Here is a 72,089-nt window from a genome sequence, read left to right on the forward strand (position 1 = left end):
CTCATTTATGGAGTATTTTATGGTATTTAAATAGTTTTTATGTACATTATTATAGTCTTGAATTTAGTGGCAACTTTATTTGCTAAACCAGAGGAAATATGAACACTCATTTGTAGATAAGAAAAGTGAGACATCCAGAGACTAAATGGCCTAATTCACATAGCAACACAAATTAGGAGAGCTCAGGGTCATTGGTCTAGTGAAGCCAACAACCACCAATATGTCATGGAGCCGTTTTGTAGAAATTATTCTGTATCATATTTATAACATTTCCTAAATAAATAGGTTACAAAAAAGAGCTTCCAATCATAAGCTAATGCACTGCACTGCTACTTCAAAACTAGAGCAATGGTAGGAGACACTGCCCTTAAAAGATTTCCTAAATATACTTACAGTTAACTATTACATTTATTCGGTCTTTTATGTTCATTAAGGTTGTGCTAAGACACATGAAGTTTTGCATTTGCATGCTTGTTGTTGGTAACAGCCTATGCAACTTTTAGGAGACTGAGGTAGAACTAGCAGAAATTATTCAATTTGCTAAGCCAAAGAGGATAACAACATTCTAGTAATAAAGCTGTGCTTAGAGGAGATGTTCATCTTCAGTGCAAACTGCTCTTCTTGACATAATATCTTTATGAATTGGTTGTATTATTGTACAGCTATCATCTTTATGGCATGTGAGTCAGCAAACCCATTGTCGGTGTATCTCCTTCCCACCTCTCTATACCCTTCTCTCCTACCCTCTGGATTGTTTAGCAGACTGGCATGCATAGCAGGCAGTAATGGGGCAGGCTATTACTTTCATGTCCACACCCTGACCCAAGGTCAGAATTTCAGTTTCTTTTCTTCATGTGTATAATTAGTTTTACAGAAAATGTGAAACCGTGACTTGTCATCTTGTTTCACACCCTCTGGTCAAACTTATTAGTTTAGAAGCATTGATCTAAAACAGAGTATCTTTTTCCCTCCTAGCATCCGCCAATCCTTCCCTATTTCTGTGTGTTTATATAATCAGGGACAGAAGACATGCAGATCCTAAATATGAAGGAATCCAGTTGGGTGGGGACTATAGAAAACTGGAGAGAGTTCACTATTCCTCGGTATGACAGCAGCTACTTAACTCCAGATAGTTATTCTCATGCAGAAATAAGTGCATTATTCCTACACCTTTCTACTTTTTAAAAGAAACTCGAAATACAGATTTCAATATAAAATCTCAAAATTCTCAGATGTTGCAAACTAAATCAATTTTTTTCCCAACTTTTATTTTAGGTTCAAGGGGTATATGGGCAAGTTTGTTACATGAGTAAGTTGCATGTCTCAGGAGTTTGGTACAGATAATTTTGTCAACCAGGTGATCAGCGTAACACCCAATAGGTAGTTTTTCAATTCCCACCCTCTTCCTGCCTCCATTCTCAAGAAGACCTTGGTGTCTATTATTCCCTTCTTTGTGTCCATGTGTACTTAATGCTAAATCAGTTTATTTTAAACCTTATTCAGCACAAGCAAGTCCATCAGTGGGTCTTACTCAATCCAAAATCATTATCTACAACCTCTGCTCCAATAATTGCATAACTCTTACTGTGTCCAGAATTTGTGACTTCCAGTGGGTTTGTGGTCTCATTGACTTCAAGAATGGAGCTGCAGACCTTCGTGGTGAGTTTACAGTTCTTAAAGATGGCACAGACCCAAAGAGTGAGCAGCAGCAGCAAGAACAAAAGAACAAACCTTCTACAGCGTGCAAGGGGACCCCAGCGGGTTGCCGCTGCTGGCTGCAGGTGGCCAGCTTTTATTCCCTTATTTGTCCCCTCCCATGTCCTGCCGATTGGTCCATTTTACAGAGTGCTGATTGGTACATTTTACAGAGCACTGATTGGTCCATTTTACAGAGTGCTGACTGGTCCAATTTACAAACCTCTAGCTAGCTACAGAGTGTTGATTGGTGTGTTTTGCAATCCTAGCTACACAGTGCTGATTGGTGCATTATTACAATCCTCTTGTAAGACAGAAAACTTCTCAAAGTCCCCATTCCACCCAGGAAGTCCACCTGGCTTCACCTCTCATTACTAACCCTTAACTTGGAACCATCCTTTTTTCTACTAGTCCTCCACCTCTTACCATGTTTATCCCGTTAGAGGACATCACAGGGAATCTCCAAGCCTATCTTCACATTTTCACTCTAACGCTAATAACCCTGAAGTCCAAATACTCCTGCTCTTCAAGTGTCTTTAATTTTTTATGAACTTTGACTCTTAACCTTTCTGTTGGGACAAGATAGCTGAATCTATCTCTCTTAGCTCTTCTCAACCTAATTCATTGCATTTTGATCACTGTGTCTGAGGTGCACCTTGATTACTCTGGATCTCTACTGAAAGTGCATTAATTATTAGTTGCAGTTCTTTGCCTCTTATTTTATATAGGCCAATATCATGGTCCTACTTAACATGTGTTAATCCCGCTTAGCTGTCTGATCTCAGTAGGCATTTCCCCATAAACCAATAAATGAAATGAGAGTGGCTAACAAATATATGAAAACCAATGAGCCAAAATAAAATGTCAGAAACATCTTTGATTCCCTTAAACAATTCAGAGAATGTCACATAGTATACATTTCCCAAAGTTTGAAAAAACTTTTTCGCTAGTGCAACTATTTGCAGTTTGTAAAGTCAAGATGGGTGAAGTGATTCACGTAGTTTTCATGGTCATCTTGGTACTCCATTTTTTCCATTTCCTTCTCTCCAGCCTAACCCTTTTTCTCCCAAGTTGTTGGGCAACAACTCAGGTTTCAAAACATTGATACTCTTATTTCCATCAATGCTTTCCTTTAAAATGATGTGTTCTCTCAGATCCTTTCCTATGCTCACCTTTCCTTTCCTCTCAAATACGCAATATTTTGTTATTTCCCCTTACTCTATCTAGACTGATGGTTTCACTTCTTATGTCGTGTAAAATATAGAGCCAACTACAACCAAATAACCTCAGTTTCTCAGCAAATTTTCACCCCACACCTGTACTTGTGCCCACACACTTTCTTCCTTCCTGTTTAAATATATGAAGCATTTCTGATTTTATCTAACGTCTACCTCTCCCTTTATTCACTAGGTACCTTTTGTGTTCTCTATTGCTTACTTAAGTTCTTTGCTCCTCTAGCTATGCTCTATTCTTCTGGATGTTCAAAATTTCTTCCATATAAAAACTTTTTTCAAAATCAAATTTAAACATGCTGAAATATCTCTATCTATAAATAAACGTCCTTATATAAGGTCTCTTTTTATTTCTTTATTTAAAAAGATTCTCAAATGGACCACTCTCTCCTACTCTCTCGACTTAATTTCCATTCCATTTAGACTTTCTTTGTCCCTACCCCATTAAGACAATTCTTGTCAAAATCACAATGATTCTATCTTACCAAATGCAATGGTCAATTGTAAGTCTTCAATTTATTTATTCTGTCTGAGCCATTTGAAATATTTAGCCACTCCTTCCTTCTTGAAACAATTTCTTCATTTGGCTTCCAAAATTCAATATTCTGATTTTGCCCCTACTTCATCATCTCCTCTTTTTCAGTCCTTATTGCCTCAGAATGATGCACATCAATAGTAGCAGTAGGATAATCATTGTTCTCTTTCCTCTGTCTATAATCATAGACTAATATTGCATTGAATTCTATGGATTTAAATACAATCAATACCAATATATTGATACTTAAAATTTGTATCTTTAACTTTTACCATTTCTATAAGATTCAGAATGATATCCCAACTACACACTTCAATCACTTTCATAAATAGTTTAGAATATATAGTAAATCTGAAAATATACATACTTTAGGACCCTGTAACTTTGCCTCTACATCACAATAATAATTCACAAAACATAAATGTGTAGTTTTTTTTTTTACTGAAAGCCACAGATTAGAAAGTTCATAGCAGTATTTTTTGTAATAGCCCAAAATTTTAAACTATGCAAATGTCTACAAAACAAGATGAATATATCAGTTGTGGTATATGTATATGATAAAATATCATACGGTACTGAAAATAAATTATCTCTAGCCACATGCAGGAATATAAATCATTGGCACATACATAACAATAAGAAAAAGAAGCCAGACACATAAGTGTATCTAATAAATGACTGTATTAAATAAAATACTGAAATAGGCAAAAGTAAATATGCTGTTAGAAGTCAAGATGTTTTAATAATTGTGATCATATATTTAGAAAGACCTAAGGATTCCACACAAAAAAACTATTAGAACTGATAAGCAAGTTCAGTAAAGTTGCAGGATACAAAATCAATATACTAAAATCAGTAACATTTCTATATGTCACCAGTGAATAACCTGAAAATGAAATTTTAAAAGTAATCCCATTTACAATAGCTACCAATAAAATTAAATACCTAGAAATTAACTTAACCAAAGAAGTAAAAGATCTCTACAATAAATCTATGTAGACCTGATGAAAGAAATTGAAGAGAACAACAAAAAGTGGAAAGATACTCTATATTAATAAATTGGAAGAATCAATACTGTTAAAATGTTCATACTGCCCAAAGCAATCTACAGATGCAATGCAATACCTATTAAAATACCAATGACATTCTTCATAGAAATAGAAAAACTATCCTAAAATTTATATGAAACAACAGAAGACCCACAATAACCAAAGCTCTCCTGAGCAAAAAGAAAAAAAACTGAAGGAATCACATCGTCTGACTTCAAATTATACTACAAAGCTATAGTAACCAAAACAGCACGGTACTGACATAAAAACAGACACATAGACCAATGGAACTGAATAGAAAACCCAGAAACAAGTTCACACACCTCCAGTAAACTCATTTTCAAAAAAGGTGTCAAGAACATACATTGGATAAAAGAGAGCCTCTCTTCAATAAGTGGTGCTGGAAAACTGGATATCCATATGCAGAAGAATGAAACTAGACTTACCCTGTCTCTTACCAGATACAAAAATCAAATCAAAATGGACTAAAGACTTAAATCTAAGACCTCAGGCTATGAAACTACCACAAGGATACATTGGGGAAAATCTCCAGGACATTGATTTGGGCGAAAAGTTCTTGAGTAATATCCCACAAACACAGGCAGCCAAAGCAAAAAGGGACAAATGGAATTACATCAAGTTAAAAAGCTTCTGCACAACAAAGGAAACAATCAACAAAGTGAGAAGACAGTTCACAGGTTGGGAGAAAATATTTGCAAACCACCCATCTGACAAAGGATTAATAGCCGGAATACCTAAGAAGTTCAAACAACTCATTAGGAAGAAATCTAATAATCTGATTAAAAATGGGCAAATGATTTAAATAGACATTTCTCAAAAGAAGACATACAAATGGCAAACATATGGATACATGTGGATATCCAGCTATATGAAAATGTGCTCGTCATTTATTATCAGAGAAATGCAAATCAAAACTACAATGAGATATTATCTTACCCAGTTAAAATAGATTATATCCAAAAGATAGGCAATAACAAATGCTGGAGAGAACCTCATACACTGCTGGTGGTAATGTAAGTTAGTACAACCCCTATAGAGAAGAGTTTGGAGGTTCCTCAAAACACTACAAATCGAGCTACCATATGGTCGAGCAATCCCACTGCTGGGCACACAGTTGGAAGAAAGGAAGTTAGTATATGGAAACGATAGCTGCACTTTTATGTTTGTTACAGCACTGTTCACAATAGCTAAGATTTGGAAGCAACCTAAGTGTCCATCAACATATAAATTGATAAAGAAAATGTGGTACATATGCACAATGGTGTATCATTCAGCCATAAAAACGAACGAGATCCTGTCATTTGTAACAATATGAATGGAACCGGAGATCATTATGTTAAGTGAAATAAGCCAGGCACAGAAATACAAACATCACCTGTTCTCATTTATTTGTGGGTTCCAAAAATCAAAATGATCGACCTCATTGACACAGAGAGTAGAAGGATGGTTATCAGAGAATGGCAAGGATAGTGAAGAGGTTAAGTGAATGTGGAGATGGTTAAAGGGTTAAAAAAAATAGAATAAATAATACCTAGTATTTGATAACACAACAGGGTAGAAGGACAGTTACTAGAGGATGGGAAGGGTAGTGAAGGGGTTAGGAGAAGGTGGAGATGGTTAATGGGAAAAAATAGAATGAATAATACCTAGTATTTGATAGCACAACAGGGTGACTATAGTCAATATTAACTTAATTATACATGTTAAAATAATTACAAGAGTATAATTGGATTTTTTGTAACACAAAGAATAAATGCTTGAGGGGATGGATACCCCATTCTCCATAATGTGATTATTATGCCCTGCATGCCTGTATCAAAACATTTCATTTACTCCGTAAATATGTACAACTACTATGTACCTACAAAAATTAAAAATAAAAGAAGTAAGATATTTTTATTTTTGAAGGACGCTATTAATGGGTCTGTTGGAATGATGGTGATTGTTTTCTTTCTTCATCTTGGTCTTTGTATGCAGGTGTACTCTGTAAACATTTAAAGATTAAAACTAAATTTCAGAAAAGAGATAAGCACATACATGATGAAGAATCATAAAACTTTCTTGACAGGTATTAAAGCAGAGATAAATAAATGGAGTTATATTCTATATACAGTGATTGAACTCACTCATTATCACAAAATTTTCAGTTTTCCTAAATTGACCTATGGAGTATATGAAATTCCAACAGGCTTTTAAAAAATTATCCTTGTAACATAATTTAAAAATGTATATTAACAGGGGCTAATTAGGAGCAAAATACACCTAAAGATGAAAAGGTGTGGGTCATGGTCTAAGAGCAGGTTTTACATCAGTGCTATATTAATTCTTGACAGACAAATTGACCCAGAAGCATGATGGAGATCTCAGAAATCGATTTGCACATGTAGGGAAATTTGATATACAACAGGACATTACTGATGACTACATGGGAAATATGGGCTCTTCAATAATTTTTGCGAGGAAAATTGGTTTACGTTGCAGGAAAAAATGTAATGAAATTTCTATATCAAGCCAACAATATCATATGGTTGAAAGTAGAAATTACAAAACTTTTGTAAATCATTATAAAATATCTATAAGACTTGGGGTAGGAAAATATATCTTTAAAAAAATCACAAAATGAAATATATATTGCTATATTTTATCATATTGAAGTTAAAAATGTCTTTTCACTGAAATAAATGATAGTGAGTCTAAAGAGGTAAACTACAAACTAGGAGAAAATTTTTAGTAATCAAGTAATTGACAATGAATTAGTAACAGAATATATACAGAAATTGTACACAGAGTTTTAAAAAATCAAAAAGAAGAACATGTACAAAATGCACTTTAGATAAGTGGAAATGTGAATGACAATAATATATAAAAACAAGGCTCAACATCGTTAGACATCAGCTACATGTGGATTAAAATCATGATACCCAATATATTTGGAAAAATAAATAAATTAGGATGAGAACACAGGCTGTCCAAGTTGTAGGACAACAGGAACCCTCACATACTACTACATACTGAGGTAATATATATTAGTGCTATCTCTTGAGGAAATAATTTGAAATTGCCTAGTATAGTTGTCTCCTCTTATCTGCAATTTCGTTTTCCACGGTTATCTGTGGTCAACCACAGTTTGAAAACATCAGGTGGGAAATTCTAGTAATAAATAATTCATAAGTTTTAAATTGCACAGCATGACATGCATCATCCCATTGTCCAGCATATCCATGCCACATAATCATGCAGTAGCCATCTCAAGTATCAGATCAGATCTTCCCATATCACAGTGCTTGTGTTCAAGTAACTCTCACTTTACTTAATAATGGATCCAAAGCACAAGAATAGTGATGCTGTCAGATTGTTATAATTATTTTATTTTATTATTAGTTATTTTGAATTTTCTTACCGTGCCGAAGTTATAAACTAAACTTTATCATAGGTATGTATGTATGTATGCATGCATAGGAAGAAAACATAGTTTATAGGATTTGGTACTATTCAAATTTTCAGGCATCCATTGGAAGTCTTGGAATCTATCTTCCACATATAAGAGAGAACTACTGTAAATATGAAGATAAAACTAATCTTTATTTAATAATTTCATACCTATGTACAATCCTTGGAAAATATATTCATGTACAACAGGAAACATATAAAAGAATATTTATATCAGTGCTGTTTGTAATAGCTAAGATGGGAAATAGCCCAAATGCCCTTGAATAATAGAATAGGTAAATTGTTGTATATACATACAATAAAATACAGTGCAACGATGAAAAAGAATGATCTACAGATGCAATGTTACCACAGGTGATTCCCAGAGGTATAGTAAAGCACAAAAAATGCAAGTCACAAGATATGTCCTCCAACATTAATTTATATCAAGTGGAAATCTTAGAACATGACACCCATGGCAAGCCTGTGAAAAAACAATGGAGGGATGGAGAGGGAAGAGCTTCCTGTTCTTATGTTCTAGTCACTTTCCTTTTTGTCTTTCTTATACTGATGATTGATAAATAGGTTTTCATTTTGCCATCATATTTTTAAATTCTTCATTTACATTACACTGTATGCCCACATTTGTATATTTAATATATCATTAAATAAAAATAAATAGTGAAATGTGACAACCTCAAAAGTTTTTAGAGAGATTCCATGTGAAGATAATGATAGTAATTTGGCAATGTCTACTTCTCTTCTTTGAATTACTCAAAAGCAACAAGTGGAATTGTTTTAAATGAAACACTCCATTAACTATATAAAATGGACACAGATAACAACCTGAAAACATCGTCGAGCAGGAAGTGGCGCTTCAGACGGTAGAAAACAAGCAGGACTGTTCTCGGGAGGATGAGGAAAGCAAATACTGAAGCTGCTGATAACAGACAGACCAGAAACCTTCTCACAGGTGAAAGTCACATCTTAAGGTACACCCCCTAGCATGAACTCATACTGGGATCTAAAATATTCCTGGATGAGTTCAGTGTTTTCAAAGCACAGGAAACGGAGCTAATTAAAAGCCAGACAGACTAGCTATAATTTCATTAAGTAGGCCGTCTCAGTGACTTCAAGGAAGACGGAAACTGATGTATTGAGCAATATCTCACAACTACCTATTGTTGTCATTAGGCAGCAAAAAGAAAAGGCCACATAAACTCACACACCAAACTCTGAGAAATGCAAGACATTTCAGCAAGCCACACTTTCTTTAAACAAACACCTAGGAAATTGCTATTATGGGGAAAAACAATACTCACCTGTTACTTAAGTAATTAGTCAAAAAAGGAAAAAAAGCAGAAATATTTGCATGACTCTACCACATGGAGAAGGAAGAAAACATAGGAGAAGATGAAAACTGTGGCCAAATTTCACAATAATTTATTTTTTAAAAATCAACTGAGCCATTGCTTCTCTGAAACAAACCACAAGAGTACAAAGTACAGAAATTCAGGAAGCCAACAGCAAAAGAATTTAGCAGTGAGTATGCAGTGTCCAGAACAGAACTGTAAGATAAAAGTAATATTAACCATTATAGAAATTAAGCTAAATTTGAATGAATAACAAAAATACAATATTAAAAATGGAATAATGATGATTATAGAAATGAAAAATAAAGTGAGCAAAATAAAACATTATAATGAATAAATGATTAAAATAACTAAATAGAAAATGCTGGTTAGAGAATAGAGCAAAAGGACAGTGTATATTTGTAAAACTGAGTACCCAAAATTTTCTAAATATCTGATATAATAACTTCATTGCTGCCTAACAAAATACCCTAAAATTCAATGACTCCAAACACACACCATTTCATGCATTCAGTTTTTGTGGGTGAGGAATCAGAAAGGGTTCAGCTGGGTAATCATTTTGCTCTCTGTTCTGTCAACTACAGTCAGCTGGTGGCTGTGCTGAATTACATGTTCCAAATATATTTGGCTCTTATGCATGGTGTGTATTTCTACATGGCTAATTTGGGCTTCATCCCAGGGTAGTCTAACCATCTGACCAGCCCATAGTGGTTGGCTTCCAAGCGAGAGTGTTCCAAGTTAGGTAAAAGCAGAAGTTGCAGATCTCTTGAGGTCTGGCCTCAGAAACTGTACAACCTCACTTCCAACACATTCTATTGGTCAAAAACGGAGACCCTGCCCAGATTCTAGGTAAGAATATTTCCCACCACTCGATTTTAGTGGGGAGTTGCAAAGAATTTGCACCCGTCTTCTACTATGTAAGTACATAACTCAAGAAAATAATATAAAAAATAAAAGAAAATTTGAATAACATGCTGAAAATACATCCTGTGTTCCAGGAAAAACTGAACCTAAATAATCACCATCAAACCATAGGCTTGTCATTTTCACAGACTTCAAATTATACAAATTGCTAAGACTTACTGAGTACTTACCATATGCCAGACATAAGGTTGCCAGATTTAGCAAATAAAAATGCCCCATGCCATACTTGGGACATACTTACATCAAAAAATAAATAAATAAAATAAATAAATACAACAACTTGTTTTTCTGAAGTTCAAATTTTAACCAGGCATCTCTTCTTTTGTCTGGCAATGCTTCTAAGCACTATTTAAGAAATCTACTAGAGGTGGAATTCCAGCCAAACAAAAAATAATTATAAAATGAGGGTAAAATATCTAGCAGTAAGCATTGAATTTATTTAATAGCAAGCTAAAACAAATATGGGGATGAGTTTACTAAAATAAGGTGTAAACATATGCTCTGAGAATGTAGAAAGCCTGTAACTAACAAACACTTGAAGGTGAGGATGGGGATGAAGAGTGAGCAGCAGTCTACAGATGCAGAGTTCTTCATTTTTACCAGGAAATCAGAATTGATGTTATTCAGTTGGTGCAAAAGTAATCGTGGTTAACCGCAATTACTTTTGCACCAACCTGATAGAACCGACTACTTAAATAATAGGTCTAGACTCATAATGTCATGATGGTAGACATTATGAAAAAATCATAATTAAGTAGAAGATGACATGGTAGAGAAGTGAGAGACAGAAGAGAAAAGGAAATATGCTAATTTTATCAGTGTTTATAATAGGCATATCAGTCAAGGTCCCAATAGAAAAGAGATAGCACTCTCAAAAGAAGAAAACTTAAGACAGGATTATTTACAAAGGGATATTTTACAACATGAGGGTTTAGGGAAATCACAGGGAATGAAGCAGGAACCAGGGTTATTATACCTATCTCAGAAAGAATGAAGAAAGCAGCATTGCTAGAATTCAGGACTACAGAATTATATAGAATTGGTCCTAATAAAAAAAAACAGTGGTGGTAAGTCAAGAGCACAGATTTTTCCCTCCTCCCTCTAGCATATGGCTTGCCAGAATTCATCATTGGCTGAGCCTAATCAGAAGCCAGAGGTTATGGGAATTTATTCATACGGTTCCTAAGGGTCAGACTTCTCAATCCAAGAGAAGAGATAGAATGATGGAGAGTGAATCTGAAGGGGAAAACAAGATATTTGGTGTGATAGTCTGGTAGCATATACTGTCCGAAGAAATAGAACACTTGGGGGATTACAGAATGGTATGGTTATAAAAGTATCACTATGACAAAAATAAATATATCAAAGGAAATAGACATCAAAAAACAATGCAACACCATAGCCACATTAAAGATTTTTACAAGCTATTAGGTTGTAAAAAAGTAATTGCTTTTGTACCCATATTAAATAGAAAGCAGATTATAAGATAATTTGAGATAACAAGCATATATGCTATATCAAAAAATGCAAAAGACTTATACTCAGTAAAAGAAACCATTCATATCAGCTCACAAAGAAAAATGTTCCTTGCATTATTTTTAAGACATAATCTAAAGCAAAGAGTGTTGTAAATAACAGGATTTGCAAAGAAATGCCAGTAAAATACAGACAAACAAAAAAGAGTGAATGTGACCTTTATATCAGATAAAATAAATTCTTTTAAAAGGCATTAAATAAATCATAGACAGGCACTTTCAACTCCTTATGGATGAAATTTTCTATGAAGAAGTAACAGACAAAGATTTGAAAGTAGCATCAGCAATTATAAAGTTAAGATTATAGGAGTTGAAGAATAAGTGATAATAAAAAATAAATTAACAAAAGATTTTAATACATGAATCTCATTTTATGATAGATCAAATGAGTGATTTTTTAAAACTCTAAGTATACATGTAATCTAAATGACATAATCAATAAATATATCTCTCTATAAAATGATTTGGGAAGTTTTCATGCCATTCCTATTTTCTGAGTTTGCATATTAACATTACTGATAATTTTCAGCCTTAAATGTTTCATAAAATTTATCAGCAGAGCCATCTGGCCCCCCCCGGAGAAATATTTATATTTATCAAAACTTACTCTAAAAGAAACAGGAAATGAGAAAAGAGTCATAAAGATGAAGAAATCGTCAAAGAGCTACTTCCAGAAAAGCACCAAGTTAAGATAATTTTAAGAAGAGTAAAACATCTCTCACGACCAGATAAATTAATACTATTTAAATTTTTCTTTTTTTTTTTTTTTTCTTTTTCTTAATGAGACGGAGTCTTGCTGTGTCGCCCAGGCTGGAGTGCAGTGGCCAGATCTCAGCTCACTGCAAGCTCCGCCTCCCGGGTTCACGCCATTCTCCTGCCTCAGCCTCCCGAGTAGCTGGGACTACAGGCGCCCGCCACACGCCCGGCTAGATTTTTGTATTTTTAGTAGAGACGCGGTTTCACCGTGTTAGCCAGGATGGTCTCAATCTCCTGACCTCATGATCCGCCCGTCTCGGCCTCCCAAAGTGCTGGGATTACAGGCTTGAGCCACCGCGCCCGGCCTATTTAAATTTTTCTAAAGCACAGAAAGGGAAAACTTCTGAAATTTTATTTGAAGTTAAGAAAATTTTAAGCTAGCAACAGTAACAAATATTGCAATAAAAAATAACGTAGCAAATCTCCCTATAACAATTGATGATAAATCTTAGGCGAAATATCAACAGAAACCAGCAACACATTGGAAAATACAATAAGGCCAAGTGGAATTTTTTCTAGGAATGCAAAGATGTTAAAAAATAATAAAAAATAAAATGGAAATCTACTTATGTAATTAAACACATTAATAGTTTGAAGTGAAAAGTAGTTCCCACAGATTGGACAGAAGTTCATAATATTTATTTTTTAATCTCGATTTTTAAAAATTTTAACAGAATGAGATTATATTATGAGATAAAATAGGATGATATGATATAAGGTAAGATGTCCATTGTCATTACTATTATTTAACATTGTTCTGAAGGTGTTATTAGTATAGTTATAAAGCAGGGAAAGGAGGAGGATGTAAAATCAATACTAAGTTCAGACAATATTATTTTATATCATAAAATGAAATAACTACAACTGAAAATCAATAACAAGAGAATTTTACAAGGTAAGTGAATATGAACTTGATGATATTCAATGCTATAGATAGAAATTTATAGCCATTCATATATAACGCAATGACAGTTTAAAGGTAAATTTTCCATTTCTGATAGCAAAAAATGTTGAAATGTATAGGAATAAGTGTATTAAGAAATATGCAAGACATGTACAAATAAAAGTAAAAATTTTTCTGATTAAAAGTAAGATAATAGAAATTCACATATGGTTTTTTTAATAGGAAGGCTTCACATTGCAAAAATAAAAACATCGCAAAAATAAAAATCTTTAAATGTAACATGATAATAATTTTAATAACAACCACATAAGCAAAGCGTATGTCAAGGTTACATGGAAAACTTAAAAAGCAAGGATAGTCAGAGAACTTAAGAAATGGGAGGAATATTGAGAAATAATTACTTATGCAGATATTAAAACTTAATATAAGTGTAAAGTAAACTAGTGAGGAATTTTCTCATGTAGAATAAAGACACATCAATGAGATGGAATGGAAGAATGTAGTAATAGATCCAAATGTAGACAGGAATTTAGTATAAGATAAAGTGGGCTTGATGGCTCAGAGTGCTGGCAAAGACACGAGGAAAGAAGCACCCGCACATATTGCTGTTGAAAATCTATCATCTATCACGAATCTAGCAAATGCAAATGCACAAAGTTCTCTTTTAACCAGCTATTTCACTAGAAGACACTCTCACATCTATTCACACAAGTGTGAAATTGTATATGCTCTTGGTTATACCTAAGTTATTGCATATAAGATTTAGAAATAACCCAAACCTTCATCGATAGAGGGCAGGCAAATAGGAGAAAATATATCCTCATTTTGAAAAACTATTTGGCCTTAAAGGAAAATTAGAGAGCTCATAATGATATGAAATTATCTCCAAGACAAATTTTAAGTGAGAAACAAAGCTCCATACATTAAAGTAACACATGCAAATTCTCTCTCTCTCTCTCCCTCTCTCTCTCTCTCTCTGTATATATGAACAAATTATTTTTTGAAAACTATTTAAGAGACAGAAAGCATTGTTTTCTTTGTTTCTTTTTTGAAACTGGGTCTCATTACGCTGCCCAGGCTTGTCTCCAGCTTTTGAGCACAAGAAATAAACCCAAAGAATTCTCTCACTTCAGCCTCTGGAGCAGCTGGGATTACAGATGTGGACCACCATGGCCACTGCAAGAGACAGAAAATATTGGTTGCTTATAGTACGCAGAATGGCTGAGGTCAGAGGTGGATTGAAGAGTGTTTTCTAAATACTTTGTTTGAATTTTACACCATGTGTATGTATTGTTTTCTAAATACTTTATATGTTTGAATTTTACACCATGTGTATGTATCACCTATTCAAAAAATCAAATACACGCAATTTAAACATTTAAAAAAAGAAATTCACAAAGTGAGTAAGAGCAATTCTTAGTCACAGGAATAAACTAAAGCAATATCATAAATATATCAAGTTTATTACAGGCAGGAAGATTTCCAACCCCTAGAATTCTTGTCACATCCCTACCTGCTCACTCTACAGATTTAGTCTAAGAAATGGCCTGGCTTACAATGCTCTATCCAGCCCCCAAATCTTCAAGACATGTGGAAATTCAGCATCTTCTGATTTTATTGAAGATTTTCAAAAAGTTGACAAAGGTTTTCTTTTTTATTCTCTCTAAATACCGCAGCTAATAAATAAAGACACAAAGAAAATATATTTTATGGGCTGCATTAAAATATCCATGAGCATAGAGATTTGTGTTTCGAGAATTTTATTTCAGGAACCTGGGTCTGGATGAGAACCAAGTACCCACTAGCAGATGCATCTGGTGATTTCAGCAAAGGCCCTATTAGAATGATCAGAGACTCCTTTGTGGATGTTTGCCTCTGATACAAAGCAGTCTTAAGACAGGATAGATTTATGTGTATTGGCAGAGCCAAGTAGCAAATGGAATGTGTTCTCACAGTATGTCTGGCCTGAGCCTGTGTGATTAAATCCTGACTTTGATGAATCCCAGACCTTCAGGGAAGAGAAAATAAAGTCAGAAGACAGCTGGTTAATAAGAAATTACTGAATCAGCCAAGTTCTAAGATGTTGCAAAAAGGACAACATTTAGTAGATACACAGAGAAACTGAGGTCAAAAATTAGAGAATAAAAATTATACTTTTCCAAAAATAATAGTCCCTCTTCCCCTCCATTTTGCTTCCATACCATTGTGCAACCAAACTTACATTATCACCCAAAGTACCACACTTATTCCAAAGCATTACAAGATTTTGTTTATGTACCTTCTTTTTCAATAGTCTGTGGATTCCTTGCAGAGAAGGAAAGCTTGTCACTTTTTCTTACATAAGCAGGGTCTCATATAATGTGTGATACACAGTCAACATTCAATATTTTGTTAAGAGAGGGAAGCAACAAATAAATTAACTTGTAGATGGATGGATAAATACCAGGAACATCAATCTTACTAATGTGATTCCGTAGTATATTTTCAAATGGTGTGATATAAAATTGTAGAACAAGCTAATTTTATTTTATACACATTATAAAGGTATATATGTATCAAAAAGATGTTGTGATAATTCAAAAAGTTAGAACTAAGATTTGAAACAGTGAGATCTAGAAACTATATCCAACATGAAGTACTGCTCAGTACTTTTAAGTATTCTCAGTGGCTAGGTCACAGGTGCTGATGAGTTCTGTGTAGACTGGTACAGAATCTTTATAGAGCTCAGTAAAATCTTGACTAACTAAAAGGTTTGAGGAGTTGAGTGCTGTGATAAAATTAGCTGTGATAAAATTACCAACGATTTATGTCAGCATCTAATAAGATGTTTCTAAAATCTAGAAACCCATTCTTCATAGTTCCCTTAATAAAAGTACAGTCATACACGATATAATGACATTTTGATCAATGATGAACCACATATAAACAATGGGGGTGTCCTAAGATTACAAGATACAATTTTTATTGTATCTTTTACATGTTTAGATGTGTTCAGATAAAAAATATTTACCATTTCATTACAATTCCCTACAGTATTCCATGCGGTAACATGCTGTACAGGTTTGTAGCCTAGGAGCAATAGGCTATATAATACAATCTGTGTGTATACTGGGCTATACCATCCAGGTTTGTGTAAATATACTCTATCATCTTCACTCAATGGCAAAATCACTTCACAACACGTTTCTCAGAATGTATTCCAGTCATTAAGCAATTCATAACTGTATTTTTAAAGGTGTAGTTGTTATAGAACTAATGGCCATTGTTCAGAACATTCATTTTAATTGCCCACAATTCTAGATAATTAGACTGGATATATATTGACACCAGGACAATGTCTATTTTAAGCTATGATTTAGTGTCTACCTCCAATTAAAATGGGAAAACCATGAGAATGTGATCCAAAAACCTTAAATGAAATATTTAAGAACCTAAATGCAAAAGTGCATATATACCACACATTGAGCTGTGTCCAGGAACTCAACAATGCTGTAATATTAGAAATTTACTAGAAATTACATAAATAAAATTGGTGGAGTAAGGACCTCAGAAAATTTTCTCCTTCACAAAAGTAATGAGAATACTCTAAAAAAAAATATCATCAGAATAAACTTTTTTAGAACTCTGGAAATTAACCCAAGGCTTAGAGAAAACTAGGGAGCATCAGAAAAATAGCTGAATATCTGTAGGCAAGCTTGTGGCAATTTAACCTTTCCTATTCCCATATCCCCCACCTCCAAAGCTTTTGATATCATTGAATATGGACAACCTGTGATTGCAGTGAAAGTGAGCAATATAGTAGTCACTAGACAGGGCAGAAAAGGGTTTGATCTTCAAAGTCTCACTTTCAGAGCTTTTTATTATTTGACATATCTGGCGGTTCTTTGGAAGATTTCTTTTGCAAGGCTATATTTATTTAAACTGACCTATAAGGTGCAGAATATGAACAGCCTTTTCCTGGGGCTAGGAAAAGCATTTGCCTAAAAAACAATTATAGACAAATGTTGAACATCACAGCTGCCTCATATCATTGATAACAGTTGAAACACACAATAAGGTCATCAAAATACTAAAATCCTGGGAGATGAGATGTCAATAGAGGACTTGAAAATACTCTGAAAATTTTCTGGGAATCTAAAACGCCCTGGATATCAAGATTTTTGCATTCCCAAAGCTATGTACGTGTTTAAGAAAGATGTGAAAAGGCTTTACATTCCCATCTCTGGTCAATGCTCTTCACAAGCAGCAAGTGAAGGCTAAGGCAGTGTTGTAAACTCTGTGAGAGTTTAAGAGATGGACTTAGATGCACACATAGTCACTTGACAAAGATTTGAAGAATGATTCCAGGCATCTAAGAAATCTCTGTGCAATCATCAGCAGACTGCTATGCTAATCAAGCAGAGATTTCTCATGACAAAGACAGAAATTATTTAGGTAGATAGTGAGGGTAAGGAAGTCCTCAGTAAGGTTTTCCTTTTAATGAAAAGCAGCCCCCAAATCATTTATTTTCTAACAAAAAGCAGTTTGTAAAATCAAGCTGCAGACATAGACAAGCAAGTTGGAAGCTTGCACAGGTGAATGCTGGCAGCTGTGCCAATAGGAAAAGGCTACCTGGAGACTAGACATATTCAACATGGCAGTTCTATCTTCCCTTTTCCTCACCAACCACTTGTGCAGTAGGGAGCAGACAACATGGTGTCAGTCAAGTGGAAAGCCCATTTGCATAATAAGAAGATTAGGATGGGCTGGCCAACTTCTTCATGCTATATAAGCATCACACCTGGTCCAACCAATCTGTGGGCCCTGTGTAAATCAGACATTGCCTCCTCAAGCCCGTCTATAAAATCCTGGGCATTCCACTGCAAGGTGGAAGACCCACTCAAGAGCTCCTATCCCTCTCTGCAGGAGAGAGAGCTATTCTCTTTCACTTTTGCCTATTAAACCTCTACTCTTAACTTCACTCCACATGTGTCTGTGTCCTTGATTTCCTTGGAATGAGGCACTGAAACCTCAGGTATTTACCCCAGACAATGAGACTGCTTCAAAAGTATGGCCTGTAAACATCAACAACAAATTGTCACTGAGAAGGCCCAGATTTACTTATTTGACAAATATTTTAAATAAACTTATTTAGATGTGTTTGAAAAACTGAAAGGAAACTGATATGTTTGAATTTGTGTCTCCACCCAAATCTCATTTCTAATTGTAATCTCCAATGTTGCAGGAGGGGCCTGATGGGAGGTGACAGGATCAAGGGGGTTGATTGCCACCTTGCCATTCTCATGATAGTGAGTGAGTACTCACAAGATCTGGTTGTTTAAAAGTGTATAGCACTTCCCCCTTCACTCTCTGTCTCCCGCTCTGCAATGTTAAGATATGCCTGCTTCCCCTTCACCTTTACTCTCTGTCTCCTGCTCTGCAATGTTAAGATATGCCTGCCTCCCCTTCACCTTCCTCCATGATTGTAAGTTTCCTAAGGCCTCCCCAGCCATGCTTCCTATGCAGCCTATGTAACTTTGCATCAATTAAACCTCTTTTCTTCATAAATTACCCAGTCTCAGGTAGTTCTTTATAGCAATATGAGAATGGACTAATAAAGAGATATATATAAATAATGAAAGGACCATATAAAAATAATGTCTCACCAACTAGAAGAAGACTGTAATAAGGATATTAAAATTATAAAACAGAACCAAATGGAAATTCTAGGGCTGAAAACTGCAATCACAAAAATTAAAAATTTACCATAGAAGTGAAACAGTAGATTTTACCAGCTAGAATAAAGAATATATTTCCTAGAAGATAGTTTAATTCATTATACAATCAAAGGAAATAAAAGAAGAGTAGACAAATGAACAGACCTTCAGAGTATCATAAGGCATCATCAAAGATACTGAAATTAACACAATGGAAGGTCCAAAAGAAGAAAACAGAAGAACAAATGAATATGGAAAAATAATGACTGAAAATGTCCAAAATCTGATGAAAAATCTTAATCAATACATTGGAAAAGGTCAATAAATGCAAAGGAAAATAAATTCAAAGAAACTGAAACCTAAACACCTCATTACCAAAGTTTTTAAAGCCAGCAAGAGAGAAGGGATTCATCATGTACAAGTGATTCTAAACAAACTTAACAGCTGATGTTTCATCAGAATCCCTTGGGGTCGGGAAGCAACAGGATGATATATTCAAAGTGCTGAAAGGAAAGGACTGTCACCAAGAATTCTATTTCAGGTAAAATTTTCTTTAAAAATAAAGGAGAGGGGCCAGGCGCAGTGGCTCACTCCTGTAATCCCAGCACTTTGGGAGGCCAAGGCAGGAGGATTACTTGAGCCCAGGAGTTTAAGAACAGCCTGGCCAACATAGTCAGAGCCTGTCTCTAAAAAATAAAAAAATAAAAAAATAAATGAGGTGGGAGAATCGCTTGAGCCCAGGAGGTCGAGGCTGCAGTGAGCTGGGATCATGCCACTGCACTTCCACCTGGGTGTCAGAGCAAGACCTTGTCTTAAAAAAACAAGTAAAGGAAGAATTAAGATAAGACATTCCAAGAAAAAGAATCTGAGTTTATTGCTACCATACTTACCCTACAAGAAATGGTAAATGGAGCCTTCAGGCTGAAACAAAGGTAATTAGGCAATAATCATGTTAAAAAGAAGGTATTTAATAGCCAAAAGTACATTTAAAAATTCTCAGTATCACTAATTATCAGAGAAAAGCAATTCAAAACCACAATGATATATATATCACCCCAGTTAGAATAACTATTATCAAAAAGACAAAGTAAATGTTGGCTAAGATGCAAAGAAAAGAGAATTCTTATGCACTGTTGGAGGAAATGTAAATTAGTACATCCATTATAGAAAACACTATAGAGGTTTCTCAAGAAAACTAAATATAGAACTACCATATGATCCAGGAATCCCACTACTGTGTATTTATTCAAAGGGAAGGAAATCAGTACATCAAAGGGTGCAATTAACACCCTCATGTTAGTTGCAGTACTAATCACAAAAACTAAGTGATAAAATCAACCCAAGTATCCATCAGTGAATGAATAAAGAAAATTGTCTTTATTCACACACAATATATATAGCGTGTATATATATGTATACACACACACACACACACACAAAGATTTGAAGAATGATTGATTCCAGGCATCTAAGAGATCTCTGTGCAATCATCAGCAGTCTGCTATGCTAATCAAGCAGAGATTTCACATGACAAAGACAGAACAAAACCAAACACAGAAAGTCAAATATCACATGTTCTCATTTATATGTGGGAGCCAAAAAAGATGAATTCATGGAGGTAGAGGGTATAATGATAGTTGCTAGAGGTTGGGAAAGGTTGGGGGTGCTGCAAACAGAGGTTGGTTAATATGTAAAAACATATAGTTACATAGCAGGTGTAAGTTCTAGTGTTTGATGGAACAGTAGAGTGACTATAGTTAACAATAATTTATTATGTATTTCAATATAGTGATAAGAGAAAATCTGAAATGTTCCTAATACAAAGAAATAATAAATGTTGATGAATAATTATCCTTATTTGATCATTACACAATGCATGCATGTATCAAAAATCTCATGTACTCTATAAATATGTAAAATTATTATGTATCAATAAAAATAAATTTTTAAAGAAATACAGGAAGTAAAGAACTCTGATAAAAGTAACTATATAGGTAAATGGATAAGGGAGTATAAGTGTACTTTTTGTTTATAACTTTTTTGTCCTATCTGATTTTCAAAAAATAACTGAATAAAGCAATAATTAGAAATCTATATTGTTAAGCACACAATGGATAAAGATTTAAATTATGTAAAATAACAGCCAAAGGAAGTAGGTGGCAGAGAATGAAGTTCATAGGAGCAACAATTTTATATATTATTGAATTTAAGTTGCTACTATCTGAACCACATTGTTATATGTTAAAGTGTTATTTTTAAATTCCAAGAAAACCACTTTTAAAAAAGTCAAAGTAAAATAAATGACAAGGGGAAAAAATTGCTACTCTTAACACAAAAGAACTCAGTTAGGATAGTAAAAAAAAAGTATAATTCATATAAAAAACAAATAGCAAAATGCTAGGTGTAAATTCTACCTTATCAGCAATTACATAAAATATAAATGGATTAAATAATTCAAATTAAAGGTAGAAAATGACAGACTGGATTAAGAAAACACCAAGATTCAAATACATATTGTCTATCAGGACAGGCTTTTTAGATTGAAAATACAAATAAGGTGAAAGTAAAAGGATGGGAAAAGATATTCCGTGCAAAAAGTTACCAACAGAGAGCTAAAATGGCTAAACTATTATCAGACAAAATAGACTTCAGGGCAAAAATTGTTACTGGAAATAAAGACTAAAGATAAAGGAGTAAATTGATCAAGAATACATAACAACTCTAAACAAATATGCACCTAACAATAGAGCCCCAAAATACATGAAGCAGAAACTGACAGAATTGAAGGGAGATGCCACTATAAAAACACAATTAATTATACACACCATTGACATGAAAAAATAACTATGCAGTCAGGCCTACATAACAACCAGCCAACAGCACAATGGCAGGATCAAATTTTCACATATCAAAACTGACCCTGAGTGTAAATGAACTAAATGCCCCACTTAGGCATAGAGTGGCAAGCTGGATATCAAAGCAAGATGCAACTGTCTGCTATCTTCCAGAGACCCATCTCACAAGTAAGAACACCTATAGGTTCAAAGTAATGGGATGGAGAAAGGTCTATCATGCAAACAGAAAACAAAACAGAGTGTGCATAATGATTCTTATATAAGACAAAACAGACTTTAAACCAATAATAATCAAAACTGACAAAGAGGAGCATTAAATATTGATAAAGGTCTCAATTAAACAAAAAGACTTAATGATCTTAAACATATACTTATTCAGCATTGGAGCACCAAGATTCATCAAACAAGTTCTTAGAGACCTATGAAGACATCTGAGCAACCACCCAATAATACTGGGAAACTTCAACATCCCAGTAACAGCATTAGATAGATCACTGAGGCAGAAAACTAAGAAAGATATTCTGGACTTAAACTTGACACTTGACCAGTTGGACATAATTAACATCTACAGAATACTCCACCCAAGAGCAATAGAATATACAACATATGCACATGGCACGTACTATAGCCAGAAAGCCAGTCTCAATAAACTCAAAACAATAAAAAATAAAATTATAACAACTGGTGCAATCAAAGACCTCAGAGCAATAAAAATAGAAGTAAATACAGAGAAGACTGATGAAAACCATACAGTTACATGGATGCTAAACAACCTGCTCCTGAATGACTTTTGGGTAAAGAAAGAAATTAAGACAGAAATCAAATAATTACTTGAAACTAATGAAAATAAAGACACAACATGCCAAAATCTTTGGGACACAACTAAAGCAGTTTTAAAAGAAACTTTGTAGCATTAAACACCTATATTAAGAAGTTAGAAAGATCTCCAATTAACAACCTAACATCACACCTAGAGGAAGTAGAAAAACAAGAGCCAACAAACACCAAAGACAGAAGAGGAGAACAAATAACCAAAATCATATTAAACTGAATGAAACTGAGATGTGAAAATCCATACAAAAGATCAACAAAATAAAATATTGTCTATTTGAAAGATTAAACATGATTGACAAGCCACTAGCTACATTAATTTAAAAAAGAGAAGATCTAAATTAATACAACCAGAAATAACAAGACTGACATTACAACTAATCCCATAGAAATACAAAAAACTCTTAGAGACTACTACTAAGAACACTACTATGCATGCAAACTAGAAAACCTAGAAGAAATGGATAAGTTCCTAGAAAAACAGATCCTCCCATGATTGAACCAGGAAGAAATTAAAATTATGAATAAACCAATAATAAGTTCCAAAATTAAATTACTAATAAAAAGCTTACCAACCGCCCCTGCCCCCCACCCCGACACAATACACACACACACACACACAAACTTAAAAAAAAAAACAAACTCTGGACAAGATAAATTTACATCCAAATTCTACCAGATGCACAATGAATAGCAAGTCCCAATCCTTCTAAAATTACTTCGAAAAATCAAGGAGAAAGATCTCCTCCCTAACTCATTCTACAAAACCAGCATCATGTTGATACCAATACCTAGAAGAGACACAACAAAAAAAGAAAACTTCAGGCCAACATCTCTAATAAACATAGACACAAAAATTCTCAACAAAATACTAGCAAGCCCAATCCAGGAACACATCAAAAAGCTAATTCACTATGATTAAGTAGGCTTTACTGCTGAAATACAAAGTGGCTTAACATGTGCAAATCAATCAATGTGATTCACCATATAAACAAAAACCACATCATCATCTGAATAGATGCTGAAAAAGTCCTTAGATAAAATTCAAAATTGTTTCATATTTTGCTCAAAATAATAAGAGCCATCTATGAAAAACCCACAGCCAACACCATACTGAACAAATAAAAGCTGAATGCATTCTTCTTGAGAACTGGAACAATACAAGAATTATTATTCTCACCACACTTACTCAACGTAGCACTAGAAGTGATAGCCAGAGCAGTCAAGCAACAGAAAGAAATAAAAGGCATTGAAATCGGGAAAGAGGAAGTCAAACTATCTCTCTTCACAGACTACATAATTCCATACTTAGAAATTTCCATACAATCTGCAAGAAGACTTCTAGAACTAATAAGTGACTTCAGGACACAAAATCAATGTACAAAAATTAGTAGCATTTCTATACAACAAAATTTCTAAGCTCAGAACCAAATCAAGAATACAATTCCATTTATTGAAATACAATAGCCACTAAAAGAATATAATATCTAGGAATAGAGCTTACCAAGGAGGTGAAATATCTCATAAGATTACAAAACACTGCTGAAAGAAATCAGAGACGACACAAACAAATGGAAAAACAGTCCATGCTCATGGATAGGAAGAATAAATATAGTTTAAATGGCCATGGTGCCTAAAGCAATCTACAGATTGAATGCTATTCCTATCAAATTATCAATGTCAATTTTTATGGAATTAGTAGAAACTATTCTAAAAATTTATATGAAACCAAAAAAGTGCTTGAATCTCCAAAACAATCCATAGTAAAAAGAACAAATCTAGAGGCATCTCACTATCTGACTTCAAATGATACTACAAGGCTACAGTAACCAAAGCGGTATGATACTGGTTCAAAAACAGACACATCAACCAAAGGAACGGAATAGAGAACCCAGAAATAAAGCCACACACCTACAACTTCCTGATCTTCAACAAAGCTGACAATAATAAACAATGGGGAAAGACTTCCCTATTCAATAAATGGTACTGGGAAAAATGGCTAGCCATATGCAGACAACTGCAACTGGACTCCATCTTTTTTTTTTTTTTTTTTTTTTTGAGACGGAGTCTCGCTCTGTCGCCCAGGCTGGAGTGCCGTGGCCGGATCTCAGCTCACTGCAAGCTCCGCCTCCTGGGTTCACGCCATTCTCCTGCCTCAGCCTCCCGAGTAGCTGGGACTACAGGCGCCCGCCACCTCGCCCGGCTAGTTTTTTGTATTTTTAGTAGAGACGGGGTTTCACGTGTTAGCCAGGATGGTCTGGATCTCCTGACCTCGTGATCCGCCCGTCTCGGCCTCCCAAAGTGGTGGGATTACAGGCGTGAGCCACCGCGCCCGGCCGACTCCATCTTTTACAGTGTACAAAAAATTAACTCAAGATGGATTAAAGACTTAAATGTAGACATAAAACAATAAAAACTTTTTTTAAAAAAAAACCTAGAAAATACCATTCTGGATATCAACCTTGGCAAAGAATTGATGACTAAGTCCCTAAAAGCAGTTGCTATAAAAAAATACATTGACAAGTGAGATCTAATAAAATTAAAGAGTTTCTGCACAGCAAAAGAAACTATAAACAAAGTTAACAAACAACCCACAGACTGGGAGAAAATATTCACAAACTATGCATCGGACAAAGCCCTAATATCCAGAAACTATAATAAACTTAAACAAATCAGCAAGGAAAAAATAAATAACTCCATTTAAAAAATGAGCAAAGGACACTTGAGCAAGGGACATGAACAGATACTTCTAAAAAAAAGAAAGACATACATGCAGCTAACAAGTATATTTTTAAAATGCCATCTAAACTAATCATTAGAGAAATGCAAATTGAAACCACAATGAGATACCATCTCACATCTGTCATAATGGTGGTTATTAAAAAGTCAAATAACAACAGATGCTGGCAAGGTTGAAGAGATAAGGGAACACATACAGTGCTGGTGGGAATGTAAATTATTCACCCACTGTGGAAAGCAGTGTGGAGACTTTTAAAGAACTTAAAATAGAACTACTATTTGATCCAGTAATCCCATTATTGGGTATATATATATATAAAGTAAAATAAATTGTTCTACCAAAGAGACATATGCAGTATACACAATAGCAAAGACATGGAAGATGCCCATCAATGGTGGACTGGATATAGAAAATATACTACATATACAGCAAGGAATACTGCATAGCCATTTCAAAAAAAATGAAACTATATCCTTTTCAGCAACATGGATGCAGCTGAAGGCCATTACCTTAAGTGAACTAATGCAGAAACAGAAAACCAAATACCACATCTCACTTATAAGTGGGAGCAAAACATTGAATACACATGGACACAAAGATGGAACAACAGATACTGGGGACTGCTTGAGGGGAGAAGGTAGCAGTGAGAGTGGGTTGGATGACTACATAGTGAGTACTATGCTCACTAATTTGGTGGTGGGATCATTCATACACCAAGCCTCAGCAATAAGTAATTTACCCATATAACAAATTTACACATGTACCTGGAAAATAAAAGTTTAAAAAAAAGAATTGAAGGGATAAATAGGCCCCCCAAAAATTAATAATTCCAGAATTCAATGCATTGCTTTCAATAATGTATAGAACAACTAGACAGAACATCAAAAGAGAATAGATCACATAACCAATACTATACACTAAATAGACCAAACAGACACATATAGAATGTGGAAAACTAACAAGAGCATAATATGAAGCTGTGTTAAGTGCACATGAATCATTCTGTAGGATAAATGACATATTGTTCTACAAAAACAGCTCTAAATCAAATTAAAAGAATTGAAATTTTGAAAGCATGGCTTCAATCACTAAAAATAATATAAATCAATAATAAAAGTACATTTGCAATTCAATATGGACATTAAACAACACACTGCTAAACAATAGGCCAAAGAATAAATCACAATGGAAATTAGAAAATATAGTGAGATGAATTAAACAAAAATACAACACACCAATATGTATAGCATGCAGCTAAACCACGACTTAGAGGAAAATTTATGGCAGCAAACACCCAGATTTGAAAAAAAAAAAAAATCTTAAATAATCATTCATCTTAAGAAGTTAGAAGTAAGAAGGCGAACTAAGCCCTAAGTAAGCAAAAGAAATAAAATATTAAGAGTTTCAATGCAAATAAGTGATATCGAGACTATAAAAGCATTAGAGAAAGTATGCAAAACTAAAATTTGGTTTATTGAAAGGTGAACAAAAATAATGAAGCCGAAGCTAGATTGACCAACAGAAAAATAAGAAATTGTTATATTATTAAAATCAGAAATGAAAGAGTGGGCATTACTACTGACTTTTAGAAACAATATTATTAAAAATCACATGCTGAGAAATTAGGTAATTTAAATGAAATTAACACGTTCCTAAAAAGACAACACAAACTATTGAAATTAACATAAAAAGAAATCAAAAATCTATATAGACCTATAACAAGTATAAAGTATAAAGATTGAAATAGTGATTAAAAGAATTATCAGAAACAAAATCCCAAGACCAGTGGTCACTGGTGAATTCTATCAAGTATTGAAAGAGGAGCGAACACCAATCCCACACAAACGCTTATAAAAAGTAAAAGGGAAAGGAAGCTTTCCAACTCATTCTATCAAATTATTAATAGCCTAATAATAAATTCAGACAAAGGCATCTACAAACCAAAAGAAAATGATAGAACAATATCTCTTATGAATATAAATGCAAAACCTTCAAACAAATATCAGCATTTCAAATTCAGCAATATGTAGAAAGGATAACATACCATGACCAAATGGAATTTATCCCTGGAAAGCAAATTTATTTCAACATACAAAGATCAATCAATGTAACACACTATATTAATGGAATAAAAGACTAAAATCACATGTTCATCTCAATAGATAATAGACAAAAGAAAACATATTTCAAGAACTATTGAAAAAGTATTTGACAAAAATAAAACACTCATTATTAGAAAAAAGAAACTAGAGATACAGGGAACTTTCTTAATTAGAAAATGGACATAAATAAAAAACCCATAACTAACAGCATGCTTAGCAGTGAAATACAGAAGTATCTCTCCTCATGATTAGGAGGAGACAAGAATCTCCACTCTCACCACTTCTATTCAATCTTGTGCTAGCGGCCCTATGGAAGACAATTAGAAAAGAAAAGTCCGGGCGTGGTGGCTCATGCCTGTAATCCCAGCACGTTGGGAAGCCGAGACAGGCAGATCACAAGGCTCCATCCTGGCTAACACGGTGAAACCCCGTCTCTACTAAAAAATAAAAAATAAAAAATAAAATAAAATAAAAAAAAAGAGAGAGATCGAGACCATCCTGGTCAACATGGTGAAATCCTATCTCTACTAAAAACACAAAAATTAGCCAGGTGTGGTGGTGGGTGCCTATAATCCCTGCTACTCGGGAGGCTGAGGCAGTAGAATCGCTTGAACCCAGGAGGCAGAGGTTGCAGTGAGCCGAGATCCCACCACTGCACTCTAGCCTAGTGACAAAGTGAGACTCCATCTCAAAAAAAAAAAGAAGAAGAAGAAAAAAAAAAATAATTAAAAGGCATGCATTCCAATCGGAAATAATGAATTGAAACTGTTTCTATTTGCAGATGACATAATCTTGTAAATGGAAATTTCTTTAAAAATTACTGAAAAATTATTAGAGTTACTGTTATTAGGCTGTTTGGTGCTAGTCTAAAGATTCACATGAAGCTCAATGAAACAGAACTGGGAGTTCAGAAAATATCCCAGACATTATGGCAACTTGGTTGTTAGCTATGGTGCCAAGAATAGTCTTTTGAACAAATGTTGAGGACAACAAAATATACACATGCAAAAAAATTAACTTGGACCCCTACCTCACATCTTATACAAAATTAACTCAGTTTGGACAAAACTCCTAAATCTAATAGTTACAATTACAAAAATTTAAAAATAAAACATAATGTTAAATATTTGTGGCCTTGAATTAAGCAGTTGTTTCTTAGATATAGCAACAAATCAGAAGCAATGAAAGAGGAAAAAAAGATAAATTGGCTTTTCTCAAAATTAAAATGGTTGTACTTGAAAGATACCATCAGTAAATTGCAAAAGTAAACCACAGAATAAGAGAAAGCATTTGCAAATTATATATCTAATAAGAAAGTTATATTCAAGAATATATAGAGGACTTTTACAACTCAACAATAAACTACAAATAATTTAAAATTTTTTCAAAAGATTGAGACATTTCTCCAAAGAAGGTTTATTTTTAATGGCAAATAAACACATGAAGAGGCTTTTTAACATCACTGGTCATCACAAAAATCACACCACAATGTGATGCCACTTCACACCTACTATAACACCAAAATCAGGAAAGGACTTAACAAAAAAGAAACTATAGCCCACAATCCCTGATTAACAGAAATGCAAAAAGCCTCAACAAAATACTAGCTAATCAAATCTAGCAGCATATCAAAAAGATAATCCAACATGATCAAGTGGGTTTCATACCAGGGACAAAAGGATAGTTTAACATGCACAAGTCAATAAATGTGACCCACTTCATAAAAAGAATTAAAATAAAAAATCACATGATCATCTCGATAGAGGCAGAAAAAGCATTTAACAAAATCCAGAATCCTTTTATGATTAAAACCCTCAGCAAAATCAGCGTAGAAGAAATATACTTTAAGTAATAAAAGACATCTATGACAAACCCACAACCAACATTTTACCGAATGGGGAAATGTTGAAAGCATTTCTCTTGAGAACTGGAAGAAGAAAAGGATGCCCACTTTCACCACTTCTATTCAACATGGTATTGGAAGTCCTAACCAGAGCAATCAGACAAGAGAGAGAAATGAAGGGCATCCAGATTGGTAAACAGGAAGTCAAACTGTCACTGTTCACCAGCGATTTAATCATATACCTGGAAAACCCTAAAAATCTCACCAAGCCGGGCATGGTGGCTCACACCTGTAATCCCAGCACTTTGGGAGGCCAAGGCGGGTGGATCACCTGAGGTCTGAAGTTTGAGACCAGCCTGACCAACATGGTGAAATCCCATCTCTACTAAAAACACAAAAAATTAGCCGGGCATGGTGGCCAGCACCTGTAATCCCAGCTACTGGGAAGGCCGAGCTAGGATAAATGGCTTGAACCCAGGAGGCAGAGGTTGCAGTGAGCCAAGGTCACACCATTGTACTCCAGCCTGAGAAACAAGAGCAAAACTCTGTCTCAAAATAAAATAAAATAAAATAAAACTCATGCAAACAGTTCCTAGAACTGATAAATGAATTTAGTAACATTTCAGGATACAAAATCAACGTACCCAAATCAGTAGCACTGCTATACACCAACAGTGACCAAGCTGAGAATCAAATCAAGAACTCAATCCCTTTTACGATAGCTGCAAAAACAATAAGATACTTAGGAATATACCTAACCAAGGACGTGAAAGACCTCTACATGAAGGAAAACTACAAAATGCTGCTGAAAGAAATCACAGGTGACAAAAACAAATGGAAACACATCCCATGATCATGGATGGGTGGAATCAATATTGTGAAAATGACCATACTGCCAAAAGAGATCTACAAATTCAATGAAATTCCCATCAAAATACCATCATCATTCTTCGCGGAACTAGAAAAAGCAATCCTAAAATTCATATGAAACCAAAAAGAGACCACATAGCTAAAGCAAAACTAAGCAAAAAGAACAAATCTGCAGGCATCACACTACCCAACTTTATAATATAAGGTTGTAGTCACAAAACAGCATGGTACCGTCAGAAAAATAGGCACATAAATCAATGGAACAGAATGGAGAACCCAGAAATAAAGCCAAATGCAGTCAACCAATCTTCGGTAAAGCAATCAAAAACAAATAGGTAAAGAATACACTATTCAGCAAATGGTGTTGGGATAATTGACAAGCCACATGTAGAAAAATGAAACTGGATCCTCATCTCTCACATTACTCAAAAATTAACTCAAGATGGATCAAAGACTTAAATCTAAGACCTGAAACCATTAAAATTCTATAAGATAACATTATAAAAACCCCTTCTGGACACTGGCTTTGACAAAAACTGTATCACCAAGAACCCAAAAGCAAACACAACAAAAACAAAGATAAACAGATGATACTTGAACTAAAAAGCTTCTGCACACCAAAAGAAATAATCAGCAGAGCAAACAGACAACCAACAGAGTGGGGAAAATCTTCACAAACTATGCATCCAACAAAAGACTAATATACATAATCTACAAGGAACTCAAGTAAGAAAAAACAATCCCATCAAAAAGTGGGCTAAGGCCACTAATAGACAATTCTCAAAAGAAGATACACAAATGGCAACAAACATGAAAAAATACTCAACATCACTAATTATCAGGAAATTCAAATCCAAACCACAATGTGATACCACCTTACTGCTGCAAGAATGGTCATAATTTAAAAATTAAAAAAAAAGTAGATGTTGGCGTGGATGTGGTGAAAAGGGAACACTTTTTACACTGTTGGTGGGAAAGTAAACTAGTACAACCACTATGGAAAACAGTGCGGAGATTCCTTAAAGAACTGAAAGTAGATCTACCAATGGATCCAACAATCCCACTCCTGGGTATCTACCCAGAGGAAAGGAAGTTATTATACAAAAAATACACTTGCACATGCATATTTATAGAAGCACAATTCACTATTGCAAAAATATAAATTTTTTTCAGCCCAAATGCCCATCAATCAATGAGTGGATAAACAAAATATGGTGTGTGTGAGTGTGTATGTATATGTGTGTATGTGTGTGTGTATATATACCATATATACACACACCATATATATACACACCATATAAAGAAAATATGGTGTGATATATACACACCTTATATATAGTGCCATTGTTTCATTCCTTTTTACAGCCAAGTAGTATTTCATTATATATATAAAATATACATAACATATATGTATATTATATGTTATGTATATTTTATGTACATATGTATATGTACATATACGTTATGTATATGTGTATATATACACATTATGTATATGTATATATACACATCTATCTATAGATACATATATAGATATATATATAATGAAATACTACTTGGCCATAAAAAGGAATGAAAAAATGGCATTTACAGCAATCTAGATGGATTGAAAACTATTATTCTAAATGAAGTAACTCAAGAGTGGAAAACCAAACACTGTATATACACACTTATAAGTGGGAACTACTATATGAGGATGCAAAGGAATAAGAATGATACAATGGACTTTGGGGACTCAAGGGGAAAGGTGGAGGGGAGGAACAAAAGAGTGTACATTGTGCATTGTGTACAGTGACACTGTTGGAGTGATGCGTGCACCAAAATCTTAGAAATCAACACCAAACAACTACACCATGTAGGCAAACACCACCTGTTCCCTAAAAACCTGTTGAAATAATAAATAAATAAATAACCTGTCTGAGACATTCTATAATGGCAGCAGAAAGCATACAAAGATAGAAAATTGGTACTGAGAAATAGGGCTGTTGCTAACAAATATCTGAATATGTGAAAGTGGTTTTGGAACTTGGTAATTGGTAGAGGTTGAAATAATTTAGAGTACCAAGCTAGAAAAAGCCTAAATTGCTGTGAACAGAATATTAAGGGCAATTCTTTTGAGAGCTCAGAAGATTACCTCAGATCTATGGAAAGTCTGAATCTTTTTAGCGATGACTTAAGTGGTCATGACCAAAATGCTGGTAGAAATAAGGACAGTAAAGGCCATTCTGTGAGGTCTCAAGCAGGAATGAGAAACAAGGTATTGGAAACTGGAGTCAAAGTTATCTTTGTTATAAAGTAGCAAAGAACTTGGTGGAATTATGTCCCTGTCCCATGGCTTTATGGAATGCAGAAATTAAGAATAATGAACTAGAATATCTCTGGAAGAAATATCTAAACAGCAAGGCATTCAGGCTACTGAGTGGCTACTTCTAACCACGTAAGTGACATGTGAGAGCCAAAGAATGACTTAAAGATTAAATTTATAATTAAGAGGGAAGTGGAGTGTAAAGATTTGGAAATTTTGAACCCTGGCTATGTAAAGAATTAAAAATAATGTGTTCAGGAGAGCAAACAAAGTGTGGAGCCAAATAACTATTTGCTAAAGAGATTACCATGAATAAAAGAGTGCTAGGTGTTATTCATCAAGACAGTGGAAGAAAAACTTACAGGCATTTTAGAGATCTTCAAGACTGGCTCTCCTATCATAGGTCCAGAGCACTAAGACAGCAGAATGGATTCAGGGGACCCAACCAAGAGAATCTTCCACAGGCTCGTTTCCCAGAAGAACCTGGGTCTCTGTTCCTGCATTCCAGCACATCACTTTTCAGCCACCACAGTCATGGCTCAAATGGGCCCAGGTACAGTTCAATCCACTGTTTCAGAAGGCACAAGCTATAAACATTAGAGGTCTCCATGTGGTGCTAATTCTGTAGGAATGCAGGATGCAAGAGCTGCAGGGGCATGGCTTTTTCCACGTATATTTCAAAGGATGTCATGAACAGCTTAAGATACCAGGTAAAGACTTGTTACAGGGGCAGAGCCACTGCAGAAAGCCCTGACTAGCGCAATGCCAAGCGAAAATGAGGGGCCTGGAGGCTCAACCACATACAGGCACAATTAGGGCAATGCCTCACGGAGCTGTGGGAGTGTGGTCACTCTCAAGACACCAAAACTGTAGAGCTACCAGCTTGCAGCATCACCCTGGGAGGTGCTGCAGGCCTGGGATTTCAACTCATGACAGCTATTGTGTGGACTGAGCCCAGCATAGCCATGCGGGTAGAACTTCCTGAAGCCTTGGGACTCTCAAACGCATTAAAATGTGACCGGGATGTGTGATAGGGAATCAACAAAGATGACTTTCCAGCTTTCAGGCTTTAGTGTTGTGCACCTTGTTGGGATTTGGACTTATTTGGCACCTGTGACTCCTTTTGTTTTGCTTATTTCTCCCTTTGGAATGGGAATGTCTATTCTTTGCTTGTTACACCATTGCATTTGAGAAGCATTAACTTGTTAATTTCACAGGCTCACAGCGGAAGAGGAATTTGCCTCAAGATGAATCATGCCTCTAGTCTAACATGTATCTCCTTGGATAAATCTGAACTTTGAACTTTTGAGTTGATGTTGGAATGACATAGGACTTTTGGAATTATTGAGATAGATTAAATGTCATTTGCATTTAAATAAATACAAAGAACATAAATTTGGGGGACCAGGGAAAGAATGCTATAGTTTGAATGTGTCCCCCAGAGTTCATGTGTTGGAAAGTGGTACCTAATAAAAGGTGATTAGGTCATGAAGGCTCCATCCTTATAAATGGGTATGATGGTTAATACTGAGTGTCAACTTGATTGGATTGAAGGATGCAAAGTATTGATCTTGGGTGTGTCTGTGAGGGTGTTGCCAAAGGAGATTAACATTTTAGTCAGTGGGCTGGGAAAGTCAGACTCACCCTTAGTCTGGGTGGGCACCATCTAATCAGCTGCCAACAGAGCTAGAATATAAAGCAGACAGAAAAACGTGAAAAGGCTAGACTGGCCTAGCCTCCCAGCCTTACATCTTTCTCCCATGCTGGATGCATCCTGCCATTGAACATCAGACTCCAAAGTTCCTCAGTTTTGGGACTCAGATTTGTTTTCCTTGCTTCCCAGCTTGCAGATGGCCTATTGTGGGACGTTGTGATCATGTGAGTTAATACTTAATAAACTCCCCTTTACATACATATATATATATCCTATTATTAATAAACTCTCCTTCACATGTATATATAGTTTATAAATAATAGGATACATATATATATCTCCTGTTATTTCTGTCCCTCTAGAGAACTCTGACTAATACAATGAGTTCATGTCATTGCTGTTGGAGCAAGTTAATTATCACAAAAGTGGATTTGTTATAAAAGTGAGTTTGACCCCTTCTTGTTCTCTTGCTCTTTCATAATCCCTTTCTCTTTTATGCTCTCTTGCTCCTCCACTTTCTACCATGGGATGACACTGCATGATAGCCCTTTCCAGATGACAATACCTTGATATTGAACTTCTCAGGCTCTAGAAGTATGAGAAAACATTTATTTTCTTTATCAATTGCCCAGTTTCAGATATTCTGTTTTAGCAGTAGAAAACAGACTAAGACAGTATCCATCAAAAATATATATCAAATGACATATAAAGCCCACTAAAATACCTATAAACAAATGATGGCACTTCATAAAAATATCACCCACATACCAGTTGTTAGAAACATGTGACAAAATGTCATGAGGAAGGAGAGGTTGAGACATCATAGAAACACACTTCAGGTCATCTAAATATTGGAGTTTCAAATTGGAGCTTTAAACTAATTCTGATTAATATATTAAACAGAATAAATTACAAGTGGGAAATTGTATCAAAGGACTCATGCTGATAAAGAATAGCAAATATAAATTTTAAAACCTAAAATTACTATAAATGAAAATGACAATGTAGTATATCAGATTAAAAACAGATGAAATTCAGCAGATAAAAGCATTAGTGAATTGATGATAATTCAATAGAATATATTCAGACTGAAATACAGACATAGCAAGGTATGACCAATAAAGACAACACAGAAAAAGACAGTCAGAAAATCTAGAAGACTTGTGGAAGTTTCAAAAAGAAAGAAAAAAATTAATAGGTCAAAAACAATAGATGAAAATATACTGTCCAAGAATTTTCCAAAATTGATGGAAAAAAAACAGACATTTAGAATTTTAGGTAGCTCAATGAATGGTATTAGGTTGGTGCAAAAATAATCATTATTGTCAATGGCAAAAACACAATTACATTTGCACCAACCTAACAACAACAACAAAATACAAAGAAAACCAAACCTAGGCAAAGAGCCAAACTTCTGAAAACTAAATATAGAGAAGAAAATCTTGTAAGCAGCCAGAGAGAAAAAATACAGACATATGAACTTCAAAGAGCAACAATCAACTCATAGCTTACTTTCCAACAAAAATTATGGACACCAGAAAAATAAAAATCCATTTCTTCTAAGTGCCAGAAGAAAAACACTGCCAAACTAGAATTCTATATGCAGTGAAAATATTCTACAAAAATTAATGTACAACAAAGATATTGACAGGAGAAACGAACACTGGGAGAATTTATTCTCTGCTAAACCCTCCTAACTAGAAGACTTACTAAAGGCACAAAGTAAATTCTTTTGGCAAAAGAGTAATGATGTCCAATGGAAGTTTAAAAAATAAATGCTGAACAAAGAAAATGGTATATATGTGGTTAAACATAAATATTTACTGTATTGCACAATATTATTTAATATAATATATATTGGTGTATGACTAGAACATACACCCCAAAGCACTTTAGTAGACAGATAAATGGACTTAAGTGTTCTAAGTTTCTTGCTTTGACAATAAAGATGTAAATGATTAATTTATTTTAAGCTTTAATTAGTTAAGGATTCATGCTATGATATCTTGGGTAACCATTGTGAAAATAATTTAAAAATTTATAACTACAAAGTCAACAGTGTAGAAATACAGAAATAGGATTAATACTTTATTAATCCTAAAAGAAAACAAGAGGGGATAAAAAACAAAGGAAAAATGGTGTGATGAAAAATAGTATGATGACAGATTTAAATTCAAATATATCTGTAATCATATGTTAGTAGATTAAATTCTCAAATTAGATTTAAAAACAACTTTATATTGCATAAATTTAAGAACACAGAAAAGTGGAAGATAATATAATGAAAAATGTATTGGATGAAAAACCGAACCAAATAAAAGCTAGTATCACTGTACTAATATTAGTCACAGGACATTTTAACATAAAAACATTATTATGTATGACAAGAATATTCATTATTAAGCATAAAAGTGAATAATGAGAGGTTGCTTTATCAGAAAGGTATTATAATCCGTATGTACCTAATAACCTAATTTCAGTAATAAAAAGAGATATAGGGAAATTCAAAATCATAGCGAAAGATTTTCACATGTATTCTTTAGTACTTAATAAAAAGAAAAAACTCTGTAGATGATTAGAAAATGTGAACAACGCAATTTAGCAACTCAATTCAATTGACACATATGGAATATTGCACCCAACAAAGGCAGAGTACATATTCTTTTCACATGCACACAGAATATTTACCAAATATAACCAGGTACTTAAACATAAGAAAATGCTCAGTGTTGCTTTCTGACCAAAGTAGAATTGAACTAAAAATTTGTAGAAAAAAAAAAATATACACACACACACACATACACACATACACATACACATATGTGTACATATACACATATATATGTATATATAAATAGATATATATATAGATAGATAATCTATATATATCTCCAGAAAAACCTCAGGGTGTGTGTGTGTCTGTGTGTGTGTGTGTATGTGTGTGTATAACCAGAAAAACCTCAGATGTATGGATTTTTTTTCATGTGGTTGTTTTTTTAGAGACAAAGTCTTGATCTATTTTCCAGGCTTGAGTACAGTGGTGTGATCATAGAAGCCAGATAATTATTTTTCTAAATTTTTATTTTAGGTCGAGGGTATATGTGCAGGTTTGTTGTATAGGTAAACTTAGGCCATGAGGGTTTTTTGTACAGATTGCTTCATCACCCAGGTACTAAGCCTAACACACAATATTTATGTTTTCTAATTTTCCCCCTCCTTCCACCCTCTGCCCTCAAGTAGGCCACAGTGTCTGTCCATCCCCTCTTTGTGACCATGCATTTTCATCATTAAGCTCCCACTTATAAATGAGAACATATGGTATTTGGTTTTCTGTTTCTTCATCAGTTTGCTAAGGGTAATGACTTTCAGCTCCATCCATGTTCCTACAAAGGACATGCTCTCATTCTCTTTTATGGCTGCATAGTATTCCATGGTGTATATGTACCACATTTTCTTTACCCAATCTTCCATCGATGGCTATTTAGGTTGATTCCGTATCTGCGCTATTGTGATTAGTGGTGCAATAAACATGTGCATGTGTCTTTATAGCAAGATGATTTATATTCCTTTGGATATATACCTAGTAATGAGATTGCTGAGTGAAATGGCAGTTCTGTTTCCAGCTCTTTGAGGAATTGCCACACTGCTTTACATAATGGTTGAGCTAATTTCCATTCCCACCAAGAATGTGTAAGGATTCTCTTTTCTCCACAACCTTGCCAGCATCTGTTATTTTTTGACAGCTTAATAGTAGCCATTCTGACTGGTGTGAGATGGTATCTCATTGTGGTTTTGGCTTACATTTCTCTGACGATCAGTGATGTTGAGCTTTATTAATATGCTCGTTGGCCTCATGTATGTCTTCTTTTGAAAAGTGTCTGTTCACATCCCTTGCCCATTTTTTAATTGGGTTGTTTGTTTTATTCTTGTAAATTTGTTTATATTTCATATAGATGCTGGATATTAGAAATTTGTCAGATGCATAGCTTGTAAGTGTTTTTTTCCCACTCTATAAATTGTTTAAGCAAGGTTAGTTCAACATATGAAAATCAATAAACATAATTCATCAAATAAACAAAACTAAAGACAAAAACCACATAATTATCTCAATAGATGCAGAAAAGGCTTTTGATAAAATTCAACATCCCTTATTGTTAAAAACTCTCAATAAACTAGGTACTGTAGGAACATACAAAATAATAAAAGTCTTCTATGACAAACCCACAGTCAACATCATATTGAATGGGCAAAGGCTGGAAGAATTAGTCTTGAAATTCAGCACAAGACAAGGATGTCATCTCTCACTACTCCTATTCAGCATACTATCAGAAGTCCTGGCCAGAGAAATCAGGCAAGAGAAAGAAATAAAGGGCATCCAAATAGGACGAGAGGAAGTCAAACTATTTGTGTTTGCAGATGACATGATTTTATATCTAGAAAACCCCATAGTCTCGGCCCAACAGCTCCTGTAGGTGATAAACAACTTCAACAAAGTTTTAGGATACAAAATAAAGGTATAAAATTGCTAACATTTCTATATACCAAAAACAGCCAACCCAAGAGCCAAATTAGAAATGCAATCCCATTCACAACTGCCACAAAAAAATAAAATATCTAGTAATACAGCTAACCAAGGAGGTAAAAGATTTCTACAATGAGAATTACAAAACACTGCTCAAATAAATCAAAGATGATACAAACAAATATATTAGCTTTGTGCAAAAGTAATTGTGGTTTTGCCATTATTTTTAATTGTTTTAATAAAAACATTCCATGCTTATGGATAGGAAAAATCAATATCATTAAAACGGCCATGCTGCCCAAAGCAATTTACAAATTCAATGCTACTCCTATCAAACGACCAATGACATTCTTCTCAGAATTAGAAAAAACCTATTTTAAAATTGATATAGAACCCAAAAGGAGCCCAAGTAACCAAAACAATCCTAACCAAAAAGAACAAACCTGGAGGTATCATGTTACCTGACTTCAACTATAATACATGGCTACAGTAACCAAAACAGCACAGTACTGCTACAAAGACATATAGACCAATGGCACAGAATAGAGAGCCCAGAAATAAGGTGACACACTTACAACCATCAGATCTTTGATGAAGTTGACAAAAACAAGCAATGGAAACAGGACTCCCTATTCAATACATGGTGCTAGGACAACTGACTAACTATATACAGAAGACTGAAACTTGAAACTCGACCCCGTTCCTCAAATAATATATTAATGTAAACATCAACTCAAGGTGGATTGAAGATTTAGATGTAAAACCCAAAACTATAAGAACTCTGGGAGACAACCTAGGCAACACCATTCTGGACATAGGAACTGGCAAGAATTTCATGATGATGATACCAAAAGCAATTGCAACTGTTTTACTCTGGTCCATTTATCAAGTGACTTGAAAGGCTGCCAGTTTTGAGTGGGGTCCAGAACAGGAGAAGGCTCTGCAACAGGTCCAGGCGGCTGTGCAAGCTGCTCTGCCACTTGGGCCATATGACCCAACAGATCCAAGGGTGTTTGAGGTGCCAGTGACAGATAGGGATGTTGTTTGGAGCCTTTGACAGGCCCCCATTGGTGAATCACAGTGGAGGTCTCTAGGATTTTGAATCAAGTCCCTGCCATTGTCTGCAGATAACTACTCTCCTTTTGAGAAACAGCTTTTGGCCTGTTATCAGGCTCTGGTGGAAACTGAACATTTGTCTATGGGTCATCAAGTCACCATGTGACCCAAACTGCCTATCATTAACTTGGTGCTTTCTGATATATCTAGCCATAAAGTGTGATGTGCACACAAGCATTTCATCATGAAATGGAAGTGATTTATATATAATTGGGCTCCAGCAGGTCCTGAGGGCACAAGTAAGTTACATGAGCAAGTGACTCAAATGCCCATGGTCCCCACTCCTGCCATCCTGCCTTCTCTTCCCCAGCCTGCACTGATGGCCTCATGAGGAGTTCCCTATGATCAGCTGATAGAGGAAGAGAAAACTAGGGCCTGGTTTACAGGTGTCTTTGCATGATATGAAGGCACCACCCAAAACTAGACAGCTGCAGAACTACAGCCCCTTTCTAGGACATCCCTGAAGGACGGTGGTGAAGAATAATCTCCCCAGTGGGTAGAACTTCAAGCAGTGCACCTTGCTGTGCACTTTTCTTGGGAGGAGAAATTGCCAGATGTGCGATTATATACTGCTTCATGAGCTGTAACCAATGGTTTGGCCAAATGGTCAGGGACTTGAAAAAAGCATGATCGGAAAATTGATGACAAAGAAATTTGGGGAAGAGATATCTGGATGGACCTCTCAGAGTGGTCAAAAACTGTGAAGATATTTGTATCCCATGTGAGTACTCAGCAGATAATTTTAATAATTGGATAGGATGACTTGTTCTTGAACACCATTCAGCCTCTTTCCCCAGCCATCCCTATCATTGCCCAATGGGCCAATGAACAAAGTGGCCATGGTGGCAGGGATGGAGGTTACACATAGGCTCAGCAAGACTAACTTCCACTCACCAAGGCTTACCTGGCTAAGGCCACTGCTGAGTGCCCAATTTGTAGGCAACAGAGACCAACATTGAGCCCTCAATATGGCACCATTCCTCAGGGTAATCAGACAGCTACCTGGTGACAGGTTGATTATATTGGACCTCATCCATCATGGAAAGGGCAGTGGTTTGTCCTTACGGGCATAGACACTTACTATGGTATGTGTTTGCCTATCCTGCATGCAATGCTTCTGCCAAGACTACCAGCCACGGACTCATGGAATGCCTTATCCATTGTCATGGTATTCCACATAGCATTGCCTCTGACCAAGGCACTTACTTTATGGCTAAAGAAGTGTAGCAATCGGCTCATGCTGATGAAATTCACTGGTATTACCATGTTCCCCATCATCCTGAAGCAGCTGGATTGATAGAATGGTGGAATGGCCTTTTGAAGTCGCAATTACAATGCCAACTAGGTGACACTTCTTTGCAGGGCTGGGGCAAAGATCTCCAGAAGTCTGTGTATGCTCTGAATCAGCATCCAATATATGGTACTGCTTCTGCCATAGCCAAGATTCATGGGTCCAGGAATCAAGGCATGGAAGTGGAAGTGGCACCACGCACCATCACTCCTAATGATCCACTAGCAAAACTTTTGTTTCCTGTTCCTGTGACATTATGTTCTGCTGGCCTAGAAGTCTTAGTTCCAGAAGGAAGAACGCTGCCACCAGGAGACACAATGGTTCCATTAAACTGGAAGTTAAGATTGCCACCTGGCCATTTTGGGCTCCTCTTACCTTTAAGTAAACAGGCTAAGAAGGGAGTTACAGTGTTGGCTGGGGTAACTGACCCAGAATATCAAGATAAAATCAGTCTACTACTCTACAATGGAGGTAAGGAAGAGTATGTTTGGAATACAGGAGCTCCCTTAGGGCATCTCTTATTATTACCATGCCCTGTGATTAAGGTCAATGGGGAAACTACAACAGCCCAATCCAGGCAGGACTACAAATGGCCTAGATCCTTCAGGAATGAAGGTTTGGGTCACTCTACCAGGTAAAAAATACCCATGACTTGCTAAGGTATTTGCTGAAGGCAAATAGAATACAGAATGGGTAGCTATTACCACATGACCAGTTGCAGAACTGAGGATTGTAATTGTCATGTGTATTTCCTTATTTTGTTAAGAACATGTTTGTGCATATATACACTTGTACAAGAAAATATCTCATCTCATTCCCTTTATTTTTCCTTTATCATGTGACATAAGATTTATTGACTTTATATAAACAATTAAGTGTTGTTAACTTTATGTAATAGCATTGGAGTTGGGGACTGGTGCATTTCTGGTTGTACAAAGGATAGCTGTATTATGTGAGGCATAATTATGACCTTAATATTGTCATTATTTGAAGATTATATATGATTTCAGGAGATGTTTATGGGTTCAAGTTGACAAGGGGTGGACTTGTGATGGTTAATATTATCAACTTGATTGGATTGAAGGAAGCAAAGTATTGTTCCTGAGTGTGTCTGTGATGGTATCACCAAAGGAGATTAACATTTGAGTCAATGAACTGGGAAAGGCAGACCCACCCTCAATCTGGGTGTACACCATTTAATCAGCTATTTTTCCTGTGCTGGATGCTCCCTGCCCTGAACGTTGGACTCCAAATTCTTCAGCTTTGGGACCCTTGGACCTTCAAACACAGACTGATGGCTGCATTGTTGGCTTTCCTACTTTTGAGGTTTTGGGACTCAGACCGGCTTTCTTGCTCCTCAGGTTGCAGATGACCTATTGTGAGACCTCACCTTGTGATCCTTTGAGTCAATACTCCTTAATAAATTCCCCTTTATATATACATCTATCCTATTAGTTATGTCCCTCTAGAGAATCCTGACTAAAGCAGCAATAAAAGCAAATATTGACAAATAGGATCTAATTAAACTTAAGCTATATACATTTAAATAACACAATAGCTTAAGTAGATAACAAAAAGGCATTAGAAAATATATTAATTGAATGATAATTGAAATGTTACATAAAAAATAGAAAAACTTTGAGCTGTACAGCTAAATCAGTGCTTAGAAATATAGAAGTCAAAACGCATAAAAGAAATAAAGTGTGGAAATTAATATAAGTATCCATTTCAAAAAGTTACTGAAAAACAGAAAAATTTTTTGAATTTTGAAAGAAAATTAATAAATTGAAATAGGAAAACAACTGAAGCTATTAATAAAAAAGATAAATGTACAATTGGGAAAATAGTAACAAATGCTTCGTCTTTGAGAAGACCAACACAATTGTTATATCCACAGCAAGGCTAATAAAAAGAAGAAACCACAGATTATGAGTATCAAAAATTTTTTATAAAGGGAAATCCCTGCAGAGTCTAAAGACATGAAAACAATAATAAAAGTCATCTTGCAGGAAATGTAGCCAATAAATTGGACTAATTCATTAATAATACTACAGAAAACTGGCTTAAGAAGAAAATCTAACCCTATTTTATTAAACAAATCAAAATCGCACATAAAATTTTTTTTTGAGACGGAGTCTCACTCTGTCACCCAGGCTGGAGTGTAGTGGCCGGATCCTGGCTCACTGCAAGCTCCGCCTCCCAGGTTCACGCCATTCTCCTGCCTCGGCCTCCCGAGTAGCTGGGACTACAGGCGCCCACCACCTCACCCGGCTAGTTTTTTGTATTTTTTAGTAGAGACGGGGTTTCACCATGTTAGCCAGGATGATGATCCGCCCGTCTCGGCCTCCCAAAGTGCTGGGATTACAGGCTTGAGCCACCGCGCCCGGCCACATAAAATGTTTTTACAAATAGAGTATAAGACCCAGATGGCTGCCTTTTGAGTTCTTCTGAAGTTTTTAAAATTAAATAGTGTCAACCTTTTAAAACTTCAGAATATATGTACATATACACACATTTAAAAATATATTATACACACATTAAAAAAAGATAACACTTTCCAACTCATTTTATGTGGCCAGCATGAATTTGATGTCAAAATCTGACAATAACATGAAAAGAAGCAAAAATTTCAGACTCATCTCCCATTATTAACACAAATTCTACTTCAAATTATAGTAAATTGAATTTTGTAATACATATAAAATATGAACATTTGAGTTATTCCATGAGTGCTACTTTGGTCCAACATCAAGAAATAATAATGCATAATACAATTCACTATATTATCAGCAGAAAACAAAACATGAAGCCATTTCAGCATATGCCATAAAACTCTCAATCTAGTTCAGCATCTGTAATACAAACTCTTAGCAAACATGGAGGAAAGGAACTTGCTTATACTGATAAAGTGTTCCCACAGAATATGTCATACTTAATCATAAAAAAATGGAATTTAATCCCTCTGAGACAGTGAACCACGCAAGAATAACTTGCTATCCCCACTTCTACTAATATTATACAAGATAACAGCAAGTGCAGCAGGTTAAGTAATAAAAATTATAGGTAGACACGTGAAGCAGCTTTGAACCCAAATGTCATCCAGGAGATGACTTCAGCTGATCCCAGCCAAGCCTAAAAGAACTATAGCCTACTTGCATATCCACGAGAAGGAATTAATGCTCAATGTGGCAAACAATTAAGTTTTGGATTATTTTTATGTAACACTATTTCAACTGAAACCTGAACAATGCAGCTTTCAAGGATATAATGGACAAATGGGTAATTCTTAACTTAAATCTGTAAATTCATAAGGCCTTTGAGACATTGAGCTAGAGATCATAAAAAGACAGGAAAATAATCCTGGACAGTTAATGTAAAATTATAGTATTTTAAATGAATTAATATATTTCTATTGCATGTAATTGTTCTATAATTGTACACAATTTTTTTTCTTTTTTTAAAAAATTTACTTTAAGTTCTGGATACATGTACAAAACATGCAAGTTTGTTACAGACGTAGATGTGTGTCATGGTGGTTTACAGCACCTGTTGACCCACACTCTAAATTCCTTCCCCTCACCTCTATCGGCCCTGATGTGTGTTGTTCCTCTCACTATGTCCATGTGTTTTCATTGTTCAACTCCCACTTATGAGTGAGAACATGTGGTGTTTGGTTTTCTATTCCTGTGTTACTCTGCTGCGGATGATGGCTTCCAGCTTCATCCATGTCCCTGTAAAGGACATGATCTCATTACTTTTAATGGCTGTGTAGTATTCCATGATGTACAGGTACCACATTTTCTTTATCCAGTCTATCACTGATGGTCATCTGGGTTGGTTCCATGAATTTGCTATTGTAAATAGTGCTGCAATAAACATACATGTGCATGTGTGTTTAGAGTAGAATGATTTACATTACTGTGGGTATATAATCAGTAATAGGATTGCTGGGTCAAATGATATTTCTGGTTCTAGATCTTTGAGGAATTGCCATACTGTCTTCCATGATGGTTGAAATAATTTACATTCCCACTAACAGTGTAAAAGCAAGCCTACTTCTCCACAGGCTAGCCAGCATCTATTGTTTCTTGACTTTTTAACAATCACCATTCTTACTGGCATGAGATAGTATCTCATTGTGATTTTGATTTGCATTTCTCTAATGATCAGTGATGTTGAACTTTTTTTCATGTGTTTGTTGGCTCTGTAAATGTCTTCTTTTGATAAGTGTTGGTTCATATCCTTTGCCCATTTTTTGATGGGGTTGTTTTTATCCTTGTAGATTTGTTCAGGTTCCTTGTAAATTAGACCTTTGTCAGATGGGTAGATTACAAAAATGTTCTCCCATTCTGTAGGTTGTCTGTTCACTCTGATGATAGTTTCTTTTGCTGTGCAGAAGCTCTTTAGTTTAATCAGACCTCATTTGTCAATTTTGGCTTTTGTTGCAATTGCTTTTGGTGTTTTCCTCATGAAGTCTTTGCCCATGCCTGTGTCCTGCATGGTATCACCTAGGTTTTATTCTAGGGTTTTTGTGGTTTTGGGTTTTACCTTTAAGTCTTTAATCTGTCTTGAGTTAATTATTGTATAAGGTGTAAGGAAGGGGTCTAGTTTCTGTTTCCTGCATATGGCTAGCCAGTTTCCCAGCACCATTTACTGAACAGGAGATCCTTTCCCCATTGCTTGTTTTTGTCAGGTTAGTCAAAGATCAGATGGTTGTAGATGTATGGCATCATTTCTGAGATCTCTGTTCTGTTCCATTGTTCTATATATCTGTTTTGGTACAAGTACCATGCTGTTTTGGTTACTGTAGCCTTGTAGTATAGTGTGAAGTCAGGTACCGTGATGCCTCCGGCTTTGTTCTTTCTCCTTAGGATTGTCTTGGCTATACAGGCTCTTCTTTGATTCCCTATGAAATTTAAAGTAGCTTTTTCCTAATCCTGTGAAGAATGTCAATGGTAATTTGATGGGAATAGTATTGAACCTATAAGTTATTTTGGGCAGTATGGTCATTTTTATAATATTAGTTCCTTCTATCCATGAGGATGGAATATTTTTTCACTTGTGTATATCCTCTCTTCTTTCTTTGGGCAGTGGTTCTCCTTGAAGTAGTAATCTATTCGTTTGCTTGAAGTAGTTCTCCTTGAAGAGGTCCTTCATGTCCCTTATACTTTGTATTCCTAAGTATTTTACTTTGTTTGTAGCAATTGTGAATAGAAGTTCATTCATGATTTGGCTCTCTGCTTGTCTATTGTTGATGTAAAGAACTGCTTGTGATTTTCACACATAGATTTTGTATCCTGAGACCTTGCTGAAGTTGGTTATCAGTTTAAGGAGTTTTGGGGCTGAAATTGTGGGGTTTTCTAAATAAAAAATTATGTCATCTGCAAATAGAGACAATTTGACCTGTCTCTTCCTATCTGAATACCATTTATTTCTTTCTCTTGCCTGATTGCCCTGGCCAGAACTTCCAATACTACGTTGAATAGCAGTGGTGAGAGAGAACATCCTTGTCTTGTACTGGTTTTCAAAGGGAATGCTTCTAGCTTTTGCCCATTCAATACGATATTGGCTGTGCATTTGTCATAAATAGCTCTTATTATTTTGAGCTACGTTCTATCAATACCTAGTTTACTGAGAGTTTTTAACATGAAGGAATGTGGAAGTTTATCGAAGTCCTTTTCTGCATATATTGAAATAATCACACGGTTTTTGTCTTTGATTCTGTTTTATGTGATGGATTTTGTTTATTGATTAGTGTATGCTGAACCAACCTTGTATCCCAGGGATAAAGCCAACTTGTTCATGATGCATAAGTTTTTTGATGTGCTGCTGGATTTGGTTTGCCAGTATTTTATTAATGATTTTCACATCAGTGTTCATCAGGGCCAAACATATTTTTTGTATTGTGTCTCTGCCAGGTTTTGATATCACGATGAGGCTGGCTTCTTAAAATGGGTTAGGGAGGAGTCCCTCCTTTTCAGTTGTTTGGAATAGTTTCAGAAGGAATGGTACCACCTCCTCCTTGTACCTCTGTTAGAATTTGGCTTGAATCTTTCTGATCCTGGGCTTTTGTGGTTGGTAAGCTGTAGAATACTGCCTCAATTTCAAAACTTGTTATTGGTCTATTCAAAAATTTGACTTCCTCCTGGTTTAGTCTTGGGAGGGTGAATGTGTCCAGGAAGGTATCCATTTCTTCTAGATGTTCTAGTTTATTTGCATAGAGGTGTTTATAGTGTTCTCTGATGGTAGTTTGTATTTCTGTGCAGTCAATGGTAATACCCTCTTTTTCGTTTTTTTTTGCATCTATTTAATTCTTCTCTTTTCTTCTTTATTGGTCTAGCTAGCGGTCTATCTATTTTGCTAATTTTTTCAAAAAGCCAGCTGCTGGATTCCTTGATTTTTTTTGGAGGTTTGTTTGTTTGATTTTGTCTCTATCTTCTTCAATTCTGATCTGATCTTAGTTATTTCTTGTCTTCTGTTAGCTTTTGGATCAATTTGCTCTTGCTTCCCTAGCCTTTTTAATTGTGATGCTAGGGTGTTAATTTGAGATTTTTCTAGCTTTCTGATGTGGGATTTAGTGCTCTAAATTCCCCTCTTAACACTGCTTTAGCTGTGTCCCAGAGATTCTGGTACATTGTCTCTTTGTTCTCATTGGTTTCAAAGAACTTCATTATTTCTGACTTAATTTCATTTTTTACCCAGTAATCATTCAGGAGCAGGTTGTTCAACTTGTATGTAGTTGTTTGGTTTTGGGTGAGTGTCTTAATCCTGAGTTCTAATTTGATTGCATTGTAGTCTGAGAGACTGTTTGTCATGATTTCTACTCTTCTCCATTTGCTGAGGAGTGTTTCCCATCCAATTATGTGGTCAATTTTAGAATAAGTGCCATGTAGCACTGAGAAGAATGTATATTCTGTTGATTTGGGGTAGAGAGTTCTGTAGATGTCTATCAGGTCCACTTGATCCAGAGCTGAGTTCAAGTCCTGAATATTCTTGTTAATTTTCTGTCTCATTGATCTGTCTAATATTGACAGTGGGGTGTTAAAGTCTCCCATTATTATTGTGTGGGAGTCTAAGTCTCTTTGTAGGTCTCTAAGAACTTGTTTTATGAATCTGTGTGCTCCTGTATTGGGTACATACATATTTAGGATAGTTAGCTCTGCTTGTTGAGTTGATCCCTTTACCCTTCTTTATCTTTTTTGATCTTCGTTGGTTTAAAGTCTGTTTTGTCAAAGACTCGGATGGCAACCCTTGCTTTTTTTTTTTTTTTTTTTCTTTCCATTTGCTTGGTAAAGTTTCCTCCATCCCTTTATTTTGAGCCTATGTGTGTCTTTGCAAGTGAGGTGGGTCTCCTTAATAAAACATACTGATGGGTCTTGGCTGATCCAATTTGCCACTCTGTGTCTTTTAATTGGGGCATTTAAATGTAAATGGAGGTAGTCCATTTACATTTAAGGTTAGTATTATTATGTGTAAATTTGATCCTGTAATCATGATGCTATCTGGTTAGTCTGCACACTAGTTGATGCAGTTTCTTCATAGTGTCATTGGTCTTTATATTTTGGTGTGTTTTTGCAGTGGCTGGTACTGCTTTTTCCTTTCCATATTAGTGCTTCCTTTAGGAACTCTTGCAAGGCAAGCCTGGTGGCGACAAAACACCTCAGCATTTACTTGTCTAGAGAGGATTTTATTTCTCCTTGCTTATGAAGTTTAGTTTGGCTGGATATGAAATTCTGGGTTGAAAATTCTTTTGTTTAAGAATGTTGAATATTGCTTCCCAATTTCTGCTGGCTTGTAGGGTTCCTGCTGAAAAGTGCTGTTAGTCTGATGGGCTTCCCTTTGTCGGTTACCTGGCCCTTCTCTCTGGCTGCCCTTAACAATTTTTCCTTCATTTCAATCTTTGAGAGTCTGATGATTATGTGTCTTAGGATTGATCATCTTGTGGAGTATCTTAGTTCTCTGTATTTTCCAAATTTGCATGTTGGCCTGTCTTGCTAGGTTGGGGGAAGTTCTCCTGGATAATATCCTGAAGTGTGTTTTCCAGCTTGTTTCCATTCTCCCCACCTCCTTCAGGTACTCCAATCAATCATAGGTTTCGTCTTTTTACATAGTCCCATATTTCTTGGAGGCTTTGTTCATTCCTTTTTATTCGTTTTTCTCTAATCTTGTCTGCATGCCTTATTTCATCAAGGTGGTCTTTGAAGTCTGATATCCTTTCTTCTGCTTGGTTGATTCTGCTATTGGTAGTGTATATGCTTCATGAAGTCCTTGTGCTGTGTTTTTCAGCTCCATCAGGTCATTTATGTTACTGTCTAAACTGCTTATTCTAGTTTGCAGCTCCTCTAACCTTTTATCAAGGTTCTTAGCTTCTTTGCATTGGGTTACAACATGCTTCTTTAGCTCAGCCAAGTTTTTATTACCCACTTCTGAAGCCTACTTGTGTCAATTCATCCATCTCATCCTCCATCCAGTTCTATGCCCTTGCCGGGGAGGCATTATGATCATTAGGAGGAGAAGAGGCATTCTGGTCTTTTGGGTTTTCAGTTTTTTGTTTTTTGTTTTTTTTTGAGACAGAGTCTCACTCTGTCACCCAGGCTGGAGTGCAGTGGCGCGATCTCGGCTCATTGCAAGCTCTGCCTCCCAGGTTCACGCCATTCTCCTGCCTCAGCCTCCTGAGTAGCTGGGACTACAGGCGCCCGCCACCATGCCCGGCTAAGTTTTTTTATATTTTTAGTAGAGACAGGGTTTCACAGTGTTAGCCAGGATGGTCTCGATCTCCTGACCTTGTGATCCACCCGCCTCGGCCTCCCAAAGTGCTGGTATTACAGGTGTGAGCCACGCGCCTGGCCTGGGCTTTCAGTTTTTTAAAAATTCTTTCTCATCTTCATGAGTTTGTCTACTTTCAATCTTTGAGGCTGCTGACCCTTGGATGGGGTTTTGGAGGGGACTTTTTGTTGTTGTTGATGTTGTTATTGTCACTTTGTTTGTTTTTCTTTAAATAGTCAGGTCCCTCTTCTGTAGGGCTGCTGCAGTTTGCCGGGGGTTCACTTCATGCCCTATTCATCTGCTTCTCTCCCGTGCCTAGGTGCTTGGAGGTGTCATTCAAGGAGGCTGGAGGACAGCAAAGATGGGTGCCTGCCCCTTCTTCCAGGATCTCTGACCTCAAGGGGCACCAATCTGATGCAGGTAGGACTGCTCCTGTACAAGGTGTCTAAAATCCCCTGTTGGAGGGTCTCACCAGGCTGGGTGCATGGAGAACAGGACCCATTTAACGCAGCACTTTGTACCTTGGTAGAGAGGGTGTGCATTGGTGGGGGGAGGCCCACTCGTCTGGGCTGCCCGGATTCCTCAGAACTACCAGGAGGAAAGGCTAAGTCTGCTGGTTCACAGAGATTGCGGCCACCTCTCCTCCTCGGGTCTCAGGCCTGCAGAGATCAGCTTTCTGTCCCTGAGCCTCTGGCTGGAGCTGTTGGAATTCCTGCAGGGAGGCCCCACCCAGTGAGGAAGGATGAGTCAGTGTCAGGCCTGAAGAGGCGCTCTGGTTGCTGTCTGCCATAGCCAGAGTTTTGGGCTGTGGGGGACACCTCTTGAGACCAAGTCATCCAGCCTCCCTGGCTCCAGCAGGGAAAAAGCACAGCTTGGAGCTATAGACATGGATGCTGCCCTTCCCTTGCCCAGGGAGTTTAGTGTGTTAGGCAGTTATGAGTACCAGTGCTAGCTGCTGCCCCTCCCACAAGAGCTCAAAAGGCTTAGATAGCAGGTAGCTGCAGCTGTGGTGCTGGTCTCTCCCCCTCCCAGGAGCTCCACAGGCTTAAGTAGATTCTAGCTGAGGCTGTTGAGAATCTGCCCTGCTCCAGGGTTGGGACCCTAGGCCCCAGTAGCGTGGGTTTGCAAGTGGGATCTTCTGATCCGTGACTGCATAGTTCCATGGAAAAAGCACAGTTTCCCAAGCTGGGCACGCTCACCCACCAACTCCCTTGGCTGGGAGTTTGGGGGTCCCCTGCCCCATGCGGTTCTCAGGTGGGCCGCCACACCACACTGCTCTTCCTTCCTCTTTGTGGATCATGCCAGCCAAGTAGTCAGTTCTGATGAGAGAACCTGGATACCTTGGTAGGTGGTGCAGGATTCACTGGATACTACGGTTCTTTTTAATGGAAGCCTCTGTTTGCCACTGCTTCTAGCCAGCCATCTTGGCCCTGTCCCCCTTTTTGCAATATTTCAGTGCATTTACACATAGAAATATATGTGTGATTGGGGAATGGAGTATTTCCCTTCAGTAGAATGAATGCAAAACTTTCCTTTTCCCCTAGTGGATGAAGAAAACATTGACACGGTTCTTTGGCTTCTGGTGACATTTTGACTCCACCCCTCTCTTGTGCTAAGCATACACAGAGATTGCAAGAAAGTGCATGAAGAGCCTGAGAAGAGATATAAGAATTGGGATCTGTGCTTTTCTTTGGAAGTATATGGAACAACACAAGCTACATTTTCAGCACGCACACATATGCACACATATCTATGACTCTGCCATAGCCTTCAGTGTAATTGCATGATTTTCACAATTACGTTTCTTTTCAAATGTAGTCCAAGATATAAAGTGCCAGTTTTTTAAAGCTGGGAGATCCCCAGAATTATATCCACCAGAACTGCTGCACAGATATATTTTTATTAACTCTTCCTCTCAGCGCTGCCAGTAGAAAATGATGTAGTAAATCCATTCCAGGCTTTCACACAAAAGTCCCTTAGCATTTTGCAAGGCCGAAACACAGATGGGCACTATGTTAATTTAAAAGTACAGTCAGATGTTGAAAAGAAAAAGGACTATTCTTATAAAAGGATCAAATAAATACATTCTTTTAAAAACTACTTATTTTTTCTTTGTCTCAACTAATAAAAACCATTCTTATTTGTAAATATTGTCTTAATCATGATTATCTACATTCTTGCTTTACACATTTTTTTTTTTTTTTTTGACAGAGTCTTGCTCTGTCACCCAGGCTGGAGTGCAGTAGCATGACCTCAGCTCACTGAAACCTCCGCCTCCCGGGTTCAAGCAATCCTCCTGCCTCAGCCTCCTGAGCAGCTGGGATTACAGGAACCCACCACCTCACTCAGCTAATTTTTGTATTTTTAGTAGAGACAGGGTTTCACCATATTGGTCAGGTTGGTCTCAAACCCCTGACCTCAGGTGATCCACCCTCCTTGGCCTCCCAAAGTGCTGGGATTACATGCGTGAACCACTGTGCCCAGTCTATGCAGATTTTTACACTTATTTTGTTATACAAATATGGGCATCACCACACGTTCCTGCTATAGAGCTTCCTAATAAGATGTCAACTGAAAGAAAAATAGACTTCTACTGCTAATATCAATGCCAGATACCTAAGGGGTCTATAGAAATAAAAAAACCTTTTATAACATTTAATATCTGTAAGTATAGAAATGTTTTTAACATCTTTAAACATAGGAAATCTTGCATATCAAAATGTATCCCTTGTAGTTGTAAATAATTATGGCATTCATTTTACATAATCAATACCCAATCACAGTATATCCTTGGTAATCTCTTGGCTCTGTATTTTACTCTATTGAGAAGATGAAATTAGGCACACTTTGAGGTTTTCTTTAATTAAAAAAAATCCAACAGATGTAACTAGGACATGCTTTTTTTCAAATTAAACCTTTTAAGATACTCATAGCTGCACATGCTATTGTAAAAAATAATACAGAGAAATCCCATGTACACTTTACCATTTCCCCAAAAAAGAATCCTGCAAAACCATAATATACTATCATAGCCAGGATCCTGGCTTTGATACAATCAAGATGCCGAACACCTCTATTACCACAATCTTTCCTCATGCATTTTTTTTTTTTTTTTTAGAGATGAGGTTTGTGTTGCCCAAGCTATAATGCAGTGGCACAATCATAGCTCACTGCAGCCTCAAACTCCTGGGCTCAAGTGATCCTCTACCTCAGCTTCCCAAGTAGCTGAGACTACAGGAGCACACCACTACCCCGGCTAATTTTATTCATTTAGAGACGAGGCCTGGCTATGTTGTTCAGGCTGGTTTTGAACTGTCAGCCTCAAGCAATCTTCCCACTTCAGCTTCCCAAATAGCTGGGATTACAGGCATGATCCTCTACTGTTTTGTGACCACACCCACTTTCATCCACATCCATCTTTTCTTCAATCCCAGGCAAAATCATTAATGTGCTCTTTATTTCTATAATGTTGCCATTTTAAAAATGTTATTATAAATAGAATCACACAGTATGGAACTCTTCAGGATTGTCTTTCTTTCCACCTTTTAATTCTCTGGAGATGCATCCAGGTTGTTGCATGTATCTAGTTTGTTCCTTTTTACTGAAGAGTGTTATTTCATAGTGTGGATATACCATACTGTGCTTAACCATTTACATTCTGAAAGACATCTCATTCTTTTTCCATTGTTAGCTATTATGAATGAAACTGCTAAAAAGATTCTTGCACAGCTTTTTGTGTAAACATGTAAGTCTTTAATTCCCTGGGGTAAATGCCTAGGAATACAATACTGGGTAATAAGGTAATCACATATTTCATTTTTAAAGAGATTGCCAAACTATATTCCAGAATGAAGTCAGCTTTTCATCCCTGGAATAAACCTAACATGTTCATAGTGTACAATCTTTTTTACATATTATTAGATTTAATTTGCTAAAATTTTAAAGAGTTTTGTTTCTATATTTATGAGGGATATTAGTCTCTAATTTTTTTCTTTTTTTTTGGCATTGGTTCTGTCTTTGGCATTGGTTTTGAAATCAAGGTAACACCAGCTTCTAAAAATGAATTGAGAAATCTTCTTTACAATTTTTGGAAAGACACAATGTAAAATTTGTTTTACTTTTTTTTTTTTTTTTGAGACGGAGTCTCGCTCTGTCACCCAAGCTGGAGTGCTGTGGCCGGATCTCAGCTCACTGCAAGCTCCGCCTCCCGGGTTCACGCCATTCTCCTGCCTCAGCCTCCCAGGTAGCTGGGACTACAGGCGCCGCCACCTCGCCCGGCTAGTTTTTTGTAGTTTTACTTATTTTTAACATTTGATATATTTCTTTGGTAAAACCAGTGAAACTCACTGTGGTCCCAGAACTAAGCTGGGTCTGGCTGCGTTTTCTCGAAGCCCAATAACGAGAAGCAGAAAAACTAGGAAAGAAGGGAATTCATTGCTGTAACTGTACACAGGGAGAAGGCTGGAGAAATTTCCACCAGACCAACTCAAAGTTGTACAATTTTCTCATGCTTATATAGGTTAGGGTTATGTGCCTATGTACAGTATAGCATTTGCCTAAGTCTACTGGCAACTAATTTTGTTTCAACTAGAAGCTCAGAGGCTTGCTAAGTTTGATTAAGCTGTGAGAACTCCAGTACCTTTAAGGCCTGTCTATTGTGTTACTGGTGACTATTTCTATCTTATCTCTTTTACAACTTGGTCTGGAGAGCTGCCTTAAACTCTCCAATAAATTTATTCAAACAGTCGCCTTTGTGCTGCTGTGTTTTGCTTATCCAGGAGAGAGAGTTTCTGTGTTCCCAGACATCTTCTTGTAGCTGCGGGCATTCCAGCTCCCGCAGCGCCCCCACCCTGTGTGTCCACTTCTAGCTTCCCCATACTGTTAGTCTGTGCTGCTCTGTGGAAATCTGTCTGTGTAACTGAAGTGCTACACAGGCCTGTTTGTTTGATTATTAAGGAGAATTGGCCTGCCACAACTGAGCTTGTAGATTTTTTTCCATTGGTATTTTTAAAGTTATAAATTTAATTTTTTTAACAGTGATAAGTCAATTAAAATTATCTATTTCAAAACAGTGAGTTTTGTAGTTTGTATTTTTAGAGGATTTTTGGTATCTAAGTTGTAAAATTGTATATGTGGAGAGTCGTTTGTAGTATTCCCTTATCATCCTTTTGCTGTTTACAGACTCTAGTGATATTTCCTTCCATTCCTGATATTGGCAATGGTGCCTTCTTGTTTTCCATGTAATTCTTGTTAGAAGTTTGTCAATTTTATTATTGTTTTTGAAGAACCAGTTCTCTGTTTCATTGCCCTTCCCTATTTATTTCTTTTCAATAACATTGATTTATGATATTTTCTTATTTTCATTAATTATTATTATTATTAGTTTCCTTATGTTAGCTTTGGATTTGGTTTGTCCATGTTTGTTTTGGTTGTCTGTGCTTGCGGGGTATTACTCCAGATATCCTCGCCCAGACCAATGTCCTGGAAAGTTTCCCCAATATATTATTTTAGTAGTTTCATAGATTGAGGTCTTAGATTTCAATCTTTAATCTACTTTGATTTAAATTTTGTATATGGTGAGAGATAGGGATCTAGTTTCATTCTTCTGCATACAGATATACAGCTTTCCCGGCACAATTTATTAAAGAGACTGTTATTCCCCCATTATATGTTCTTGGCTTCTTTTTCAAAAGTGAGTTCATTGTAGATGTGTGGTTTTCTTACTGCGTTCTGTATTTCTGTTCCATTGGTCTATGTGTCTGTTTTTATGCTGATACCATGCTGTTTTGGTTACTATGCCTTTGTAGTATAATTTGAAGTCTAGTAATGTTTTGTCTAGTCCAGTTTTGTTCTGAAGGAACAAAAGTTCCTTCAGTTTGTTTTGGCTCAGTATCGATTTGGCAATTGTGGGTCTTTACAGTGGTTTGATATAAATTGTTGAATTATTTATTCTACTTTTATGAAGATAAAAATGGTATTTTGATAAGATTGCATAGAATCTGTAGATTGCTCTTAGTAGTATAAACATTTTAACAAATGTTAATTCTTCTAATTCATGAACATGGAATATCTTTCCATTTTTTGTGTTCTCATCAATTTCTTGCATCAATGTTTTATAGTTATCATTATAGAGATCTTTCACATCTTTGGTTAAGTTTATTCCTAGGTATATTATTTATTTGTAGCTATTGTAAATGGGGGGTTACAATTAAAATTTCTTTTTCAGATTGTTTACTCTTGGCATATAGAAATGCTACTGATTCCTATTGTTGAATTTGTACCCTTTAACTTCACTGAATTTATCAGTTCTAACTGTTTTTGGTGGAATCTTAAGATTTTCTAAATATTAAGATCCTATCATCTGAAAACAAGGATAATTTGACTTATTTTATTCCAATTTGGATGTCTAATTCTTTCTCTTTTCTGGTTCCTCTAGCTATGACTTGTAGTACTGTGTCAAATAACTGTGGTGGAAGTGGGCATTATAATTTTCCAGATCTTAGAGAAAAGGCTTTCAGTTTTTCCCCATTTATTATGATACTAGCTTTGGGTTTGTAATATATGGCTTTTATTGTGTTCAGGTATGTTTGTTGTATCCCCAGGTTTTTTGAGTTTTTGTCATGAAGGGATGATGAAATTTAACAAATGCTTTTTCAGTATCAATTGAAATTCTCATATGTTTTGTGTCATTCATTCTGTTAATATGATAAATCACATTAATTAATTTGCATATGTTGAACCATCCTTGCATCACTGGGAAAATGCTACTAGGTCATAATAAATGATCATATTAATGTGTTGTGGAATTTGGTTTGTTTGTATTTTGTTGAGGATTTTTACATCAATGTTCATCAGGGATATTGGTCTTCAGTTTTGTTTTGTTTTGTTTACTTTAAGTTCTGTGATACATTGTGCTGAACGTGCAGGTTTGTTACATAGTTATACACGTGCCATGGTGGTTTGCTGCATCTGTCAACCTGTCATCTAGGTTTTAAGCCCTGCGTGCATTAGATATTTGTCCTGATGTCTTTCCTCCCCTTACCTCTACCCCCGACAAGCCCCGGTGTGTAATGTTCCCCTCCCTGTGTCCATGTGTTATTATTCAAGTCTCACTTATGAGTAAAAACATGTGGTATTTGGTTTTCTGTTCCTGTGTTAGTTTGCTGGGGATGATGGTTTCTGGCTTAATCCATGTCCCTGCAAAGGATATGAACTCATTCTTTTTTTATAGCTGCACAGTATTCCATGGTGCCACATTTTCTTTATGCAGTCTATCACTGATGGGCATTTGGGTTGGTTCCAAGTCTTTGCTATTGTAAATAGTGTTGCAATAAACATACATGTGCATTTGTCTTTACAGTTAATGATGTATAATCCTTGTGCATATACCCAGTAATGGGATTGCTGGGTCAAATGGTATTTCTGGTTCTAGAACCTTGAGGAATCGCCACACTGCCTTCCACAATGGTTGAACTAATTTACACTCCCACCAACAGTGTAAAAATGTTACTATTTTTCCACATACTCACCAGCATCTGTTGTTTCCAGACTTTTTAATGATCGCCAGTCTAACTGGCACAAGATGGTATCTCATTGTAGTTTTGATTTGCATTTCTCTAGTGACCAGTGATGATGAGCTTTTTTTTTCATGTGTTTGTTGGTCACATAATGTCTTCTTTTGAAAAGTGTCTGTTCATATCCTTTGCCCACTTTTTGATGGGGTTGTTTGTTTTTTTTCTTGTAAATTGGTTTAAGTTCCTTGTAGGTGCTGGATGTTAGACCTTTGTCAGATAGATAGATTGCAAAAATTGTCTCCCATTCTGTAGGCTGCCTGTTCACTCTGATGATAGTTTATTTTGCTGAGCAGAAGCTCTTTCACTTAATCAGACCCCATTTGTCAATTCTGGCTGTTGTTGCAATTGCTTTTGGCGTTTTAGTCATGAAGTCTTTGCTCATGCCTATGACCTCCATGGTATTGCCTAATTTTTCTTCTAGGGTTTTTATGGTTTTTGGTTTTATGTTTAAGTTTTTAATCCATCTTGAGTTAATTTTTGTGTAAGGTGTAAGGAAGGGGTCCAGTTTCTGTTTTCTGCATATGGCTAGCCAGTTTTTCCAGCACCATTTATTAAACAGGTAATCCTTTCTCCATTGCTTGCTTTTGTCAGGTTTGTCAAAGATCAGATGGTTGTAGATGTGAGGTATTATTTCTGAGGCCTCTGTTCTGTTCCATTGGTCTATATATCTGTTTTGGTACCGGTACCATGCTGTTTGGTTACTGTAGCCTCGTAGTATAGTTTGAAGTCAGGTAGCATGATGCCTCCAGCATTGTTCTTTTCGTTTAGGATTGTCTTGGCTATATGGGCTCTTTTTTGGGTCCATATGAAATTTAAAGTCTTTTCTAGTTCTGTGAAGAAAGTCAATGGTAGTTTGATGGGAATAGCATTGAATCTATAAATTACTTTGGGCAATATGGCCATTTTCATGATATTGATTCTTCCTATCCATGAGCATGGGATGTTTTTCCATTTGTTTGTGTCCTCTCTTATTTTGAGCAGTGGTTTGTAGTTCTCCTTGAAGAGGTCCTTCACATCCCTTGTAAGTTGGATTCCTCTGTATTTTATTCTCAATGTAGAAATTGTGAATGGGAGTTGACTCATGATTTGGCTCTCTGCTGCCTGTCTGTTATTGGTGCATAGGAATGCTTGTGATTTTTGCACATTGATTTTGTATCCTGAGACTTTGTTGAAATTGTTTATCAGCTTGAGGAGTTTTCGGGCTGAGATGATGGGGTTTTCTTGAAATCTATTTTCTGTCATGTAAGAGAAGCTACTCTTGCTCTTTGTTAATTTCTATTTGAGTGGAATATCTTTTTCCACCCTTCAGTTCTGCTCTGATATTAGTTATTTCTTGTCTTCTGCTAACTTTTGAATTTGGTTGCTCTTGCTTCTCTAGTAGTTCTTTTAATTGTGATGTTAGTGTGTTGATTTGAGATCTTTCCCACTTTCTAATCTGGGCATTTAGTGCTATAAATTTCCCTCTTAACACTGCTTTAGTTGTGTCCCAGAGATTCTGGTACATTGTCTCTTTGTTCTCATTGGTTTCAAAGTACTTCATTATTTCTGCCTCAATTTTGATTTTTAACCCAGTAGTCATTCAGGAGTAGATTCTTCAGTTTTCATGTAGCTGTGCAGTTTTGAGTGAGTGTCTTAATCCTGAGTTCTAATTTGATTGCACTGTGGTCTGAGAGACTGTTATGATTTCCATTATTTTCCATTTGCTGAGGAGTGTTTTGCTTCCGATTATGTCATTGATTTTAGAATAAGTGCTATGTGGTGCCGACAAGAATGTATATTCTCTTGATTTTGGGGTGGAGAGTTCTGTAGATGTCTATTAAGTCCGTTGAGTCTAGAGCTTAGTTCAAGTCCTGAATATCTTTGTTAATTTTCTGTCTTGTTGATCTGCCTAATGTTGACAGTGGGGTGTTAAAGTCTCCCACTATTATTGTGTGGGAGTCTAAGTATCTTTGTAGGTCTCTAATAACTTGTTTTATTAATCTATGTGCTCCTGTATTGGGTGCATATATTTTTAGGACAGTTAGCTCTTCTTGTTGCATTGATCCCTTTACCACTATGTAATGTCCTTTCTCTTTCTTGATCTTTGTTGGTTAAAGTCTGTTTTGTCAAAGACTAGGATTGCAACCACTGTTTTGTTTTTGTTTTTTGTTTTTTGCTTTCCATTTTCTTGGTAAGTATTCCTCCATCCTTTTATTTTGAGCCTATGTGTGACTCTGCATGTGAGATGGGTCTCCTGAATACAGCACACCAATGGGTCTTGACTGTTTATCCAATTTTGCCAGTCTGTGTCTTTTAATTGAGGTGTTTAGCTCATTTACATTTAAGGTTAATATTGTTATGTGTGAATTTTTTGGTATCAGGGTAATACTGACCTCATGGAATGAGTTTGAAAGTAATCCTTTGTCTTCTCTTTTTCAGAATAGTTTTGGTAGAATTGGTATTAGCTCTTCTTTAAATGTTTGGTAAAATTCAGCAGTGGAGCCATTGGGTCCTGAGCTTTTCTTTCTGAAAGACTTTTTATTATGCCATTGATCTCATTACTTTTTAAAAAAATCTTTTAATTTAGGTTCAGTGGTACATTGCAGATTTTTTATATATCATATAACAGAAATATTAGATTTGTTATATTTGTATATATATTTGTTATATAGTTAACCTTGTGTCATGAAGATTTGTTGCACAGATTATCCACAACCCAGGTACTAAGCCTAGTACCCAATAGTTATTTTTCTGCCCCTCTCCCTCCTTCCACCCTCCATCTTCAAGTAGACCCCAGTGTCTGTTGTCTCCTTCTTTGTGTCCGTGAGTTCTCATCTTTTAATCCCCACATATAAATGGAAAATGCTATATTTGGTTTTCTGTTCTTGCATTAGTTTGATAAGGACAATGGCCTCCAGCTGCATCCATGTTCCCACAAAAGACATGATCTTTCTTTTTTATGGCTGCATAGTATTCCACATTTTCTTCAACCAATTTGTCATTGATGGGCATTTAAGCTGATTTCATGTCTTTGTTATTGTGAAGAGTGCTGCAGTGGTCTAATTACTTCTTTTTGGTCAGTTGAGAATTTTGGGTTTCTTTATGGTTCAATCTTGGTAGGTTGTATGTGTCTAGGACTTTATTTTTTCTAGGTCTTCCAATTTATTTGCATATAGTTGCTCATAGTAGCCTCTAATGTTCTACTGAATTTTTGTAGTATCAGTTGTAGTGTCCCTTTCATCTCTGATTGTATTTATTTGAATCTTCTCTCTTTTTTTTCAGTTAGTTGGACTAAAGGTTTGCAAATTTTATCTTTTCAAGAAACCAAATTTTCATTTCATGGATTTTGTTATTGTTGTTTTTTGTTTCAATTTCACTTATTTTGATATTAATTATTTTTCTTCTATTTATTTTAGCTTTAGTTTGCTCTTGCATATCTGGTTCTTTATGTGCATAGTTAGGTTGTTTAAAGTTTTTCCACTTCTTTTATGTAGGTGCTTATTGCTATATATTTTGCTATGAGCACTGCTTTTGCTGTATCCCATAGATTTTAGTACGTTGTGTTTCCATTTTCAATTATTTTAACAAATTTTGAAATTACTTTCCTAATTTATTCATTGACCCACTGGTTATTCAGGAGCATATTGTTTAATTTCCATGTGCTGGTAGGTTTCCAAAATTCCTCTTGTTATTGATGTCTAATTTCCTTCCACTGTAGTTAGAAGAGATACTTGATATAATTTTATTATTATTTTATAATTATTTAGGACTTGTTTTGTGGCCTAACATAAGGTCTATCCCTGAGAATTATCCATGTGCTAAGGACAAGAAGGTGTATTCTGCAGTTCTTGAATGAAATGTTCTGTAAATATATATTAGGTCTATTTTGTCTACAGTGCAGGTTAAGTCCAATGTTTCTTTGTTGATTTTCTGTGTGGATGATCTGCCCAATGCTGAAAGTCAGTGTTTAAGTCTCCAGCTCTTACTGTATTGGAATATATATCTCTCTTTGGTCTAATAATATTTGCTTTGTATATCTGGGTGCTCCAATGTTGGGTGCATACATATTTATAATTGTTATATCCTCCTGTTTAATTGACGCCTTTGTCATTATAAAATGAACTTTTTGTTGCTTTTTATAGTTTTTGCCTTGAAATCTATTTTGTGTGATATAAGTCAAGCTACTCTTGCTCTTTGCTGATTTCCATTTGAGTGGAATATCTTTTTCCATCTCTTTATTTACCATCCATGTGTGTCTTTATAGCTAACGTGTGTTTCTTCTAGGCAGCAGATCATGGGTCTTGTTCATACATCCATTTAGCCATTCTATGTCCTTTAATTGAAGAGTTTGGTCCACTTCTATTCAATGTTATTATTGATAAGAAACAACTTACCCCTCCCATTTTGTTATTAATTTCCTGTTTTGTTTTTTGTGGTCTTTTCTTCCTTCTCTTGCTTTCTGTTTTTCATTTTGTAAAGTTGATTTTATCTGGTATTGTGTTTTAATTTCTTGCTTCTGTGTGTGTGTGTGTCTCTTGTAGATTTTTTATTTGAAGTTACTATGAGGCCTACAAATAGCATCTTAAAACCCATTATTTCAATCTGATGAAAACTTAACACTGATTACACAAACAAACTAACTAGCAAACGATCTAAGAGAAAACTTAGACAAATTCTGCACTTTAACTTCATCCCCTAGCTTTTTAACTTTTTGTTGTTTCTATTCTATACTAGTATAATGTCTATGCCTTGAAAAGTTGTTGTGATTTTTATTTTTGTTAGATTTATCTTTTAATCTTTCTACTTAAGATATTAGTGGTTTACATACTACATTTACAGTGTCATAAGGTTCTGTGTTTTCTGTGTACTTACCACTGTCAGTGAGTTTTCTACCTTCAGGTGGTTACTTTATTGCTCTTTAATGTCCTTTTCTTTTCAGACTGAGGAATTCCCTTTAGCATTTCTTGTAGGACAGGTCTGGTGTTATTTAGCTTTAGTTTGAGAAAAATATTTCTCCTTCATGTTTGAAGGATATTTTTTCTGCTTTATTATTCTAGGATAAAAGCGGATTTTTCCATCATCACTTTAAATATGTCAGGCCAATAATTCCTGGCTTGTAATGTTTCCACTCAGAAGTCTGCTGCCAGATGCATTGGAGCTCCTTTGTAGTTTTTCTTGTTTCTTTTCTCTTGCTGCTTTTAGAATCCTTTTTATACCCTTGAACTTTGGGAGCTTGATTATTAAATATCTTGAGGTAATCTTATTTCTACTTGGTGTTTGATAATATTTTTCCTTTTTTTTTTTTTTGACAGTCTCATCTGTCACCCAGACTGGAGTGTAGTGGTGCCATCTCAACTCATTGCAACCTCCACCTCTCAGGTTCAAGCGATTCTCCTGCCTCAGCCTCTGGATTAGCTAATTTTTGTTTATTTTAGTTGAGACAGGATTTCACTATGTTGGCCAGGCTCGTCCTGAACACCTGGCCTCAAGTGATCCACCTACCTTGGCCTCCCAAAGTGCTGGGATCATAGGCATGAGCCACCACGCCTAGCCCAAACCTTTTCTACTTGAATATTCGTATTATTCTCTAGGTTTGGGAAGTTATCTGTTATTATCTATTTGAGCAAACTTTCTACATTGATCTGTCTCTCTACCTCCTCTTTAAGGCCAATAACTCTTAGATTTGCCGTTTTAGACTATTTTCCAGATATTGTATCCATGTTTTATTCTTTTTTCTTCTTTTGTATCTTCTTACTGTGTCTTTTCAAATAGTCTTTCTTCAAGCTCACTAATTCTTTCTTCTGCTTGATCAATTCTACTATTAAAAGTCTCTGATGCATATTTCTGTAGGTCATTTACATTTTTCAGCTCAAGAGTTACTGCTTGATTCTTTTTAATTATTTCAATAGCTTTGTTAAATTTATCTGATAGGATTCCAATTCCTTCTCTGTGCTATCTTGAATTTCACTAATTTTCCTTAAAACAGCAACATTAAATTCTGTGTTAGAAAGGTCACATATAGAGCTTTGTCTCTCCAGGATTGGTCCCTGGTGCCTTATTTAGTTCATGTGATGATATCATGTTTTCCTAGATACTGTAGATGTTTGCAGATTCTTCTTAGTGTCTGAGCATTGAAGAGTAAGTATTTATTATAGTCTTCACAGTCTGATCTTGTTTTGTGCCTGGAAGGCTTTCCAGGTATTCAAAGGGACTTGAGTATTGCGATCTAAGTCTTTTATCTCTGCGGCAATATCTGCATTAGGGGATACCGGAAGCCTAGCAACTCTGTGGCTTTTGGAGTCTCGTAAAGCTATTGCCTTGGTATTTAGGGGTAAGATCCAGAATTCCCTCAGATTACCAGGCAGAGACTCTTGTTCTCTTTCTTACTGTCCCCTAAACAGAGTCTCACTCCACTGAGCTTCCTGGAGCTGGGGGAAGGGTGACACAAGCACCTCTTTGGCTACCACTTCTAGGACTGCACTGGGTCAGACCCAGTGCAAGCACAGCACTGGGTCTCACCCAAGGCCCACAGTGACTACTGCCTGGCTACCACCTATATTCACTCAAGGCCCAAGGGCTATGTAGTCAGCAGACAGTGAATCCAGCTAGGCTTGTGTCTTTCCTTTCAGTGAAGCAAGTTCTCCCTGGCCTCAGGCAGTTCAAAGATGTTTTCCAGAAGCCATGATCTGGAATCAGAAACTTTAGGAATCTACCTAGTGCTCTATTCTATTGCACCTGAGCGAGCACCCAAGTCACAAGACAAAGTTATTCCCACTCTTCATTCCCCTTTTCTCAAGCAGAGAAGTTTCTCCCCATGGCGACCACCACCCCAATTTCATAGCAAGTACTGCCTGCTACCACCAATGTTCATTCAAGTCCCAAGGGCTCTGTAGTCAGCTAGTGGTGAATGCTGCTAGTGTCAAGTCTCTCCCTTCGGGGCAGTGGAATACTATCTGGTCAAGGGAAGGTCCAGAAGTGCTGTCCAGGAGCCAAATCCTGGAATCAGGGACCCCAGGAACCTTCTCTACCCCACAGTAACCAAGCTGGTACCCAAGCTTGAAGACAAAGTCACCTTTACTCTTTCCTCCACTTTTCTCAAGCAGAAGGAGACTCTCGCCACAGCCACTATAGCTGGGAATGTGCTGGATCACACTTGAAGCCAACATGGCTCTGAGTCTAACCCAAGGTCCATGACAAGGACTGCATGACTACCACTGCTGATTTTTCAGGGTCCGAGGGCTCTTCAGTAAACACACAATAAATCCTTACAGGACTGGGTCCTTGCCTTCAAGGTAATGGGCTTCCTTCTGGCCTAGAGTGTGTCTAGACATATCATCCTGGAGCTAGAGCCTGGAATGGGGGCCTCAGAACTTTGCCTGATGCCCTATTCTACTGTGGCTGAACTTGTATCCAAGTTACAAGAACAAAGTCCTTTTAATCTCCCTGTCTCCTCTCCTCAAGCAGAAGGAAGAAGTCTTTCCTGGAGCTGCAAGCTGCATGCCCTGGGATTGGAAGAGGAGTAATGTAAGCACTCCATGGGCTGCTCCAGCTGGCTGGTATCTTACTAGGTTACATGGACCCCAAGTCCACTGGTTCCAAGCCCAGCACAGCAACAGGACTGCCCAAGAGTTACAGTCTTGGTGGCTTAGATTGCCTTTCAAGATTATTTAGGACCCCAGAGCTCTTTAGTCCATGGTGGTGGAGCTTGCCAGAACTCAGATTCTAACTACTGGGATGTAGGATTCACTTCTGGCTAGGGTTGGTTTAAATGCTCCTCGTTGGTCGCCAGCTAAAGTCTGTCTTGTGTTACATTATACTGTGACAGGGCAGCACTGTGTTCCAATGCAAAATTCTACAATCACTGCGCTCTCCCTCCCACATATGCACCAGATTATCTCTCTGTGCCACATGTCCACTGTCAATATTACTGCAGACAAAGTGAGAGCAAAACAGAATTGGAAAATGCTAAAATTTCCCTTGTGTTTCTTGATACTTTTAGACAATTTACTTACCTTTCATGGGCCTAGTGACTATAGTGATGATACATACTACACAGTCTTTTGGCCTTGGGTTTCATACACAACATAAAAATATATATTTCTCTATTTTGCAGACTCCTCAAATTCACCTGTAAAATGTGAAAGCTTGGGATCACGAGGTCAGGAGATCGAGACCATCCTGGCTAACCCGGTGAAACCCTGTCTCTACTAAAAAATACAAAAAACTAGCTGGGCCAAGTGGCGGGCGCCTGTAGTCCCAGCTACTCAGGAGGCTGAGGCAGGAGAATGGCGTGGACCCGCGAGGCGGAGCTTGCAGTGAGCTGAGATCCGGCCACTGCACTCCATCCTGGGTGACAGAGCGAGACTCCATCTCAAGAAAAAAAAAAAAAAAAATGTGAACGCTTATCATAATAAATAAATCCTAAAATAGAGAAGGGAGGTTTTTGCCCACAAATTCCCACAACTAGTACCATGGATCATGAAAGATGAGAAGTTGCAAAAGAAAATATAGATTGGTAATACGGTTTACATATTACTTGCTTTGCTTGTTGTTTTTTTCTTGCTGATTTGTTTGAGTTCCTTGGAGTGTCTGGATATTAGTCCTTTGTCAGATGGACTTTATGAAGATTTTTTCCCACTCTGTGGGTTGCTTGTTTACTCTGCTGATTATTTCTTTTGCTGCACAGAATTTTGTAGTTTAATTAGGTCCCATATATTTATCTTTGTTTTTGTTGCATTTGTCATAATTAAGAAATCAAAAAATAATAGATGTTGGCTTAGATTTGGTGAAAAGGGAACACTTTTACGCTGCTGTAAGAATGTAAACTAGTACAACCACTATGGAAAACAGTACGGAAGTTCCTTAAAGAACTAAAAGTAGAACTACCCTTTGATCCAGCAATCCCACTACTGGGTATTTACTCAGGAGAAAAGAAGTTATTATAAGAAAAAGATAATTGCACACACATATTTATAGAATCACAATTCACAATAGCAAAAATACAGAACAGCCTATATGCCCATCCACCAACAAATAAAGAAAACGTGGTATACATACACCATGGAATACTACTCTGCCATAAAAAAGAATGAAATAATGGCATTCACAGCAACCTGGATGGAGTTGGAGACCATTATTCTAAGTGAAGTAACACAGGAATAGAAAAACAAACATCATATGTGCTCACTTACAAGTGGAAGCTAAGCTACAAGGACTCAAAGGCATAAGAATTATATAACGGACTTTGGAGACTTGGGGAAGAGGGTGGGCGAGGGGTTGGGGATAAGAGATAACACACTGGGTAACTCTGTACACTGCTTGGCTGACAGGTACACCAAAATCTCAGAAATCACTACTAAAGAACTTATCAAAAAAGAAAGAAGGAAAGCTACTCATATATGTATACATATACACCCAGACACACACACGTGTGTGTGTTTGTAACTTCACAGGATTTCATTGGGACCACTTTCCTTATTATTAGTGAGTGCATTTTTTATGACTTATCCATACATTTTGTGTTTGTATGTGTGTGTGTGTGTGTATTTATGTGCACACATGCTGTTTCTCTTCTGTTTTTTATCATGGGAAGATGAGAGACAGTAGCTGCACATAGATACGATTTTTTTTAGGAAGTCATTTGAAGAATTCTTTTTAGTGTGATGGGTATATAACTGTGTAAAGCAAATATTCACAAACCTAATTTATTAGGCCATTCTGACATGTTGAATTCCTAAAGATTTGTAAAGAAATCTTCACTTTCTTACATTCTGTTTTAATAATCTTAGCTAATAAGAGAAGAGAGAGAAATAGTGCCCATAATCTCATCTTACCAAGGTTTCTGCTAAGAAACAATCATATGACCATCTGTTTGGCTATCTAACAAAATGAGACTTTGTTTGAATTTATAAATTGAAAGAAGACAAATGTCAGTGAATGGAAAGTATGTGAGGTTGGGGGAGGCTAAAGGAGGGAACGGGCATTTATATCTCCTGACTTCTAGGCACTGTGTTAGAAGTTATTCACTTATTCACTTTTTTCTTATTTCCATTTTAAAGGTAAGTTGAAGCAGAAGAAAGTAAACAAACTGGCCCAATATTGCACAGCTAGTAAAAGAGACTCACCTGACAAGCTCACGATTATTCCTTCTTTTTAATATACATATAAGCCATTTGGGACCTGTGATGGTTAGTTTCATGTTTCATCTTGAATGGATCATGGAGTCTCAGATATTTGACTAAACATTATTTCTGGTTGTGTCTGTGAGGGTGTTTCTAGATGAGACAAGCATTTGAATCAGTTTACTCTCTAAAGCAGAGTGCCCTTTCCAGTGTGGTTGGGCATCACCCAAGCTGCTGCACACAACAAAAGGCCATGGGAGACAGCTCAAGGCGATAGGCAGAAGAGGTACAGAAGGCTGTTCATGGAACTACCCAAAGGTCAGGCCAATAAAACATATAAACATTGCTATGCATCCCAAGAAGTTCAAAAAGGAAAGATAAAGTCTCGAAGGAAAAAGGAAAGGGACACTGCTTCAGAGGGCCTCCAAAGTCAGGGCCAATGAATCTTTGTTCAAGACACTTTACTAGCTATGTGACTATGGGAAAATTGCTTAACTTTTCTGAGCCTGCCTTCTCATCTGCAAAACTGACTATCCTAAGAACTGAACGAGATGTTAAAGTATCATAGCATGGTATGCAGTGAGCACTCAGTAAATATTCATTATCGATCAAGAACAGGTTGTTGAAGACTCTAAATGTGTGATCTGGACAGCAACGTGATTCTGTTGAGTGCATCCCTGCTTCATTTGTCTCTTCATATACTGCAGTCAGTGCTATGAGCAATGCCCAAAGCTTCTGTAAAAACAGGGTTGCAATCCTGCTGGCAATATGGTCAGTCTTCTGTCTACTCGGGTTCTTCATCCACAGATTCAACCAACCATGGATCAAAAATATTTGAGAAAAAACAATACAAAATAACTTACAACAATAAAAATGTAATACAGATGAAAACCAACACAGTATAACAACTATTTACATAGCCTTCACATTGTATTAGGTACCATAAGCAACCTAGAGATGATTTAAGCTATACCGGAGGATGTGGGTAGGTTATATGCAAATACTGTGCCATTTAAACAAGGAACATGAGCATCCTCAGATTTCGGTACTAGGGAAGGTCTTGGAACCAATTTCCTGAGGTATCTTAGGGACAACTGTACCTAGATGCAAAATATGTCTGACAAGAATAGGAATGTCCAGTGCTGATCACACTTCTCCAGGCTTTCTCCCTGATGGTGACATATCCTATTGCTGGGCCTCCAAAACATAGTAATTGAAGCCAAAACATGGTAATTGAAGCTACTGCATCCTCCCACATCTGCAAATTAGATTTTCACTTGAGGAAAGAGTGTTTACAGGTGAAAAAGTTGGAAAATAAGTGATCATCAGGGACAATTTTTGATGTTGCTGCTACTCTGACTTGTGACTGTTGGTCAAGTTTTGAAGTTTATTTCCTCCATCAAATTTGCAAAAATGCAAACTTGGCAAAATCATATATCTCTAAAATAACATTCTGAAAAAAATGTACAATAGAAATGATAACCAAAGAAAATCTCTTGGAAAGGGAAGAATGAAAGTAATATAGCCATGTGTTACATAGCAATGTTTTGGTCAATGAGGGACCACATATATGAAAGTGTTCCACAGAATTATAATACTGCATTTTTACGGTACCTTTGATATGTTTAGCTATATGTAGATACAAAAATACCATTGTATTACAACTGTCTACAGTATTAAGTACAGTAATATGCTGTCAACGTTTGTAGCCTAGGAGTAATAGGCTCTACCATATAGCCTAGATGTGCAGTAGGATATTAGTATGTAGGTTTATGTATATACACTCTATGATGCTCAAGCAAAGACAAAATTGCCTAATAACTCATTTGTCAGAATGTATCCCCATTGTTAAGTGATGTATGGCCATACCTGTTGATATTTCTAATAGTATATGCTACTCAAAACAACATACAATGAGTATTTCTATTCTGTTTTAAAGATGCGTAAAGTGAAGTTGAAAAGAGACTATCAAAGCACATAGCTAATAAATGGCAAAAAATGAATCCAACTGACGTTTATTGTTTTAGAAAATCTCAAAAGTGCACGAGAAGTTATTTACTACAGAAAAAACTTTAAAAATAAGTAAACAGAAGAAAATAATCACTCCCAAGCAAAATAAACATTTAAACACCTTCATGTATAGTTTGTTTTACTACAACATCCCTTTCTCTCTCTCTCTCTCACTCTCTCTCTCTCTCTATATATATATATGGAAATAAACATTAAATATATATATTCAATTTTTCAATTATATATATATATTCTATTTTTATTTTCATAGACTTTTGGGGAATAGGTGGTATTTGGTTACATGACTCAGTTCTTTAGGGGTGATTTGTGAGATTTTGGTGCATGCATCACCCGATTTGTAGTCATTTATCCCTCACCCCCCTGCTACCCTTTCCCCCAAGTGTTGAAAGTTCATTGTATCATTCTTATGTCTTTGCATCCTCATAGCTTAGCTCCATATATGAGTGAGAATACTTGATGTTTGGTTTTCCATTTCTGAATTACTTCATTTAGAATAATAGTCTCCGCTTCCAACCAGGTTGCTGCAAATGCCACTAATTCTATCATATATATATATATATATATATACACCACAATTTCTTTATCCACTCGTTGATTGATGGACATTTGGGCTGGTTCCATATTTTTGCAATTGAGAATTGTGCTGCTATAAACATGTATGTGCAAGTATTGTTTTCATGTAATGACTTCTTTTCCTCTGAGTAGATACCCAGTAGTGGGATTGCTGGATCACATGGTAGTTCTACTTTTCATTTTTTAAGCAATCTCCACACTATATTCCATAGTGGTCATACTAGTTTACATTCCCACCAGCGTAAAAGTGTTGCCTTTTCATCACATCCACATCAACATCTATTATTTTTAATTGTTTTTATTTTGGCCCTTGTTGCAAAAGTAAGTTGGTATCACATTGTGGTTTTGATTTGCATTTCCCTGATTATTAGTGATATTGAGCATTTTTTCATGTTTGTTGATTATTCATATATCTTCTTCTGATAATTGTCTTCATGTCCTAAACCCACTTTTTGACGGGACTCTTTGTTTTTTCTCTTGCTAATTTATCTGAGTTCCTTACAGATTTTGGATATTAGTCCTTTGTCAGATGTATAGATTGTGAAGACTTTCTCCCACTCTGTGCATTGTCTGTTTACTCTGCTGACTGTTAACTTTTGCTGTGCAAAAGCTCTTTAGTTTAAGTCCAACCTATTTATCTTTGTTTTTGTTTTTAATAAAATATATACTCTAAGTAGGTTTTAAAAATATATTTCTTCACTTAATATTTTAAGGCAAGACAAGTATATCATATCAGCAAATGCATTTTAAGGCATCCCTTTAAATATCTATATAGAATTATCTTGTTTCATGTTACTGATTCCCCAGTTTTCTTTTACTGTAAATAACACTCTGATGAACATCTTTATAGCCAAATATTTGGTAAAATTTCACTTGTGTTCCAGAAATGTATTATATTGAAATGTGTGAAGACATAAGGCAAAGCAATAGGCAACTGTATATATAATATTTTTAATTTCTTTCTAAATTATCTTCTTTATTATATTAATTTTATATTAATATTATATGCTATTATGCCAGTATAATGCCAATTTTCATCAGTACATAAAAGTATACTTTTTACAAATGGTAACAAGGGAATTGTTTTTAAATAATTTTTAGCAATTTGACCAGGAAAGATATAATTATACATTTTAACTGGTATTTTCACTCTCAGAAATAATATGATTTTAAAATATGTTTTCTGGCCAATTACATTTTTCCTTGATGAATTTCTCACTTGTATCATTTGTAGATTTTCTATTAGGTTTCTATTTTCCTAAGTAACTTATTATTTATAATATATTTATTTACAATTTTAATTTTTTTATGTAGTCAAATAATCTTTATTTTGCATGACTTCTATACTTGATCTCTTTCTTTTAGGATTCCTCTTCATATTCAAATGACACAAATAGTTATCCTTATGCTCTTTTCTCTGTGTTTTCCATGCTTAAACCTTTCATACATTTTGAATTTATTTCATCATAAGATGTAAGAAAACAAATAATCCTAAATTTAAGTCACCTGGCGGTCACATTTCAAATAATCTACCCATTTGTCATTAACTTAAAATTCCAATTTAATAGTTTATTTAATTCCTGTCATTTAAGCTTATATGTCTATTTTAATTATTATAGGTTTATAATGAGTAATGCCCAGATAATTTAGTTTTTTACAACCTTTGAGATCAGTTGATAGAGATGCTACCCTTTACCCCACCTAAGCCAACAAGAACTCATTTCACTTGGGTACCTGATGATTGTTGAAACAGTTCTACTCCTCTTC

This window comes from Rhinopithecus roxellana, chromosome 5 (assembly GCF_007565055.1).
Source record: "Rhinopithecus roxellana isolate Shanxi Qingling chromosome 5, ASM756505v1, whole genome shotgun sequence".
Classification (NCBI taxonomy): Eukaryota; Metazoa; Chordata; class Mammalia; order Primates; family Cercopithecidae; genus Rhinopithecus; species Rhinopithecus roxellana.